The sequence below is a fragment of the Mytilus edulis genome, chromosome 10 (genome assembly GCF_963676685.1).
Source record: "Mytilus edulis chromosome 10, xbMytEdul2.2, whole genome shotgun sequence".
Classification (NCBI taxonomy): Eukaryota; Metazoa; Mollusca; class Bivalvia; order Mytilida; family Mytilidae; genus Mytilus; species Mytilus edulis.
In genome coordinates, this window is record NC_092353.1 from 82116263 (window position 1) to 82188351 (window position 72089).

Genomic DNA, 72089 nt, shown 5'->3' on the forward strand with positions numbered 1-72089 from the left:
TAATTATGTAATAAGGACTCCAAATCATTAAATTGACAGGAGTTGGATATAACCAAAATTAAACACCAACATTATCTAAACCTTAACTATGCACCTCCTCATCTCTTAATCTTTACAATAAGAATTTTGTTTTTTACTTTTTATATTGGTTCCGATTAGAAAATAAATAGATTTCAATTAGTTAAGAAGATTTCGAATGAAAACTTGCCTTCTCGCAATTATCAGAGAAATACTTCTTGATAAATGTTCGAAGAAACAGAAACCACTCACTTGTATGTCAATAAGTAAACTAAAAAAAATACTAACTCCGAGGAAAATTCAAAAACGGAAGGTCCCTAATCAAATGGCAAAATGAAAGGCTAAAACACATCAAACGAATGGACAACAATTGTCATATTCCTGACTTTGTACAGGCATTTTCTAATGTAGAAAATGGTCGATTAAACATTGCTTTCAAGCTAGCTTAACTTCTCACTTGTATGAAAAAAGAGGGACGAAAGATACAAAGGGACAGTCAAACTCATAAATCTAAAACAAACTGACAACGCCATGGCTAAAAATGAAAAAGACAAACAGAAAAACAATAGTACACACGACACAACATAGAAAACTAAAGAATAAACAACACGAACACCACCAAAAACTAGGGGTGATCTCAGGTGCTCCGGAAGGGTAAGCAGATCCTGCTCCACATGTGGCACCCGTCGTATTGCTTATGTGATTACAAATCCGGTAAATAGTCTAATTCGGTAGGTCATATTCATGAAAGGGAAGGGGATTGTAGTTACGACGTAAGGAACATATCCGATATCATTTGTGAAACGGTTATTCCATAACGGTCAACCAACTCGTGATGGCGTCCGTAAAATTTACGAAGGGATGATTTCAACTTCACTATTTGGAACTCTTGGTTTAATAGCTTCCTTGTGAGCAGCAAACCTCTATCAAGAAAATCATGATAGGAAATGCAAGCACGGGAATATCGTATAAATCGGGAGATATATACCCCGTATGCAGGTGCTGCTGGAATGTTGCTACTTAGAAATGGAAAGTTCACAATTGGAAAGCTGAAATCATCTCTTTTGTCGTAAAGTTTTGTTTTCAACCGACCCTCATTGTCAATTTCTAGATGTAAGTCAAGATATGAAGCCGTATGAATCTGTAGTATCCTTTATCTCTAGTTCGATTGGATAGATGCGTTCCACATAGTCACCAAATTTTGAATTGTTTAGTGAAAGAACATCATCTATATAGCGGAAAGTAGAGTTAAAGGATATTGCTAACTTCTTATCTTTCTTCCTAAGAAGTTCCTGCATGAAGTCAGCCTCATAATAATAAAGAAACAAGTCGGCGAGTAGGGGGGCACAGTTTGTTCCCATTGGAATGCCGACAGTCTGTTGAAAAACACGTCCTCCGAACGTAACAAATATGTTGTCAATCAAGAAATCAAGCATCTTGATAATATCAGTTTCAGAGAATTTTTTGTTTGAATCAGAGTGATTCTTTACAAAGTAGGATTTATCCCTCCCTAAGACAAGATACTTGTATCTACGTTGGCCATTCTTTTTTATGAAGCAAAGTAATACCAACTCTTTCAATTTGTCTTTTAGTTTGGAATGTGGAATACTTGTGTACAGAGTAGAAAAGTCAAATGTTTTAATACTGTTACAAGATGAAAGAGAGTTAGATTTTATGTACTCTAAAAGATCTTTTGAATTTTTAAGTATCCACATCTGATTCACGCAACCTCTAGAATAGGCAGTTTCACAATAACTTTGAAGCCCGTCTTTGATTGCTGATAAAATAGATGTATGACTATCGCATAAAAATCTATTATATATTGATAAAAAGGGATATAGACAAAGCCTATTGGCAAAATTAAAGGACATGAATACAGAAATTATCATAGAACAATAACACAATGACGGGATGTATAAGTACAGAGCCACATCTAAGTAACAAGGAAACACAAATGGCATATATACAAAGCATATTGACAAAGTTCAAGGACACGAATACACAAACTATCATTGAACAATAACATAATGACGGGATGTATCAATACAGAGCCACGTCAAAAACAGACTAAACAGTAAAAGTGATGTTTCAAAGACAAATGAGGGAATAATAATATAACACGTGATTTAGACGATAAACAATGTCAGTACCAAGAATCTATTCTTTAAAACCATCGTGTATAATTTGTGAAGTTCATACAGAATGTTTTTCAACAAGCTCGTGTTGCCTTTCTATGAACTTTTTTAGAAAAAGGACGAGACGTTCATTGATATACCCCTAGTTCATCAACTTTCTGCTCTGACACTGGTGACATTTTACAAAGTCTGAGTAGTTGCTGCATGCACTTGAATACCGAATTCGTTGGGAAATGTATATCCGATATGCACGTGAAGTTGGTATATTGCTACAAAGATGGGGGATATTGATAATTTCAAAATTTAAATCGTTTCATCTGTCATAGATTCTGGCACTGAAATGACCGTGTATGTCATATTCGAGGTATACGTCTAAAATTGAGGCGGAAGAAGCCGTGTCTGTTGTGTCTTTAATTTCTAGTTCGGGGGATATATTAATGGAACCCAATCAGAAAAACTAGGATTGTTAATGGAAAGAACATCATCAATATATCTGAAAATGAAAGTAAATGAGGTACTTTTTTGATTTTCCTGTTTTTGACAAGTGTCTTAAGGAACTCCGATTCATATGAAAATAAAGAGAGGTCGACAAGGAGAGGCACACATTTTGTTCCCATAGGAATGCCGACAACTTGTTGAAAAATTCTACCTCCAAATTCAACAATTATGTTGTCAATTAGAAACTCCAGCATACGGATCACTTGTTCCTCTGTGTAGCATAATTTACCTTTATGTTCACTATTTAAGATATACGCCGTTTTGGGATACCAAAATATGTTATACTTGGGTTTTTTTTCTTATGTTAATAAGTTAATTATTGTATCTGTTATATCCTAACATTCATCTCAACTTAACTGATATTAACAGACAATTGGATTTAAATTAGCGTTTTCAGGTTTATCGTAGGTTTATTTTACAGCAGTTAATACGAGAGACTTTCGTATTGTTACAGTCACAATGAATTCAAATTAAAAAAAATCGCACCTGCTCTTTCTTAAAAAGATTTTGACAGTATCTTAATATTTCATGCATTAAATATCAAGAAAGAAATTTGGAAAGGGTATAAAAAAATGCAAATTTTACACTGTATATAGTTATAGGACGATAACTGTGTCCTTGTACCATTTGTCAATATTGATGTAATTTCAACCCGCTTCCAGTTGCCTACTATTTTCAACGTTTGATTAATATGAAAAATGTACTGCATATATATATATATATATTAATTTAGAAAATGTTATATGAGAGTGAGAATTAAATATCCACACAGATGTTCATTTTGATAAGGTTGGACGGTTCTTACAAAACTGATTAAAAAATCAAATATGCCGTCAGGTGTTGCTGATTTTCTGTCCCATTAAATCATTATCTCCTTTTATTTATTATTGCAAATAAAATTAGTTTTGCCAACTCGTCCGCCTTTTTCACCAAATGTTCCCTTCCGAATTAGACTCGTAGCATGGTGTGTACTTACATGAGTAACACGACGGATGCCTTATGAAGAGGAGGGTCTGAAGTCAACATGTTATTTTCCTTTACTTTTTTTCATTTTTTTTGGAGGGGGGATAAAGGGTCGGGTGTCGGCGGGGTTGTTCGTGTTGCTCAGTCTTTAATTTTGTATGTTGTTGTTTGTTGATGGGTCTATTGTAAATTTGATGTTGAGCAATGCAGAGGTTGTCTTTTAGCTTAAAATGACAAGATTGTAACCCTAAGAAGAGATAGAAAAATTATGTTCAAATTGAGACCAATATAAAAAGAAGATGATGACAAGGAGACAACTATCCACTAGAAACAGAATAACATAGGTTAGCATCGTTAAGTCAGCATATGACCCTTAACAATGACCAAAACTGACATCGAGTAGCAAGACATAAAAGGCCATCAAATGAAAATGTGCAATAGTTGGTAAACAAAAACAGTAATGCAAAATACCATCACTGCATTAATGATTTACTTGGGTTCATTTGAAAAAAAAAAAATCTTAACGGAATTGAAAAAAATTGACCGATTGTCTTTGCCAATATCCTTTTTGACATGCTTTTTTTTGCATTCAAACTAGCCTAAATATATTACCATTTTAGTTTGACATGATTAAATATGGGTATCCCTCCTTGTTGTCAGAAGATCCCACATAAAGTCTACCAACCCAAGTTTCGCGATAGCTGTTGTGAAATATGGCCAATAAGATAATTATTTAAGTTCATATATGCATAAGTACTATTTATTGTATCATAAACTTCTGTGAGTATGTATGCAATGTATTAACAATTTTGAAGCTTCTCTACATCTGTACAGTTGACTTATATTTTTACTTCAAACTGTTTGTATTTCTGAATAAGGAAAATAATAGGAGAAATAAATTTCCAAAAATTTTATTTTTCAGGAGCCTTAGCTTCAATCAAATTTCCACATTGGATAACAATCTATTCTGGCGATTAACGAGACTTGAACACTTGTAAGTAAACAGATATATAATATATATAAAATTTGTCGCCATATGTTGTTGGTTTGCTGTTTTAGTATATCACAAATATCTTTTTAAACATTTGTTCGGGTAAAATAAGATTTTTTTTATTGAAATTTGTAACAGCATTTGTTTTCTTCTTTTGAAACAATTTCACAGCAATACTATAAGATTTTTACATTCGGTATTTCCTTAATGGTTAACCATTTTTAAGATATCAGACAAGATTGTAAACTGGAATCAGGAGGACTAATTTGTCAAATTGATAACTAGTCATACTTAAATACAAATGTAGACATTACCTACGATTTAGGAATTTACAATTTTGATAAGGACTAAATATTTTACTTTAGGCTTTCTTGATTTTTTCATTTTTTTGGGGTTATGAACTTGTTTCGATGATAATATATGTATAAACTAACATTGATATACTAGTATAAAAATCAATCATATTTTAAAACTTTGTAGATTGATACTGTAGAATAAATAGGGCAAATCATTTTATACCAAAACTACTTCCCGAAAATGTAGGTCTGAAACTGGTATCTATCTAACTACGGTATAGCAACAATTTGAATACTAAGACTATAGCTTTTGTATTCAAATTCATCCTTAGAAAAAAATTGTAATTTCATATTTTGAGGTTTTAGAGCCGAGGTTAAAGTTTAAATATCCATTTGATTTCGTCATTCAACAGGTTAAAGCTATATCATAGCTACAAGTAGTTATTTTAATTAAAATATATATTAGTATACAGTGGATTCATTTATATTCGTGGGTATCAATTTTCGTGGTTTGAGAAAAACTAGCATTTTCGTGAATATTTGATTAGGTTGTTTCCCAAAAGTCTGCATTTAATCATACAGCAAATTTGCAATTCGTTGAACATTTAAATTAGTGGTTCCTTGTACCCATGAAATCAACGAAAATGTGTATCCAACGAATAATAATGAATCCCCAGTATATGCAATATATTACCTTGTTTACAGTCAGCATGATCAATCTAAACAGCTTGAATCCACCAAAGACAATAACTTCTTAAATTATCGGAAGGTATCTCAATTGTCCTTCAGAAACTAAATATAACAACTTGACACATATTGGTTTTACGGTACATGAGAAATAGCATCGATATTATTTAAAGTGTCATTGTTCGATCTATCACAGACCATATTATCAATATCAAACTTGATTTGGATTCCGTCTATGGAAACACTGTATTACATTTGGAGGAAAAACAGTGGTTCATATGCTTATGGAAGGATTACTAGTGCCTATCGCCCGTAATTTGGTTCGACAGCCCAGTTTAATGGCCTAAGCTGGCTTTGCCGAAACGGTTTTTCAGTTTTCGTTTTGTCAATGGACTTCAACTTCTGTATTTAGTTTGCATTCACAAGTATACATTTCTTTTTTTAATCTTCTATGCATCTGAACTCATTGAAATGTATTACATTTAATTCATTTTTTTTAAAAGGTCGGAACATCTAGAAGTAAATAGGTACGATTAAGATAAAATTTGTGAATATTGATTGACGCAGACTATTATAATTGTATTAAAAGTGTATTATTGTAAAGTTTTTGCCAATCGAAAATTAACCGCGGCCTGTGCATCTAAAGAATCATTCAACAAATATAACTAATGCAGCGCAATAGGTAGCTCACCAATAAAATAAAGGAACATTTGTCTTAGATGATTAAATTCCTTTGAAAGACGTTAAACGCAAGACGTAAGAAACAAAATTTTAATGGTTACATTTATACCAAAAACTTATATGTTTGAGTTTTTATGAGTTCATCCGATTAAAAGCACATAGAAATATTTGTCTTTCTCCATATTGTCCATTCCTGACCTGGACCAGTTACAAAAAGTACATTTTTGTCTGCAGTAGTCACAACAAAATGGAAATTAGACTTACATTTAAAAAAAAAAGAAGGTGTCATTGTCCTTAACAATTGTTTATAATTAGAGATAAGATCGACATATTCAACTGACATTTTCGTAAAATGTATTAAATCTATTTAATCAAATCACTCTTTACAGGAAAGAAAAACTTTTCCGGCAAAAAAGAAAAACTGTGAAGATTCATTCGATAATAATACAATCCGTTCAGGACACTTTTATTTAAATTGCAGATGAATATATTGTAATAACTTTTGTAGTGCTGATGGGCAACTATCCATAGATTGACGTCTTTATTAACACGAGCATCCACTACTAAAGTCAAAAAGTCTGAAAAGATCAGTTTTTGTCTTGATGTGCATGAACTTTTACTCGACATTCTCCAAAAGTATGACTTGTGTCTTAATTTTTCTTGACAAATTCTCATTTATATCAAATTTGTATGAAATTTACTTGACACATTCTTGACATTCTGAATATGGTCTTAAAATTTCTTGACAAATTCTTGACATTTAAGTACTGTCTTGAAATTTCTCGACATATTCTCGACATTCTTATTTTTTCTCAGTATGACTTGACATATTCTGAACATTTTGAATTGTGTCTTAAATTTACTTGACAGTTCTGAGTTTTACAATCATGACCAATATTCATGATATATTTCCCTTTACATAATATACTGTTGTTTTACGTTACACTACTTACAAAAAATATGAAAGTTAGGAATGTAAAATAATTGAAAATTTGGGTATCTAAATATTTTTACAAATGCAAATATGGCTAGGAAATCTAATGTACAAAATAATTTAAATGTGAGTGTGTTGATATAAAACAATTGAAATGTGGGTTTTTAAATAATTTCAAATTTTGAATCCTAAATCTTATTAATTAAATAATTCAAACCAATCATACTGTATACATGTTTCATTCTACATTCATAATATTAAATGTTAATATGGTAAATAATTATTGTACAAAAATGTAGTTTATATAAATGACAAATTATGATGATATACAAAGCATTCATTTAACAGAAGACAAATTTGTGTAATGTCATCTGTTAGAATATATATTAAGTATTACACATGGACAGGATGTTCCCATAAAATTAAGGTATTCCACACCCAAAATACACGCAACTGTCAAATAGAAATTACTGATTTACCTGTAAGCAGCCATACAACTTATCAGTTGAACATTCCAAGGATTAAAAGAAAATTAGTATCTACTCCAGGAATAAAATAAAAAAACACCTATTTCTAATGGGATCTTACGGAATGGATTTCAAACAGACATGCACAATATAGATCTAAACATTTTTTTTCTTTTCAGAAAGGAGATATCACAATTTTTTTTATATAATTCAACACTCAAATTTGAATAAAAAATGTTTTTGGGTTGTTCTAAAAAATGGATAAGGTTTTTGAATCAAGATGAGAACAAATTCTTTGACGTACACGAAAGCCACCCCCTTTCTTTTTTAGCCACTCTAACCCAAAAGATGAATCGTGGGGTCCAAAAGGGACACATGGTCACATGTTAAAACTGCCTTCAAGACACCTATTTTAGTAAAGCAAATTTGACTAGCAGTTTTGCGAGTGGCGAAAAATCTAAATGTTGTTTGTCAGTTACTTCGACTTATATTAAAAGTGAAAACAATTAATTAAATGTTTAATAAAAATCAATCAAAGTTAAACTACATGGGGGATTATTCAGGGTATTCCAACTTTGGAGCACAAAAAAGGTATCTTACTACACCAAATTTATCCTTGATTCTTCAAAGTGTAGTTTAGCCATAATAAAAAGGAGTATAAAACAGCAATAGAATGTCATAAACAATGCAGAATAAGTCTGTACATATTTCAGGCGAAATTTATACTATTGAGATAGTGTCAAGACATTTTTAAGACTGTCAAGAATGTGTCGAGACATATTCAGACATTATCTAGAACGTCAAGAATAAGTCAAGACAGATCGAGACAAATTTAAGATAGTCAAGAATTGGTCGAGACTAATCCAGACTCTTATCAGATGAAACAGGAAGTGTCGAGAAATTTTAAGACAATGTTCATACTGTCAAGACACTCGTCAAGAAAAATCAAGAAGCTTATTAGACAAATTAATACTATGTCAAGAATTTTTAAAAATTATTCCAACAAATTAAGTATGTCGAGTAAAAATTCATGCAAATTCTGACAAAAACTGGTCTTTTCAGACTTTTTGACTTTTGTAGTGATCTAATTATTGAACAGTTTGCTTTTTATTTCTCAATGAAGTGGTTATGCTCTCGGTTGCTTTTCAACCAATATTTCCTTCCAATACCTATTGGTTTAAAGATGATTCTACATAATTATTATTCATTATGTCACCCGATCGACAATGTCGTGTGACATATTGCTCTTCCTCTGTTTCTTTGTTATTATTATTATTCTTCCAATTATTTTGTCCGCCAATTTTTTTGGAGATCTTAATGATAGTTCACTATAATGAGGAACACAAAATTTCGGGTTGCAAAAGGTCTTAAGACCATAAAAATGGCTGCCGTTACCATGGAAACGGAACAATTGTGAATAATTCATGTTTTTGTTTTTGGTGAATAATTTGGAGATGCTTAAACTCAGAATCATTATGTTTTTAAAATACAATGAAGGTGTCAGCCATATACTGGTTTTGGATGATTTTGGCAATAATTGGAACTACTATGTTGCCATGGAAACTACATAAAAAACTTAAAAATATGAAAATGCTCAAATTTTTGTGAAAATTTAGCATAACGATGAGCAACTTTGGTAGATGTAGAATTTTGCGTTGGGATTTCCAAAATGTCTGCCGTTTCCATGGAAACAATACAAAAAGGTCAAAATGCTCCAAAAAATTCCGGGTTTGGTGAATTACATTGGTATGCTTGAACTTAAAATCATCAAATTTTTATGCAATATAGTTGTCCACTATATAAAGCTTCTGAACGATTTTGACAATCATTGGAACTACTATGTTACCATGGATACAGGAGCAAAAATTTCAGACTTCTTCAAAATTGATAAAATTTGATATGATTGTTTACTGTCAAGTCTGCATATGACTTTTGTAGTTGGAATTTCCAAAATGGCCACGGTTGCCATGGAAACTGCAAAAGAGTCAAAAATTCTATAAATTGTTTTGACTTAATGAAATTTGATATTATTGGTAACTGACAAGTAAAGATCAGACAATTTTCTTTAAATTTTTAAAATGGCTGCCGTTGCCATGGAAACGGTATAAATGTGAAATACTTTGAAATGCTCTGAATATACTAAAAATTTACAAAAAGATGAATAGCCATGCATATTTGTGCATTTACTGCTAAACAAGTTTGAAAAGGCTGCCGCTTAGTGGCAATAGGGAGAAGGGTGACATTCGCTATTGCTTGCAATGGCAATTCTAGTTGTTATTGATATTCAATTATACGATGATTTTTTTTCCAAAATGGTTACCAGAATTTTTCTATTTGGGAATGCTGGTCACGTTTTTCATTGCAAACTGGGAACTCAGTAAAAATTTCAATTGATCTTCTAAAATATCATTTATTCCAGTATATCTACACTTTTGATGTATTATGTACTGTCATCTTTTATATACTTTCTCTAGAATATGAGATATGCTGACTTTTTGATAAATCGGAATTTTATTTTTAAGGATAAAAACAGAAATAAATCGCTTTTGGTTCCAATTAGAACTTTATAGAAACACATTTCAAGGAGTTCAGATACATATAAGGTTTAGCACGAAATATGAGCTTTTTGTAATACGCTGACACATTAATTTTGATAAACGATCTACAAGATACGCGTCATAATACAATACGTATCAACATGTATCGTTATATTAAACAGAATATAATTCTGATGGTGTGTGAATGTCATTACAAAACTAAGCTTACAATGCTCCTTACAACAAAATTATAATATTAAGATGTACCTGTGTACGTTAATTTTTTTAACGACATGTTATCCAAGGCTAGATATGTCTTTTTGACACTGTTGCTACATCCTTTGTTATTAATTTTGTATTTATATTGTGTCATAGATCGTCCAGTATATGTTTAGTTGTTTTTGTTTATATGTTTATTTGATCGAGTCAAGCCCTTTCAACATTGATATTTCATAGTGTGTCTTTTTATGTTGTAATGTTATACTACTATTGCTGGTTAAGGGAAGTTTGGCGCCTGTTAAATGTTTAAACTCGATGCATTTGAATAAACATATCCTAAGTCAGGAGACTGTTGTTCAGTAGTTGTCGTTTGTTGATGGGATTTATAAGTTTTTCACGTCTTTTTGGGGCCTTTTATAGCTTGCTGTTTGGTGTGAGCCAAGGCTCCGTGTTGAAGGCAGTATTTTGACCTAGAATTGTTTAATTTTTATACACTGTAACTTGGATGGAGAGTTGTCTCATTGGCACTTATAACACATGTTCTTCTTTATTTATATTTATAATTATTCAATTGTTGGTTATAGCCAGTAAAATACTTTGCCAAGTTGACATTAGTTACTAATGAATGGGAAGGGGACATTTATGTTTAAATCAATATTACCTCGAAAAGTTATCTTTCGTAAAAACACACAAATGATCCGATATCAACGTAGCTGACGTTACATGTATGAAATATTGTCACTAGATAATTGTATTTTTGTATTCAAATTCGGCATTCATTATGTAGTTAATTTAGTAGATGACTTAACCAAAAATTAGTCTGATAATGTTAAAATTAAAAAGTTTGATTACTTAAGGTAGTTCGGGGGTTTAAATTTTCGTGCCGTCTGCGCATAAAGTTGCGCAATGATATCGTAAATCATGTACATTGTCGTAATTTTCCATAACAATAAAATATGATTATTTAAATAATCTTTTTTATTTAAATACATTGAGAAAGAGTTGAATAACTTTTAAATGCCATTTTAAAACTTAATACAGTTTATTGTTACTATTGTCATTGTCGAAATAGTACTTCCGTTCTAAAAATAAATATGGAGCATGTTTTGACGTAGGAGAAGAATGAAGAGAGAATAACTCACATTAATCGAACACGTGAACTGCTTTTCATGAATACTGTAATGCAGATCGAAATTATAGATAACGATCTTCAGTTTGGTAGCTTATGAAGCAGTTTCACCTTTGTCTTACACTAGAAAAGGTCCGACAAACATGCGAAAGATGGATGTAAACAAATCATGAAACGGGGGGAAATTTAAACTGAAAAGTAAGTACTAATGAATTGAATATACATGCTCAAAGAGCGATTCACGACCACTGAAAAATAATAAGCGTAAAATTAGCGGAAATAATTTCAAAACAATATCCGTGTCGAACAACAAAACAATGACACCCCCCCCCTTTTCAAGCTGAAAATAAATTATAAATGTAAGTTAACCATAGGCATAGCTCATGGTACTTCTATCATGTAATAGATTTGAAAGTTTGTGGACCTGAGAAATTCATGTATGTCATCTGGTTCAGACCATTTGCGTTTCTGGGAGAAAAGGTCATGATTAATGAAAGTAGGCGGTTTATATAATTACATTTATATGCAAACATAATTTTCTTGTTGTAAACGTGGATTATTCGAACGCGAATGCAGTTGATTTTGGCCGGATTCCAGTTGTTACATTTTTGGTTAAGCATGCACACTTAAAATTTAGAACATATCCCATCTATATAAAAAAGATGTGGTATGATTGCCAATGAGACAACTTTAATGTATCCACAAGTGACCAAAATGACACAGACATTAACAGCTATAGGTCACCGTACGGCCTTCAACATTGAGCAAAGCCCATACCGCATAGTCAGCAATAAAAAGCCCCGATATGACAATGTAAAAACAATTCAAACAAGAAAACAAGAAAACTAACGGCCTTATCTGTATAAAAAAATGAACGAAAAACAAATACGTAACACATAAACAAATGACAACCACTGAATTACTGGCTCCTGACGGGGGGCAGGCACATACATAAATAATGTGGCGGGGTTAAACATGTTAGCGGGATCTAAACTGTATAATTTTTTTTTTTAAAATGAATCATTTTACAAAACTACCTTTCCTACCAATGGTCTGGATGGAGGGTCCTTCATTTCATTCTTATCTAATTCTTTATACCATTTATCTCTATTTATTTTTTTGTTTTTTCCATTTTTCTGTAATTTAACACCTGTTTTTTCTTCATTGTTACATGTACATGATGTATGTATATTTTCTTTATTTACAAATGTATTGTGAACATTACATGCATTATTCTCTATTCTTTAAACTTTTCCTGACCCTCCTATAATATATTTGATCCTACAGAACCTTCATGAGAAAAAAACAAAACTTTTACAGCGGTATGCTACTGTTGCCTTTATTTAATATACAACATGTATCAACACATATCGATATATTGCGATACCATTACTGATAGTAATCAAGTTGGCAAATTATTGTAAAATTGAAATTGAATTGTTCAAATATTGCTCTTAAACGGTACCCAATTAGGGATAGGTGTCCTCAGATACTCATGAATGAGGAAGAAACAAACATTTTTAGACCGATATTCTTTGACAAAAACCACTGATTTAAAAAAGCCATTGTCCAAAATAAAATATATGCTTTATGGATTTGATGAAGTTACAACGGTAAAATTAGTTAACTAAATTGAAAAATGTCATTTTTAACCAGCATCCTTTGCAAACTTGTGTCTGCTTACATGTATCTCTATCTAATTTAACGGCATCACATATACATGATGAATTGAGAATATTAATCTATGCCGATAGAAGTTCCCTAATCAATGTATTGACCGAGCTGTAGCAAACATATTGTAACTAAGAAAATAAATTTTTGTATTCATATTAAACATTGATAAAGTGATACAGTTGTATGAGAACGAAATAGATTTAAATAGGTGTAAGAACAGACCTTAAAGATTCTTTGAACATTAGTATATTTAGTCATACATGTATATTTATTAGTTTATGTTTTATCTGTCATTATGCATCCAACATATTGCCCAGTTTTAGATATTGAGCTACTCCAGCTATTAAAATTTCTTAATATATGCAAATTAAAATGGACGTTTGACAGCTGTTTCAAACATATCAATAATTTTTTCATCAGAAACAAATAGCAACCAGGTGTTTCTGGATTGCAGTCTCATATTATCAATCTTTTCCTAAAATGCATATTTTCCTATACTACTACATTTTTTGACAGGTAATATTTACATTCTTTTTTTTCCTTTTGTGAGGATTTTTTCCATTTTCCAAATAAATGTTTGAAGTTGTTTTTAATTTCTTAACTTTTTTTTTAAGTGTACCATTTTTGATGAAATAAATATTCTTGAAACAAAATTGCCTTCCTTTGTTGCTGATTCGCTTTTGCAATGATTTAAATTATATTTTTGAAGCAAAAAAAATGCAATTTCCTTCCAAAAATATATTAATTTGTGTCCATTTTATTTGATATAACATGTAAATGTACAATTTTAACGAAATAACAATAAGGACCTTTATATATTTGTTATTGGAGTGCTGATATAACTGAAGGCGATATTTATGGTCAGTATGTGTTTAAGACAAGCTAGTTTACATATGCAGGGTTACCGAAATGTATTCAAAATTGAGACCAAAGCTTACCAAAGAGGAATAGCGTTTTTGATCTGATGATATAAATTTGTGCAATTGTCTCAAATTAAAATGAAGACATAGGAAGCTAGCGCTAATTTATAGTCGGTTATAGTTCTATGTTGAAAAATGTTCTGAACTATACAAGTTTATTTTTTATTCGTTACTGTTTCTAAGAAATAATCAATAAGAAAATTCAGAATTATGTTATTTAATTGATAAGACAGTTTAAGGTCAGCTGAATTATGACTTTCTTGTAAATTGACATATCGCAGGGTAATGAACTAGATTATACGTGAATTTTTAAACATATACGAACACATCGATATATTACGATAAAGTTCTGATTGTGATCAAGTTCTGAAGTTGATATAAAACTAATATACAAATTGTTCATTAAATCCTGCAAAACGATCCCATTTGGTAATGTTGTGGTTACTTACTGCAGAATAACTAAGGCAGAAAATTATCAGAACAATATAACAATCACAAAATTCTTAGAGAAAAACAATAAAATGGAAATCATTATGCAAAATAAAGTATAAGCGTAAATGAATTTATAATGTTTCTGAAGACAATTTAGGAAACTAAACTTAAAGTTTTTAGCCAGCATTATAAACAGGCTGCTGTTTGCATGTACAATGTTAGCCATAGATGAATAATATCTCTTATTATATTATAAAAATCTGTCAGTAAATATGTACTAATCAACCAGTTTTCAAACAGATATGGAACACTTCCGTTGGCACATTATTGAAAACATCAACCTGTTTGCATTGATGAATATGCCAATGCAATATGCATACATACGTATACATATATGATTATAAATTACAACAGTCCCCATATATTACCGGTTTCCTGTTGCATAATATTCTTCTCTACATTAATACATTTCATTTGTTTTCAAAGGTAAATAGGTGTTTGTGAAAACAATATTTATAGTTCGTGTTTTATCATTGTTTGCAATAACTAAATTGATGTGCTATAACGTTTAAAATAGACCAATAGGAATTCCAATGGAGACTAACTGTGCACCACTTATTGCGGACCTGTATTTGTATTGTTATGTGTTACAATTTATGATTAAATCAGCAAAGACCTATCGAAACAACATTTGATACAATAATTTAACAATACTTTTAGATATTTGGATGATATATTGGCTCTCAATAATGACGACTTCAGTATGTATACTAAATAAAAATTTATCCTGTTGAACTTACAGTGACTTGACTGTTAGTGTTGCTATCCACCAATTGCAATTCATTCAAAATTTTGACCAAATTGCAATTTGTTTTATTAAACCAAATTGTTCAACTGGTCAGAAATTTGAACCAACTGCTGTAGAAAACCACAGTCAAGTCGTGAAAGTGCAAGGTGATAAAATAAAACATACTTACAATCCTATAAGACTTTAACTCCACTTTATTGATGGTATTACTTAATCAGTCTATCAATCTGTATAGTTACATTATAGCCATTACCATACTAAAGGTGAACTGTTTTATATTTATTTGCTATAAAAATGTCCAAACTAAGCTTTTATATAGTTTTTCTTTCGAAAAGTATTCTATATTCATAAGAATCACACATTATGTGAATAAAAACATTTCATATTCAGTAAAATATTTGTGAAATTGCAATATGTTTGTAGGAAGGGGAGATAATCTTTTTTGGTTTCAAAAAATCTTTATTCAAAAGAATAGTATTTTAGGTTTTATCTCCCCAAGGTAACTTATCAATAGCATATTGTTATTTCACACGTATTTTACTGAATATATGATTTATTATTTTAAATGATATATGATTCTTATAAATATAAAATCCTTTTCGAAAGAAAAACTATATAAAAGCTTAGTTTGGACATTTTTATAGCAATTCAAAATAAAACAGTTCACCTTTAGTATGGTAATGGCTATAATATAACTATACAGATTGATAGACAAATTTAGTAATAACATCATTTAAGTGGAGTACAAGTCTTATAGGATTGTAAGTATATTTTATTTCATCACCTTGCACTTTCACATTTTGACTGAACAATTTGTTCAATATTCTGACCAGTTGAACAATTTGATTTTATAAAACAAATTGCAATTTGGTCAAAATTTTGAATGAGTTGCAATTGGTGGATAGCAACACTAACAGTCAAATCACTGTAATTTAAATAAAGCTAATACTAACAATGACCACTGCCCTTTCCTCGATCTTGATATCTATATCATTAACGGGAAGCTTAATACAAAACAAAATTATGATAAAAGAGATGATTTTTCATTTCCTATCGTTAATTATCAATTTTCAGATGGTGACGTTCCCTTGTCACCATCTTATGGTGTTTATATATCTCAACGAGTACGATTCGCTCGTGTATGTAACAACGTATTAGATTTTAGGGAAAGAAATTTATGTTTTACTGAAAAATTATTACAACAGGGTTTTCGATATCACAAACTAGTCATACACTTACTAAATTTTATCACCGGTAAAAGGGAATAATTCGTAAATATAACTCAACATGCAAACATCTTATACGTTCAGGTATTTCACATCCAATCTTGTGGTAATATTCTTTACACAGCACAAAAATGTCAGTATTCACCTTAAAAGCTAACAAAACCTTTAAACAGACTTATAAAGAAGGGATATAGTTACGATACTGTTGTCAGGTCATTAAAGATTGCAAATTTTGGCTTTAATATTGATTCACTTATAGGGTCTTTGCATCGGAATTAAACGCATTTATTCTAAAACCAGTTGTTAGCGTGACACGGGTTATGTTCTTCTCATATATTGCATGATGGTATAATAATAAACCCCTAACAGGAGGGATTGTGCCTGATATTCATATTATGAAGACATAATCTTTCAATCAGTTTAGGTCTGGAGCTGGCATGTCAGTAACTGCTAATAGTCTGTTGTTATTTATGTATTATTGTCATTTTGTTTCTTTTCGTTTGTTTCATATTCTGACATCGGACTCGGACTTCTCTTAAACTGAGTTTTACTGTGCGTATTAGTGCGTTTGTTTTTTCTACATTGGCTAGAGGTATAGAGGGAGGGTTGAGATCTCAAAAACATGTTTAACCCAGCGGCAATTTTGCACCTGTCCCAAATCAGGAGCTTCTGGCTTTTGTTAGTCTTGTATGATTTTTAATTTTAGTTTCTTGTGTATAATTCGGAGTTTAGTATGACGTCCATTATCACTGAACTAGTATACATATTTGTTTAGGGGCCAGCTAAAGGACGCCTCCGGGTGCGGGAATTTCTCGCTACATTGAAGACCCATTGGTGGCCTTCGGCTGTTGTCTGCTCTATGGTTGGGTTGTTGTCGCTTTGATACATTCCCCATTTCCTTTCTCAATTTTGTCAGTTTTATAAAATTGACCATGAAGAGGTTATCCTTCATCTTTCAAAACATTGTACTTTACTATAAGTTTTGTATTCAATTTTGACATTTGGTTATGTTGTAAAACTCTCCGAAGAACAGATTTTTTTCAGATTTGATAGCAGACCTTGACCATGCTATTTTTTAGAATATATTATTTAAGTCCGACAGGAATATTGCTACAATGTATGTATTGTATTATAGACATCTCTCAGTATCAGTAGTACGATATTACAACCAGTTTGCAAACAGATATACTACTCTTCCATTGGTTTTCTTTCCTAAAGGTCAATATGTTTGTATTGATGAATATGACTAAGTTTATGCAGAAATCCGTTTAAAAAATGTTATTTGCCGGTACCATGAAAATAATCGAATGCCATCACTTGTAAATCTCTTTCAAGGTTTGATAGCTCCTATCAAATTACAAATAATTTGTAATTGTCCTTTTCAGATTTATAAATGTCTGTCAACTGAATTTGTATTGCATTAATATGTACTATTTTCAAGAATTCAATGATAGGGAAATTAAGTAAATGATATTTGTTAGATAAGATGGCTCAACTTGAAATGAAATGTTCTCAGTGATGATGTTACCCTGTATCTGCTAAAGACAAGATATTTCACTGATTAAGATATGAAAACAATCGAATCACAACACTAGAAGTCAATCTCTTTCGAGGTTTGACGGCTCTCACAACATTATAAGAAACTTGATTCTGAAAAAAATGCCTTTCTAAGTTGCTGATTTCCTCCTTCAATGATTACATTTATTTGTACAACAATAAAATTACAAAACAGTTCTTTCGAGATTTGACGGATACATGATTCTGCAAAAACAAATATCCTTGATGTGTTGCTAGTTTGCTTTCGCAATGATTTATTATTTCGTCTTAAAAACTCTTTGAGATTTTCCTAATTATATTTATAAATGTACGCCATTTTAATCTGGCATTACATGTAAAGGTACAATTTTCCAGAAATCGAAAACAAGAACGTTTAGATCGACGTTTGTCATGTATGAGCTTTTGATTGTGCCGTTTGATAAGGGACTTTCCGTGTAGAATTTCCCTAGGAGTTTGATATTTTTGTTATTTTACTATTTATATTTATGTTAATAAATTGATTAGACTGCTCAATGTCATCTAAATTCGGACTTCCGTGTATTTTGCGCTATCTTAAGGTAATCAACTGGATCTCATGATTTAGACATGTATCAACTCCTATTCATATATTACGATTTAATTCTGCTTGTGGTACCTGCACAGCAATTGAATTACAACGCTGGTCATACATATATTTAAAGGTTTGACGGCTCTCACAAAACTATAGGTAACTTGATTCATTTTTTTAAAAAAGTAAAACAAGTTTTTTTTAAAGCAATATTTATAGTTAGCGTTTTTATTATTTGTTTGCAATTTTCTTAAAGGTGGTTAAATATCGATTTAATTTATTTACTATAGCGTTTAAAATATACCAGGTTCAATTGCAAGAAATAAGAAAAGGTCATTTAAATTGAGGTAGTTGAATCGATAAGAGAGCTTAAGGTCATATTATTATTATCGACGAGGTTACCCTGCATCTTTTAGAAAATACATACTATTGTATTGTGTGTTCAAATTCGTTATTTGGTTCATCAGTAAAAATGTCTTGAGACCAGATTTTTTAGATGTTATAGCAGACCTAGAACATACTATGTTTAACATTAATCATTAAAGTCAGACGTAAGTCATGCTATTTATTGTAGTAAAAACATCTGTCAGTATGTATGCAATATGTTACCAAGTTTTCAAACAGATATATTACACTTCCAGAGTAAATATGTTTTCGTTGATAAATATGAGATAATTTATACAGAAATACGTTCCAAAAATATTATTTTGCAGTTACCTGCATAACAATCGAGTTACAACACTGGACATAAATCATAAAACATGTATTTTGCTCGATCAAAAAACTGTAATTGAGAAGAGATGACATAATTGTTTATTGAAATTGAAGGCAATTCTTGCAAAAAGCAGTCAGCATAATCAATCTGGTGCTATAAATAAGTACATCTTTGATTAGAAATTCACATTATCGGAACAGTAAAATCTTTGCAATTTGGACTACTCAAATTTGACTTTCTTGTTTTTTGTCCCAAAACTAACTAATTGTTTAAGGCCGTACGGTTGCGTCTAAAGGCATGAGTAGTATACCGTCTTTCGAAATTCATAAATCGATTGAGGAAAAAACAAATCCGGGTTACTCACTAAAACTGAGGAAGACATCAAGTGTAAGAGGAGAACAACGACACAACAGAAACACAACAGTAAAATGCAACACACAAAGAAACGAACTATATATATAAATAAGGCAACAGTAGGATACCGCTGTTCAAAACTCATAAATCTACGGACAAAAAACAAAATCGGGGTAACAAACTAAAACTGAGGGAAACGCATTAAGTATAAGAGGAGAACAACGACACAACATTAAAATGTAACACACACAGCAACGGACTAAGCATCAGACAAATCCGATGAGAATAACCAATGTAACATCAAAACCAAATACATGAATTTGGGATAGTAAAGTACCGTGATACGTCTTATAGTAATGTGAACTCACACTCAAATATAGGAGACAACAAACGACACAACGGAAACACAACGTAAAAATGTTACACACACAGAAACGAACTATGATATAACAATGGCCATTTTCCTGACTTGGTACAGGACATTTTTACAAAAAATTTCCAAACACGGCAGAAACACCGGGCCTAACATTCATGATCATGGGTGAGCTCGGATGGGCTATTTAAATACATATTTCTACATCATTTGATATAGGCGAGTTGTATCATTGGCAAGCATACCACGTCTTCGTTTTTTTGTTTATCTAAAAAAAGGGGTCGATTAAATTAATGCAATTGCACTTATCAGACAACTTTAGCTAATCTTAATATTGTCAATCGGGTAGATGCCCTGTATCTGTATCATTTGTTATGAAACAAAAGTTAAATGAAACAGAATGACAATTTTTTATTATAATCTAGACCAACTCTTTCTAAAAAGGAGTGCATTAATGTACGTTTTTTTGATTGAGTTAAGCCTGCCAATTGATATTTTAACGTGTGTTTTTCTATGTTGTGATGTTTTGCTATCGTTTCAGAAAAAGGGAAAAGTGTTGGGTCCATTAAAACGTTTTATCTCGCTGCAAATGTTTGCACCTGTCCTAGGTCAGAAATCTGATGTATAGTAATGGTCGTTTGTTCATGTAATTTATACGTGTTTCTCGTTTCTCGTTCGTTTTTTTTTATTTTATATAGATGAGACCGTTGGTTTTCCCGTTTGAATGGTTAATAGTAATTTGGGGGCCTATTATAGCTTGTTTTTCGGTGTGAGCCAAGGCTCCATGTTGAAGGCCGTACGTTGACCTGTAATGGTTTTATTTTTTTTAATTGCTATTTGGATGGAGAGTTGTCTCATTGTCACTCATACCACATCTTCCTATATCTATGCACGTATAAATCCGGATATCAACGTCTACGATTAGTAATTCAATTTTTCAGACTAGCACAAATGCTGTACTTTGTTTTCAATTGACTGTTTTATCTTTTGCCCAAACACTAGAATAGAAATTGTATGAAGAAATTTAATGTCTAAAATTATTTCTAGTTGTCCTTTTGTATGGTTATTAACAATAGATATGCAAATGTTTTACAGGAGTGAATAATTTTGTTTTAATTTGAGTTGGTACCATTTGTAGGAAATAAATAATAAGAACATGTAGTTTATTGATTTGATAATATAACTTAGGTGATATGAATTTGATCGATGTAGAGATTCTCTCATTTTTTATAAGACAAAATAGTTAACTGGAGCAAGATGACAAACATGTCCTGATAAAATTGAGACTTATTAAAAGATTGGAACTTTAAGATCACCATACGGCCTTCAAAAATGAGCAAAAACCATATCACATAACAAACTATGAAAGGCTCCGACATGACAAACGTAAAACAATTCAAACAAGAGAACTAAGGCCTAAATGATTAAAACAGAAAACGAAAAACAATTATGATATATGTATATAGCAATACATGACAACTTTTGAATAATGTGCTAACATTGAACTAAAAGGATTAAATTCTTGTCTAAGTCGTTAACATCCTTAAGGTAGACACGGTTGATATGATAGAAAATGACGGTAAACAAACCTTCACTTAATAATACAAAATATAATAAATCAAGTCGGTTCATAAGAACACAGATACATTCTTCCTTCTCCATTTTGTTCAATACAAAACCCGGAATAGATGTACTTTTTCTTTTTTACACCAGACATTTGAACTGAAGTCATGAAATTACCCTTGACTATGTAATCTAAAGTGTTAAGTGAAGTAGGATCAACTTATGAGTCGTTGTGCTTACAGCGTGAATTAATTAAACAAAAAACTCGAATTAATAGTGTAAATTAGTTTAACCGAATGTAAACGTACTCAAAATAAACATAAATAAAAAATGAACCTTATCGGTATAGATAAATAAGTTAATTTGCAAAATACACCTATATGTATCAGGCAAACACACAAAATATAACACTTATTAACACAGTAGTCAATAATTACAAGTATAAGTATAAAAAATACAAACATACATATGACTGTGTAACGTTCGCCTTTGTTCTCATTTTTGCAAGTATAAAGATTGTTTTACTAGGTCACCAACTGCTGTCAAAAATCGGACTCAGGATTTGAAATCTATTTTAGTTTAAAAAAACGTTGAGAATTTGTCTGAGCAGGTTTTATATTATCATTTTTTTAAACGACAGATCTCTCAAAGTTGAATTTGCTATTTAGAAAAAAATGGTACTCATGATCAAGATTATTATAAAGTATACATAACTTTTAGTATCTAGGTATATTTCTATATCTTTTTGTTTTAATTCTAGTCTAATGTCATTCAACTGAAATTTAGAGATTAACTGACTGGTTTTAAAGGGGGCTCTTTAGTAATCATCTAGTTTAATCTTATATTTTATTGGGGTATTATGAAACAATTTTGAACTGTCAGTAATAAAAGAAAGTTTATTGAAGACCTGATTTGTGTAAACTACATGTATTATCTGTTTAAACTTCATCTTTATGGAATATTCAACTTTGGTTAATCATAAAATTCATAATCTGCAGCATCTTATCCTGATTGTTGTTATATATATAATTTAAAGTAAAAACTAAAGCAACTATGAGTTGTGTCATTATTCAAATTCATAGACTTCTTGTACTATTGGGTTAATATCATAGGTATGAAATCTCCAGAAATATAAAAAGCAATAATTGTTGATATGTGTTCTATATTAACCCTATGTCTTATCGATAATACTAAAATCTGACAAACTGAAAGAAAGACATAATTCAGAAGGTTTTCAGTTGTCTGATCACTTCAATAACATAAATAGAAATCCTTATTTCCTCATTTCTTAGAAATGAAGTCAGTGGGGAGACCAGGGGTACGGGGGACAACCCTGACAAATGTATTGGAAGTCATTAGAACATTTTTACCTAGCAATTATTGAAACGGTGATGAAACTTGTATGTTGTATAGAATTTGTTTTGAGAATGATGCAGGACGATCTAAGAAAATTGGACAAGTTAGACTACACCAAGAGTGCTAATTAATTAATGCGTTGTTTTTACAAGATTCAAAAATCAAAAGCTAAAAAGAGAGAACATTAACTTTCATACATGAAATACAATTTAAACAAAACTATTTATTGAGGAGTTTTAAATTATAAAAAAACTAGCCTGGAATTTTTGAGAAAAATTGAATTGGAAAAGAGGATTGCATAATGAAGTTATAATTTTTAGTGATTAGCTAAAGGTTGATAGGCTGATAGTACTTAAATGTGATCATTAAATTAGCTTAACATAAGTTTTGCAAATTGTGAAAAAAATAGTGCGGTAATCTATTACTTCATGTAGTTTAATAAAATGTCCTCGCGATATGAAATTAGGGTCTGATTATCATGCTCACAAGATCCGAATTCAAATAAAAAAACATTTATATCGACGTAGTTGTTGTAAGCATGTTCGCAAAGATACTTAAGATTGTATTCATAGTCATCAAAAATAACAGAATGTAGAAATAGCCAACCGTGAACATGTAGTTTTTTACATTAACGTTTGGTTTTCTTTTTTTTTTAAATCAACGTGTTTGCATTGATGACATTATAAATTTTATACAGAACTACGTTAAAAAATCTATTCAGGAAAACAATAAAAAAAAACACAAAAGAAAATCTTTCAATGTTTCACGGTTCCATAATTCTGTAAAACGAATTTTGCCTTATGTGTATCTAGTTTGCTGTCGTCTTGATTTAGTTTTTGTTCTACTGAACCAATTTTCTCACTAAGAATTATGAATTTGGGTAAAATTATTGTGGTATTTCTTGTAAAGTGTACCATTTTCAAGATTTAAAAAATCAAGACTTTTTGCTTTATCTTATAGATTTGTTAAATAACTACAGATAAAATAAATTTTGTCGATGTTGAGGGTATTCTCTATCGGTTTAGGGTAATTAGGATGAGATTTTCAAGTATAGCAGATAAACATAATTCTTTAAAAAAATGTAGACCAAACCACGTGTTAGAGGAATACCATTATTGATCTGAGGCGACACATTGGCACATTTCTTTATTTCTATAGCAGTAAAGGTTTGACGGCTCTAACTACATTGTTAAAAACTTGTTTCTTCAAAATGATAATTTTCTTCCTCTGTTGCTGGTTTTCCGTATTGATTTTCCTCTAAGTGCAGTATTTTTGTGATTTTACTTTTTGCTTTTGCAATTATCTAATTTTTCTTTTTTTAAAACTGTTGCAATTTCCTTCAAAACAACTATTTATTTGTGTCAATTTCACTTGGTATTTTTCTTCTTCTATTACAAGTAAAGTTTATAAATGTCAAAAAATGTCAAATAAAAACCTTTACATTTTTGTTATTGGGGTGCTGACATATTTATAGTCAGTGTTTTGTTGTAACTATAATCCATTCCCCTTTTACCGAATAAGATTTGTAACCGGATTTGTACTAACATGAGCAACTACACGTACGTGCCACATGTGGAGCAAGATCTGCGTCCATTTTCATAGCAGCTACGATTACCCCAAGTCTTTATGGGTTCGTGTTGTTCCGTCTTTCGTTTTCTATGTTGAATTTGAAATACTGTTGTTTGTCTGTCGTTTTTTTCCTTTTTTTTTGCCATGGCGTTGTCGGTTTATTTTAGACCTATGAGTTTGGATTTCTTTTCGGTATCTTTTGCCTCTCTTAAGTCAAAAATGAGTTAATAATGTGCATAATTACAAACAGTTATCAGATTTATTACACTTCCATTGATCTTCGGTTTTCAATGTGAATATATCTGTACTGATGAATATGACAGCTTTTATTCAGAAATTCGTTTCAAAAATGTTATTTTGCCGGCACCTGGACCCTAACCCTAACCCTAACTCTAACTTCACTAAAAGTAAAATTCTTCCATAATTTGACAGCTCTGTCAATATAACAAAAACATTAATCTGAAAACAATTGTTGCCTTTCCTGTGTTGCTAGTTTGCTCTTGCATTGATTAAATATGTCTTTTTTTAAATAAAGTCATATATCGATTTTCCAATTGTCCTATCAAGATTTATAAATGTCTGTCAATTGAATTTTGTATAATTAATATCAATATTTTCAAGAAATCCATGATAAGGATTTTGAATTCATAAAATACCTAAACATTATATGAAATGTTCTCAGTGGTGATGTTATCTGTTTGGGACAAAATATTTTACTGAAGAAGATATGAAAACATCCAAATCGAGATTTGACGGTTACATCATTCTGCCAAAATAAGTTTCCTTCGTGTGTTGCTGGTTTCCTTTTGCAATGGTTTAAAATTGAAAATAAAACGTTTATAGATCGACGTTTGATAAAAAGTAAAATCGCAAAAATACTGAACTCCGAGGTATGTTTGAGCATTTGATTTTTCCGTTTGATAAGGGACTTTCCGTTTTGAATTGTCCTGGGAATGCGGTATGTTTGTTATTTTATTATGTGTCTGCTTATGAATTGATAAGGCTGCTTAATGTCATCTTAATTCGGACTTCTTGTATGTTGTCCAATCTTATGGTGATCAACTGGATTTCATATTATAAAACATATATTAACTAATATTCATATATTACGAACAATTCTGCTGATGGTACCTGCACATCAATCGAATTCTGGACATCAGTCTCTTTAAAGAACATGCTGCTTTAACATCAATCATTTAAGTGATTCATGCTATTCATTGTATTAAAACATTTATCAGTATGTATGCAATAATTACCCAGTTTTTAAACAGACGTATTACACTTCCATTGGTCTTCTTTTTCCAAGAAAAATATGTTTCCATTGATGAATATGACAGAATTCATGCAGAAATCCTTTTCAATAATATTATTTTGCATGTCCCTGCAAAACAATCGAACTACAGCAGTAGCTTTCATAACATTGTTAGTACCCTTATTCCGCAAAACATAATTTGCCTTCGTGTGTTGCTGGTTTGCCTTCGAAATGATCTAAATCATCTTTTAAAACTTGAAAACATGTTTTTGAATTTCCTTCAAAGGTTTACAAATTGGTGAGGATAATTTTCGTATAGCATCTGAAGTGTACAAATTTTAAGAAATAAAAGATAAGGACGTTGAGATTGATGATATTGAATTTGCAAGACAGTTTAAGATGATATATAATATAGTGATATTGCCCTGTATCTTTTTGGAACAAAAAAAAAATGATTGAAAAGAGATACCAGAGTTTGTATTGATAGTGAGAGCAAACCTTGGACAAAAGTGAAAGCATTATCAATCTGATGCTATAAATTGGAACATCTTTGATTAGAAGTTTACATTACTGGAACAATAAAATCTTCGCACTTTGGACTACTCAATTTAACTTTCTTGCTTTTGTCCCAAAACTAACTCATTGTTGAAGGCCGTACGGTTGCCTATAATTAATTATATCCATTTCATATGAACTTTTACGAATAGTTGTCTCATTACCAATCCTACCATATCTTCTAATGTTTATAACATTATATGACTTTATCATTTGCTAAAGCCATCTGACTTTCTTTTAATATGTCATGTTTAGGGTGATTAACAAGATACAATTTAAGATAGAATAAGTAAAAGGATATATCGCTATAGCACGATAAAATTCTTATTCTGACAGATCGCAACAGTTATAATTGTTCCATTGTTGCTGCTTTGCTATTGCATTATATAACCCTCTCCTTCTATTTTTTCAAGTAAATGTTTTTGGTAAAACCTTTAAGTCAGTTTTCTTTCAATTTGAGAAATTTTTCCATAGACGATTAAATATCGTTTGAAAATTATTTTGCATAACTTCTTAAGTGTACCATTGCATGATATCATGCTTTTCTCTGAATGTTAATGACGTCTTTACGTATATCCATTGGATGGTGGATGTGTACTTACTGATTTTGTAGTGGTAGATACATGATTTGTTATTGGTTGTTATTGGCTTTGAACTACATGCAGCCATAAGTACCTGCCAGGTACCCTCGTATCTGTAAAGTGCGTTATTTGTTATATTTTTATGTGTGCTTTGTATTGATCATATTACTAAACTGGTTGTTACAATGTATAGTTTGCTTTTAAAATGTTCTGCTACACCGCTTTGGAACAAGCAAACATGTTTTAAAATGTTTAAACACTCCATATTCTGTTCGTGTCTGTCTCAAGTCAGGAGCATGTAATTCAGTGGGTTTTTTTAGTTGCTGTTTATCATAGAATCATATTCAAAACAGTATAGCTGTGGCCATTGATTGACAACCTTAAATTATCCCATTGACTGGGGAAGATTATTTGAACGTTCGCTGTAACAACCGCTGCTCACTATGTACTTGTTAAAGGCACTTAAACTGTGGGGTCACAAAAGGTTCTCAACACCTAAATAAAGAAATTAGAAAAACTAATCAGGAATAACACGATGTTTTGATTTATATCAATATTATAAATCAAAACATAAAGTTATTCCTGATTAATTTTTCGAACTATTTTAATATTAAAGGCGTTAAGAACCTTTGGTGACCCCACAGTTTAAATTCTATAATAAGTAAGTAGTGAGCAGTTGTCGTTACAGACACACGTTCACCTAATCTGCCCCAGTCAATGGGATAATTTAAGGTTGTCAATCAATGGCCACAGCTACACTGTTTTGAATATGATTCTATCTGTTTTTCTTTTATTTTTTTGTACACAAATCAGGTTGCTAGTATCCTTGTTTGAATTGTTTTACATTCGTCATTTTGTGGCTTCTTATAACTTACTATGCGGTATGGTTTTTGCTTATAGTTGAAGACTTTATTGTGACCAATAGTTATTAACTTCTACATCATTCGATTTCTGGTGGCGTTGACTTATTGGCAATCATACCCCGTCTTCTTGTGTTAATTATTTTAAAAAGGAGGTCGTTTAAACTGGTGCATATGCAGAGATCAGATACTAAAACTCATCTAAATGTTGTCAATGGAGAGGTTGCCCTATATCATTTTATAACACAATGGTTAACTGAGCCAGGGATGACAAACTATTTTTAATAATTCAGACCAAACCTTTCTAAAGAGGAGTGCCCTTATCAATCCGGTGATAAACGTCTAAGATTAGTACTTCTCTTTTTCAGAACAACATAAACATTGTTTACTTTGCTACGTTTTACAATTGACTGTTTTATATTTTGCCAAAAAACTAGAAAAGAAATTGTATGAAGCTACTTAACGTCTAAAGGTACTTTTTGTTTGTCCTTGTGTAGGGTTATTTACAAGATATAAATAAACGTTTTAGAGAAGTGTATAAATTTCGTTTTAATTTGAGTTTGTATCATTTGTAAGAAGTCAATAGTAAGAACATTTAGATGTATGTAATTGATTTGGTAATATTACTTAGGTGAAGAATTTGGTCGATGGAGAGATTTCCTGATTTCTTTTTATGACAAAACCGTTAACTGCAGCAAAGATGACGAGAATATCCTGATAAAGTTGAAACTAGTAAGCTATAAAACACCCCGACATGAGGAATGTAAAACATTTGAAATGAGAAACAACGGCCTGAATTAAGTTAAAAAAAACCCACAGTAAACAAAAAACAAGTATAATATGAATAAAGCAACAAACGACAACCTTTGAATAATGTGCTAACATTCGACTGAAGGATTAAATTCCTGTCTAAGTCGTTAACACCCTAAAGGTAAATAGGATAATAATAATAATAATAATAATAATAATAATAATAATAATAATAATAATAATAATAATAATAATAATTAAAAACCAATTGTTCAGAGAACCATTGATGGTCTTTTTATTTGGTCGGGTTGTTGTCTCTTTTCATTCTCAATTTTAATTTCCACCAGTTAAGACTTTTTTTTATATAAAAATATTAAAATTTGGTTTTAAATGTCAATTTTAGCGCCAAATGACAGCTTATTGAACGCTAATTCAAAAAATATATGGTTTCTATAAAAAAAAAATATATAGAAAAGGGAGATAATATTTTACTTCCGGTTTAAAAAAGTTTACTTCCGGTCTTGTTTGATAGTTTACTTGATTCCAAAAATATATGGTTCTATATACTTTTACATTGATTTAGTACAAAAAATAGCTACTTCCGGTTTACAAAAGGTCACTTCTGGTTGTGTTTTTTTAAGGCAATATATGGGGCACTTATTTTAAGGAATTAGGGTCCAATGTTATCAGTTCCCGATGATTTATTTACATCAAGTTTGGTTAACTCATCAAATAGCTCATTTATCTTTATTGGTGGTAAGGTAAATTTCTGATGTTTTTCTTGTTTTAATTGATTTTCAGTGAATGTGCTAAGATTATTGAAATCCGCCTTGTCAACAGATGTAATGTCTCTTTGCTCACTTATGTTTTCGGCACAAAGAAGTAAAAAAGTTGTTAAATTTATTTTTTTATTATTTTTCGTTGTATTGTTATCATTTGTGGCTAACTCATGTGGGGATTTTTTTACCTTCGGGTTCAGACTATGAAGGCATTTCAATAAAGATTTTGAGTCATTAGAGTCTTGTACCATGTTTTTATAATATTTTTTTTATATTTCTCTATTCTTTGTTTAGTTTTATTTCTCAAAAATATATATTCACTCCACAATCCAAGTGCATTATATTTATCCCTCATGTTCCTAGCATACATAATTTCACTATTATACCAATCATGTTGCCTATCCGTTTTAACTCTCTTTTCAACAACAGGAGCATGATTATCTAAAACTTTAAAATAATTGGAGACAGACAGAAGGATTGTCTTCAAATTCAATTTTATAAAAATGTGTACTTTATAGGTCTAATAGAAATTCATTTTGGTCATTTTTTTTTCTAAACTCCTTTATGTGATTGTACTGTGTATATTCTTTTTGTCTTTATTAACTTCTTTCCTTGTCAAACAAATAGGAAAATAGTCACTAATTGCATATTTACAGACATGTGATTCATGTACCTTATCTAGATCAATCGATGTACTAGAATCCTTTGTGACCCTTGTAGCATCTACAATCAATTGTTGAATATTGAATGATTCCTAAACACTCAGCCATTTTTAGGAGGTTTGCTTGGTGCTATAAAAATAATATTAAAATCACCCAATAATATTATATCTAAATTAATGGTCACTGCCATTCCTATTTTTTTTTTCAAAATCACCAATCCAGTCTATTGTTGACTTTGGAGGTCTGTACACAAAACATAGCAAAACAATATTTTTTTCATAATCTGGTTTTACTTCAAACCTCATTGTTTTAATACCTCCTATTTCAATATTGATTTGTCTTGAACATTTTTTTTCTTCCTTTCAGATAAGTAACCAGTTATTTGTAATTCATTATCTGTAGTGTTTTTAGTTAAAAATATTTCACACATTCCCACTACATCAAGTGGGTTATTTGTCAGCATAAGTGTGTGTTTGATTTCATGATATTTACTTTCGATCCTATTAACATAATGAGAACGAATCATAATACCTTTAGATTTACTAAAACCATATGTATTTAAATATTATCACCAAAATCTATTTGCTTCCTTGTCAATGCATGGTTTTCTAAATTGATTAGATAATAAATAGAAATAGATATTGCTAAAGTAAATACATAGATACAAGATAATTTCACATCAATTAGAAAATTGGCCTCAGGGAGTTGATACAATAAATCACATGATATAATAACATTATAATCATTATCAACATAACACAGTTTGTATCAAGCTGTTTATCAAGTAATGTATCCTTTCCACATGTTGGAGATAAAGTGTCAACATTATTTGAATTAATTTATGCATCATTAATACTATTAAGTTTTACAATAGAGACTTTCTTAGTTGTGTTAAATGCATAATTACCATTCTCCTTTTCTTTAATGATAACATAATTAACACTCCCCTTTTTTGTTTCGTTTAGACATTCCATACTCTTGTGAAATAGAAAACGTGGACTTACATATACAAGATAATAAATTGCATTCAGAGCATAATGTTGAAAGTGCGTTAAATCTTTTTAAATCAGTGGTTAAATTGGTATTCTCTTCTTTGCCATTTTTTCATGCTGTACAAAATTTTAGTTTGTGCCCATACATATTACCTTTATGATATTTGATTTTCTTTCCAAATCAACACGAGGATGTTTTATGGTTAAGTTTCCCACAGTTAGCGCAGACATCAGAATGATAATTTAGTATTCTAACTATTTATTTATTGTTTTAATGTATCTGGATGTTCCTCTGGAGTTAAAATGAATGCCATCATGAGTAAAGAAACCTTTATTATGGCTGAAGCTGTTATATGCATCTGATACTGTCGTATAAAAACCAATCCAAAATGTTGACACGGTTTTTCTAGGACTACGTTTGCCCTGTACACATTTACATCATTTCTTGAGGGGGGGAGGGTCCTGAGACTATGATGTTACAATCATTATTGCTACATGAATGAGCTGCCCAGATCAGACTTGCATAGTCCTGTTCTGATTTTTTTGGGGATTTTCAAGCACTTATATCATTTCCACCAACTTGAAGAATGACATTCTTATATTATTACCTTGTAAACATCAAAGGAATGCTGATCCAATTCCATCATCAGGTGGAGTCCTCCTTCCTTGGCTGTTTCGGTGATATTCCACAACAACCTCCAGAGGTGCGCCGGCTCAGGTAATCAATCTGAACCTGGAACTGGATGGCCTACACGGCTCCGATGTCTCAGCTGATGTCATTGCGGTTCTTCTGTAACTGAATGCTGTTCTGTATATCTATATCTGTCCATTTTCTACACAATAACTGTTCATTGTTCTATCACTTTGCACTTTTCCACACTTCGTCTCTTTTCCTCCAAATCCACTGTGATGCCACTTCTGCTTCTCTATACACTTCTGTAATCAGTTTCTTCCTCTCTGCTCCTACCACTCCCAGGGTCCTAAGTGCCCGCCACATTGACTGTCCTGCAAAGCCCCTGCATCCGACTTCTATTGCCATACACCACGTCCTCCATCCCCGCTGTTTGCAATCCTCTACTAGCTGCTGGTATTTTGCCATCTTTCTTTCATAAGCTTCCTCTATTATGTCTTCCCATGGGACTGTTAGTTCCAGCAATACCGCCTGTCTAGTTCCCTGTGACCAAATGACTATATCTGGTCTTAGCGATGTTTGATGGGCTTGGTAAAACATCATACACTGATCTTAGGAGAAAACGCAATCTGTATCCCTCCATACTCCAAATCTCGCTCCAGGTCAAAGTCCTGCATCCAGCTCCTTGCCAATTCAATCAACTACCCTGCGGTTTCATTCCTACTGCCTTAACATTCCTACTCTTTTCTTCCATCTGTCGTATTTCCTGTTGCACTAGTTCCCCCGTTCCTTCTCATTTGCTGTATCCCACCTTGGTTTTGTTGCCATACCAAATCCCTGTCTACCAACTGCTGTTACACCAACGATGACACTGTGCTTTAGTCTGGTCTCAGCTTCCTTAACTGCTTCCTCTGCTTTCCATTTTCTTCCTGTCCTGATCTTTACTTTGGTTCCTCTCACTTTAGCATCTTTGCTGTCTCTCAACGTCATAACCTGTTTTGTCTTTGTAACTTTATACTCTTCTGTCAATGCCTTCATTGGTAATTGTAGCGTTGTTCCTGTGTTGTACTATCCAATGCTGCTGAAACTTCTTGGCTCACCCAACCATCTTCTTAGGCATGCACTGATCTTTCTCTCTAAGGCCTCCACTTTGGACAATGGGAACTCGTAAACTAGTAATGGCCACAGTATTCTTGGTAAGACCCCATGTTGATATATCCAAGCCTTATATCTTCCTGGGAGCCCACTTTTGTCTATCTTCGTCAGCCATTCTACCAATTGCACTTGAACTTCACCCATGTTTACCATATCTGCTAGTGTTGCATCATTCTTTTTACCTAGGCATTTCACTGGTTTCTCTCCAACTGTTTTTATCTTTTCACCTGCTAACTCAAATGGCTCATCTTGCACTTTGTCTTTCCTCACTATCAAACTTCTAGATTTACTTGGTTTGAACTTCATTCTGGCCCACTTAATTATCCTTTCCAATTCTTCTAAAGTCCATCTTCCCTCTATGACTGTTTTTGCTGTCACTGTCATATCATCCATAAAAGCTCTTACTGGTGGTTGCCTGACCCCTGATGACAATAATGGTCCTCTACTTGGTTTTTCTACTGATTTTACAATTAAGTTCATTGCTGCTGCAAACAGGACTACTGATACTGTACACCCCGTTAGTATTCCAACTTCAAGTCTCTGCCAAGCTGTGGTGAAGTCTCAAGCTGTGAACCTCATTTCAATCTTCTCAAAATACTCTCGCAGCATAGTTCTTATAGTTGGTGGAACATGATACCTCTCCAATGTCAGGTCTACTAGTTTGTGAGGTATGGACCCATAAGCATTAGCCAGATCTAGCCAAAACACTGCTAAGTCACTTTTCTTCTCCTTTGCTTCTCTTAAAATCTGTGTAATAACGCTGGTATGTTCGATGCAACCAGATACTTCAGGCATACCTCCTTTCTGGACTCCGAAGTCTATATATTCGTTGCCAAGCAGGTACCTTGTCGTTCTCCTTGCTAAAACTGCCAGGACAATCTTCCCCTCAATGTTCAATAGGGAGATGGTTCTAAACTGTTCAACTTTCCTGGAGTTCTCTTCTTTTGGTATAAAACATCCTTCTGCTTTGTACCATGACTCTGTCATCTTTCTCATTCTCCAAATTACTTTTAATAGCTTCCACAACCTTCTGATCAGTCTGGGACAGTTCTTATATACCCTATATGAAATGCCATTTGGTCCTGGAGCTGACCCTGCTCTTGCCTTTCTCACTACGTCCTGCACTTCTTGGAACTTCAGGCCTGACTCATCAAACTGTTCTTTTGGCTCCTCTGGTGTTAACAATTTCTCACATTCTTCCAGGTCTTCTCCTCGTCTCTCATCACTGTGGGTCTTACTGAGATGTTCTTCCACTTCTTCCCTCGAGTTTTCCAGTTTACCAGATCCTCTCACTCCAAATAATCGCTTCATATACTGAAATGGGTTTGCTGTAAATGTTGCTCTCTCCTTTGCCTTTTTCTTTCTATCTCTTCTATGAGTTTCTGCTCTTGTAAGTGTCTTAAGTTTCTCCCTAGTTTCCTTTCTTAACTGCTGTAATGGTAACCTTTCATTATTGGCGACTTTGTACCTCTTCTTTAACCTTCTCAAGTCTCCTCTCAATTCCTTGATCTTCTTCTGTCTCCGGTTACTATGGCCTTGTTTTGTTGGTTGTTTCCCTTGTGGTACCACTCCAAATCTGTCCTTTCCTACGCTGTAAATAATGGACGTCATTGCTGTTATCTTTCTGTCTACACTGCCTGCTAATGTTGCCTCTAAGATGTTTTCCAAATCTTCGTCAAGAGCTTTCCAAGCTGCTTTGTCTGCATTCGTTGGCCATTTGATCTTCTCTTTGCGTGGCTCATTCTCTTTTCTACGGGTTGTTGGTTCTATCCTGTCTTCTCTACGGACTGTTGTTTCTATCCCGTCTTCTCTGTGGACTGTTGGTTCTATCCTCTCTATCTCTTCTGCCTCGTCAAGTTGTTCTACCTCTGTAGGCTGTTCCTCGTACTCATCCTCACCCTGGGTCACAGGGAGGCTACCATCCCTGTGGTTTGCTTCCTGGATGGTCTCCTCCTCCGTCTGACCAGATCTCTCTGTGCGTTGATTGCCAGAATGGGGTTGCACACATTTCATTCTGCTTTGATGGATCTTCAAACCTCTAGAATTCTTACAGACTTTACCACAAAAACATTTACATCCGTTGTTCTGGTTCGTTGTCCTTGTCGGTTCCATAGTCGTTTCCTGATCCTGTCCTATGGGCTGTTCATCCTCCCTCGCTCTCGCACAGCCCCGAGGGTGTCTTAGTATGTATCGTTCCATAGCGTGTAAAATGGGTTCCCCTTCACAGGAGATGCACTCTGACTTGCCAAGCCTAGTGTCCCGGTTACCAGTCTCTCCTGGCTGCCTCCTGTCTCTCCAGGTTGCCACTGTTCTCTTCACAGTCGTCAACCAGACTTTCCTGGTGGTCACTGGGTTTCCAGAAGTTAATTACCTTGTAAACATGAAAGGAATGCTGATCCAATTCCATCATCAGGTGGAGTCCTCCTTCCTTGGTTGTTTCGGCGCTATTCCACAACAACCTCCAGAGGTGCGCCGGCTCAGGTGATCAATCTAAACCTGGAACTGGATGGCCTACACGGCTCAGCTGATGTCATTGCTGTTCTTCTGTAACTGAATGCTGTTCTGTATATCTATATCTGTCCATTATCTACACAATAACTGTTCATTGTTCTATCACTTTGCACTTTTCCACACTTCGTCTCTTTTCCTCCAAATCCACTGTGATGCCACTTCTGCTTCTCTACACACTTCTGTAATCAGTTTCTTCCTCTCTGCTCCTAATTTCACTAGCGATCCTATCAATGTTGGAAACTCTGAATGTTCTTATATCTGTCTTAGATAGGCCAATAGTTAAAATTTCTTTTAGAATGGATGAACCGATAAGCAAGTTTTTATCACTGCATTAGGTTGTTCAAAATTTCGGGTTTTGGTAGATTTTAGGTGTTGAATTTGGTTTTTAGGCTGGGGTTTATTTTTGGTGGTAGTTTGGCATGGTTCCTTATGAAATTTCAATTTTGAGAGCTAATGAGCTGGAATTGGTGCTGTTTGTTTTGACGCATCACATGTGTTGACAAATTTGGATGTTTGACACTCAATAGATATAGCTAAACTTTCAGTTTGTATGGACACATCATTGCATTTGTTCACCAATTTCGATTCAAGATCATCAATAATCTTAATTAAGTCCTCCCTACTTTTCCCATCGTATTTGAAATTATCATTTGATTTGGAAAGTTCAGTTATAGAGTCTAATGAGAGTTCAAGGTTCTGAGCTTGATCGTTATTCTCTTCGGACATTTGTGAGTTTTCTTGGGAAAATTCAATGGAACTATTGAAAATTTCTTCTATAAATACAACTGGTGTGGATGAAGTGATTTCTTTTTCAAGGGATTCACAGGTTGCCACACAGTTGTCAATCCAAGTATAAACATTACGACCTTGAACAATAATTAATTGATGAACCAGTAATTACTTATAATGTCACTGTTACTGATTTACTGACAGTTTTGTATATATTTCCATACTGAAAATGACTACTTATAAAGTTAAGATCATTATCCAAGATTTTCTGTACATCTTGTTACATATGTTGTGCGACATGAATAGTTGCACTATGCTTCTTTTGAGTTATTTGTAAAAATCTGGCATTTTTTCAGCTGATAAATACAGTAAAACAATATAAAGGGCAAACAGAAAAACCGCAACTCCATTTACCAACATGAAACAGTGTTGAGTTTGCAGTATAATCATGTTGGTCGTCACCATCGATTAAACAGGATGGCATCCTATGATTTCATAAAAACAGCTGCTTATTATATTTTGAGTTTGCTTACCGCTATTGTGACCTTTGTTTTTAAATATATAAGAATTGTCAAGTTGCCGGAAATATGTCCGTTAAATTTATAACATAGACAGGGCGATGTGAAGCATGTATGATTACCAATGACACATTATCTATAATTAACAATTAAAGATAAAAAGAAAGACTTCCGTACTATTATCATAATTTAAAAAAACTCATTGCAAGCTTTAAAAAGCCCAATACAGCAACATGTTAAACATTGAAATATTGACAACAAACGACAGCCGTTGGGGAAACTTGACTAAGTTTAACACTTGTGTCTCATTCATTTGTTTTTTTGAACAATACAACATATTTTAATTAAACAACGACAACCACAAGATTACAACTGTATAGCTTTGAACGATAAATACATGTAGTGGTGGGATTTAAAATTTTGTTAGAGTTCAATTTTCTACTCACCGTGGCCAGTTAAGTTTTTATAACAACATTACAATGATCACACACTGTACATATGTTTTGAAAGGGATTACCTATACTCATTCTTGGGGTTATGTACCTGTAGTTAATAAAACTATGTTCAGAACAACGAAAAACATTATACTTTTTCCGCGAAACTTTCGTATATTTTGTCTTTTAGGATAATTAAAAAAAATAAAAAAAGTGTAAAAAAAAGAGTTTAATCACTGTTTCAATTACTGCTAGGTTAAAATGCGTAAAAAACTACCAATAAATTTGTCTAGTTTGCAGACTTTACTCAATTTTAACAAATCTGTTGTTTAAAAAAAAATGATAATATAAAATCTGCTAATACAAATTCTCAACCACTTTTCAGGCTAAAAACAATTTCAAATCCTCAATCTGAACCTTTGACAACAGCTGGTGACTTTATAAAGCAATCTTCATGCTTCCAAAAATGAGATAAAAGTCTATCGAACGTTACACTATTATTATTATCAACTCTATATTTGATTTTTTTTTTTGTATGCTTATATACTATTGTGTAAATACGTGCTTTATTTTGTATTTTTGCTTGACTTATATTGGTGTAATTTTCAAATAATCTTATTTATGCATACCGATACAATTACAATTCTGATCGAGTTAAACAGACATTATAAAACTGAAATAATATTGTTTTCATTCAAGCTCTAAAATAGTATCCACATTTGCAGAAGTTGTCGTTAATTACTGAATGAGAGAAATGAACTAATTTTAAACAATAATTACTTCATGTAGTTAAATCAAATGTCTGCATGATATAAGATTAGGGTTTCACTATCGTGTTCATAAGATCCGAATTAAAATACAAAAAAAAAATATATCGACGTAGCTATTGTTAGCTTGTACACAAACAAATTTGTGGTTGTATGCATAGTAATCATTGATAATGCAACAAAAATAACAGAATTTTGAAATAGCTGATAATTACTTCATGAAGTTTAATCAAATATCCGTGCGATAAAAAAATAAGGGTTTCTTTGTCGTGTTAAGAAGATCTTAATTAAAATTTACCAATGCTCATATTGAAGCAGCTGTTTTTAGCATGTTTACAAAGAAATTTTAAGCATTGGTAATGCAGGAAAACTCTTTGAATGCCAGAATTTTGAAACTTTTATAGCAGACCTTAAACATATATTTTTTTTATATATAAACCATTGTTTTTTTATTTTTTTTAAGTCAATATGTTTGCAATTATATAATGTATGCGTAAATGTTATTTTTGAAGGTACCTGTACAACAATCAAATTACAAAAGAAACGGTTCTAAATTTCTCTAAGTCTGTTCTAAAATATGTTCATTGAGATATATATGTTTTGTGTATTCAAATTAATCATTGTATAAGAACAACCTTTCTTTTTATAGAATTTAGACTAAACATTGAAGATGTGTTCGTCTCATGATATTAATGTTAGTCATAGATGAATACAATATATGTTTTGATATTATAAACATTTATTCGTATGTATGTACTGATCAATCAGTATTCAAACTGATATGCTTCACTTCCGTTTGTCCATTATTGACAACATTAACCTGGTTGCATTGATGAATATGCCAATTGTAATGCAGAAATATGTTATATTATGTTGTATGGACCTTCAGACCTACCAAGTCCCCATATGTTCCGGGTTTACTGTTTCATATCCCTGTCTCATTTTATTCATCTTTCTAAAAAAAGATGGTTGTTGTGGGAGCAATGCTTAAAGTCATTGTTTTCTCATAATTGTTTGCAATTTTCGCAAAGAATTTCAAATATAGTTTAAATTGATGAGCTATAACGTTTATAGAAGACCAGTTTTCTGATATTGTCAATGAATAGGTAACCTTGAATATTTCAGAAAATGCACAAGATTGTGCTTTACTTAGTGTTGTTCTAATCAAAATCTATAACATATGGTTATGCAGCAAAACTGTCTAAAGACCAGATGTTTTAGATTGTATACCACAGCTGGTGCATTCGATATTAATACAGATAATTTGATACGGACGCCATCACGAGTTTGTTGACCGATATGCCATATTTGTCTTACAGATGACAACGAATGTGTTTCAATTGTCGTAACTTCAATCCTGTCCCCTTTCCACCGAATGTGACCACCGATTTAGACATATCACTGTTTGCACTAACATTAGCAACACGAAGGATGTGCCACATGTGAATCAGGATCTGCTTACTCTTCCATTGCACATGAGATCACCACCAGTTTTTGGTGTAGTTCGTGTTGTTCAGTCTTTAGTTTTCAATGTTGTGTTTATGTACTGTTGTTTGTCTGTAAGTCAATTCTTTTTTCTGCCATGGCGTTGTTAGTTTATTTTAGACTTATGAGTTTAAATGTACCTTCGGTATCTTTCGCCTCTCTTCAGTCAAACATGAATCATGCTATTTACTGAATTATACACAACTGTCAGTATGTGTGCATTATTACAATCAGTTATCAAACAGATATATTACACTTCCATTGGTCTTCCTAAGTAAATATTTTGCATTGATGAATATGACATATTTTTTCAGATATTCGTTTCAAAATTGTTTTTTGCCGGTACCTGGACTACAATCGAATTAAATCACTAAAAGTAAATCTCTGCCGTAGTTTAGCAGCTCTGACAACATAACAAATAATTTGTTCTAAAAGAAAATAGTTTCCTTTCCTGTGTTGATAGTTTGCTCTCACATCGATTAAGTATACCTTTTCGAATACATTTTCCAATTGTCCTATCCAGATTTATAAATGTCTGTTAATTGCTTTTTGTATAACATTAATATATGTTATATTCTAGAAATCTATGACAAGGACGTTATGCTTATGAAATTGAATTAATAAGATAACTTAATATGGTATGCAATGTTCTCAATGGTGATGCTATCCTGTATCTGCTCAGAACTAGATACTAGAACTAGACCTGTTGGTGACCCTCTGCTGTTGTTTTTTATTTGGTCGGGTTTTTGTCTCTTTGACACATTCCCCATTTCCATTCTCAATTTTACTTCACTGGAAAAGATATGAAAATAATCGAATCACATCACTAGTAGTAAATCTCTTTCGAGGTTTGACGGCATTATAAGTGACTTGATTCTGAAAAACAATATTGTCTTCCTGTGTTGCTTGTTTGCTCTCGCAAGGATTACATTCATTTCTTCAACAAAGTACATGATTCTGTAGAAATAAGTGTCCTTGATGTGTTGCTGGTTTGCTTTCGTAATGATTTAGTTTTTCTTCTTAAAACCATTTTGAAATTTTCCAACTTAGATTTATAAATGTGTGTCAATTTATTTTGGTATTACATGTAAAATGTACAATTTTCTAGATATCAAATATAAGGACGTTTATATCGACGTTTAATGTGTTTGCACTTTTGATTTTGCCGTTTGATAAGGGATTTTCCGTTTTGAATTTTCCTTAAGTTCAGATTTTTTTTTGTTATTTTACTATTTATATTGAGGTCAATGAATTGAGAAGACTCGTCTGAATTCGGCCACACTTGTATTTTGCCCTATTTTAAGGTAATCAAGTGGATTTAATTTTATAAAACATGTATAAACTAATATGTATTCAATAAAATTCTGCTTGTGGTATCTACATAATAATCGAATTACAACGCTGGACATAGATCTCTTTAAAGGTTTGACGGCTCTTACAAAACTGTAAGTAACTTATTTCCACTAAACATAATTTGCATTCGTAAGTTGCTGGTTTGCTCTTGCAATGATTTAATAAATCGTTTTGAAAACATTTTATTTGCAAAATGTAATGAATCATAACAATTGATTATTTTGTAAGTACCTAGAGACCAATCAATTTAGAATGGTCCCCATGTGCTGATGGTTTACAGTCGTATTGTATCATCCTTATCCTTTTTTTTCTCATTTTTTTTCAAAGTAAAATAATTTTTGTGTCAGCAATATTTATAGCCAACGTTTTTATCATTTGTTTGCAGTTTCCCTGAAGATGTTTGAATATCGTTTATGATTTATTTGCTATAACGTTTAAAATATACCAGTTTCAAGAAATGAAAAGATCATTTACATTGATGTAATTGAATAGATAAGATAGCTTAAGTTCATATAACTATGGTCAACGAAGAGGTTACTCTGCATCATGCAGTACATGCACAATATTGTATTTTCACATTGTTTGTGTATTTAAACTCGTCATTTTGGTAAGGAGTAAAGCTGCCAAAAGACATAATTTTTGTCTGTACAAACATCTGTCAGTATGTATGCAATATTTTATCAAGTGTTTAAACAGATGTATTACACTTCCATTGCTATTCTTTTTCCTAGGTAAATATGTTTACATTTATGAATATGACAGAATTTATGCTGAAATTCGTTTCAAAAATATTATTTTGCAGGTACCTCCAAAACAACAGAATAACATCGCTGGACATCAATCTCTTTCAAAATTTGACAGCTCTGACAGAACTGTAAGTAACCTGATTCCAAAAAGTATAATTTGACAGCTCTGACAACACTGTAATTAACCTGATTCCACAAAGTATAATTTGACAGCTCTGACAACACTGTAAGTAACCTGATTCCGCAAAATATAATTTGACAGCTCTGACAACACTGTAAGTAACCTGATGTCACAAAGTATAATTTCATGTTTTCCTAGTTTGCTTTTGGTAAAATCTAATTCATCTTTTTGAAAACATTTAAAAATTTTCTACAAATGTTTTCAAATTGGTGACAATGAATTTGGTATTGCATCTAAGGCGTACCATTTTCAAGAAATAAAAGATAAGGAAGTTGAGATTAAATATCTTGAATTAATAAGATAGCTTAAGATGATATGAAACGTTCTAAATGGTGACATTACCTTGTATCATTTTAGAATAAAACGTTTAATTTAGAAGAGATGACAGAATTTTTATTGATATTGAGAGTAAACCTTGCACAAAAGTGATAGCATTAGCAATCCTGTGCTATAAATAAGTACATCTTTGATCATAAATCAACATTATCGGAACTGTTAAATATTTTCACTCTGGACTACATTAAATAGACTTTCTTGTTTTTTGTCCCAAAATTAACTTATTGTTGAATGCCGTATGGTTGTCTATAATTGATGTTAATGAATTGAGAAGACTGCTTAAGGTCGTCTGAATTCGGCCACTCTTGTGTTTTGCCATATTTAAAGGTAATCAAGTGTATTTAACTTTATAAAACATGTATAAACTAATATGTAAACAATAAAATTCTGTTTGTGGTAACTCCTTAATAATCGAATTACAACGCTGGACATAGACCTCTTTAAAGGTTTGACGGCTCTTACAAAACTGTAAGTAACTTATTTCCACTAAACACAATTTGCATTCGTTAGTTGCTGGTTTGCTCTTGCAATGATTTAATGAATCGTTTTGAAAACATTTTATTTGCAAACTGTATTGAATCATAACGATTTATTATTTTGTAAGTACCTTTAGACCATTCAATTTACAATGGTCCCTATATGTTGCTGGTTTACAGTCTTATTATATCATCCCTATCCTTTTTTTTTTTCATTTTTTTTCAAAGTAAAATAAGTTTTTGTGTCAGCAATATTTATAGCCAGCGTTTTTATCATTTGTTTGCAGTTTCCCTGAAGATGTTTAAATATCGTTTATAATTAATTTGCTATAACGTTTAAAATATACCAGTTTCAAGAAATGAAAAGATCTTTTACATTGATGTAATTGAATATATAAGATAGCTTTACTATGGCCAACGAAGAGGTTACCCTGCATCATGCAGTACATGCACAATATTGTATTTTCACATTGTTTGTGTATTTAAATTCGTCATTTTGGTAAGGAGTAAAGCTGCCAAAAGACATAATTTTTGTCTGTACAAACATCTGTCAGTATGTATGCAATATTTTATCAAGTGTTTAAACAGATGTATTACACTTCCATTGCTATTCTTTTTCCTAGGTAAATATGTTTACATTTATGAATATGACAGAATTTATGCTGAAATTCGTTTCAAAAATATTATTTTGCAGGTACCTCCAAAACAACAGAATAACATCGCTGGACATCAATCTTTTTAAGGATTTGACAGCTCTGACAAGACTGTAAGTAACCTAATGCCCTAAAGTATAATTTGACAGCTCTGACAACACTGTAAGTAACCTGATTCCACAAAGTATAATTTGACAGCTCTGACAACACTGTAAATAACCTGATTCCGCAAAATATAATTTGACAGCTCTGACAACACTGTAAGTAACCTGATGTCACAAAGTATAATTTCATGTTTTCCTAGTTTGCTTTTGGTAAAATCTAATTCATCTTTTTGAAAACATTTAAAAATTTTCTACAAATGTTTTCAAATTGGTGACAATGAATTTGGTATTGCATCTAAGGCGTACCATTTTCAAGAAATAAAAGATAAGGAAGTTGAGATTAAATATCTTGAATTAATAAGATAGCTTAAGATGATATGAAACGTTCTAAATGGTGACATTACCTTGTATCATTTTAGAATAAGACGTTTAATTTAGAAGAGATGACAGAATTTTTATTGATATTGAGAGTAAACCTTGCACAAAAGTGATAGCATTAGCAATCCTGTGCTATAAATAAGTACATCTTTGATCATAAATCAACATTATCGGAACTGTTAAATATTTTCACTCTGGACTACATTAAATAGACTTTCTTGTTTTTTGTCCCAAAATTAACTTATTGTTGAATGCCGTATGGTTGTCTATAATTGCTTACATCCACTTCATTTGAACTTTGGTGGATAGTTATTTCATTTGCAATGATACCAAAACTCCTTATTTTTAAAACCTGAACTTTATATTACCCTATCATTTGATAAAGCAATCGGAAACCTGACTTTCAATTATTATGTCCTATGTTATGGTCATTAACAAGATATAATTTGATATATAATATTTAAAAGGAAATATCTCTACATTACGATACTATTCTGATTTTGATAGAACGCAACATTATACCTGTTCCGTTGTAGCTCTAATATGGTACACAATGGTAATAACCAGTGTTTAAACAGATATACTGCACTTCCGTTGAACCATTATTGTCAAGTTTTTTTGTTTTTTGTTGTTGTTTTTTTTACATTGAGGATTATGATACATGCAATGCAGAAATACGTTATGTTATTTTGTAGGTACCTACAGGACAATCAAATAAAAAATCCCAATATGTTGCTGCTTTTCTATTGCATCGCATGCACCTCTCCTTTAATTTAATTTTTTATAAGTAAAATAAAGTTTCTGTAAATAATATATATAGTTACCATGTAATCATTTTGAAAACTCTCTGCAATTTCCGCAAAGCTGATCAAATATCATTTATGATTATTTTGCACGACTTTCAAAGTACCATTGCACAATGCCATTGTTTGCCTTGAGTGTTAAAGACGTCTTTACATATATCCATTGGATGGTGGAAGTGTACTGATTGGTGTTTTAGTGTTAGATTCATGATTTATTATTTAATGAACTGATTTTGCTGTTGTAATGGTTTCCTCCCCCAGCTTACTCGCAATCAAACACGTCTAAAAGTTCAACACTCCTTATTCACAGGTCACGATCAGGAGCCTGTAATTCAGTTGCTGTCGTTATTTGTTTTTTATTATATATTTTTTTTTGTTATTGTTTTGTACACCAATCGGGTCGTTAGATTTTCCGTTTGCATTGTTTTACGTTCATTATTTCGGGCCTTTACTAGATTACTACGGGTAAGGTTTTCGGTCATTGTTGAAGACTGCATGGTGGTCAATACCAATTAACTTCTATATTGTTTTACCTCTATTGGAAAGTTGTTTCCTTGGCAATCATACAACGTTGTTTTTTTTTTTTTGTTATTTGAAAAAAAAATGTGTCGTTTAAATTAATACACTGTTCTTTTATTCGTGGTTATCAATTTTCGTGGTTTGAGCAAAAGTTACATTTTTGTGGGTTCTTAAAATCGTTGATTTTAGTTTTGTGACAAAAATAAATGAGTGACGTACTTGAAGATTCCAGAAACGCATATTCGTGATATTAATCATATGTTGATTAATGATGATTTGTGAGACAATGTAAAAAAAGGTGTTTATTTTTACTCACTTGTTCGTCTTTAATTACCTACAAAATTCATTATGTTTTTGATAAATATTTGCTTTTTGAAATAAGCTAGTTCAAATTATCTCGATTGAAGGAAAATGCATTTTAGTTGTTGCAAACGTGTAATAAGAAGTTAATGACACTAATATATGAAATCGAGATCGAATGATCAACAGATTAACGGTCACCAAAGGTTTCAATTGGGTTCTAAACATGTCACTTAACGAAAACGGTTATATATATGAAATGCTACAGATGTAATTTGAATTGTAGAATTAATTATTCTAAATTTTAATATGACGTGCTTCTTTCGCTATGTAATCAACATCGTGATAAAATTTTCGATATATCTATACTAAGCGCAGACTCAGAGATATACATAATAATGGATGTTACAATATACCTCACACGTAAATCCACATGTATCGGAACCTATTTGCAAATACACTCATCGTAGAAACCAGGACTAAATTTTGTATATACGCCAGATGCGCGTTTCGTCTACAAAAGACTCCTCATTGACGCTCGAATCCAAAAAAGTAAAAAAGGCCAAATAAAGTACAAAGTTGAAGAGCATTGAGGACCACAATTCCTACAAGTTTTGCCAAATACAGCTAAGGTAATCTATACTGAGGTAGAAAAGCCTTAGTATTTCAAAAATTCCATATTTTGTAAACAGTTAATTTATAAATATAATCATATCAATGACACTTCATGTCAGCACAAAAGTGCTGACTACTGGGCTGATGATACCCTCAGGGAAATAAATCTCCACCAGCAGTGGCATCGACCCAGTGGTTGTAAATAAACTCATCATAGATACCAGGACTAATTTTTGTATATACGCCGGACGCGCGTTTCGTCTACAAAAGACTCATCAGTGACGCTCGAATCCAAAAAAGTTAAAAAGGCCAAATAAAGTACGAAGTTGACGATATGCCGATTTTATTGTTTTAAGATTGCCATTAAAAAACAATTCTTATTCGGATGCATGACAAAAAAGAATGTATGCACAAGACCTCGGAGAAATCTACAAAATCAAAATAAAATAAAATTCCGCCGCAGGCTATTAATGCTTTTGGCGCGTTTAAGTCATTTCAAAACATGACGTCATACAAATGAAAACGTTAAAACTGAAGGTTTTTCAGTAATGCGAACCATCGAAATTCGTAAAATATTATATTAAAATGAATTTTTGAGGTAGGTCTTGTTTTATTTTCTATTCTATTGCATTATTCGCATATTTACTAATTTTAGCAAGTCAACATGGTGGCTCCTTAGTAACGAAATGTAAACTTTGGTTTTGACGATAGCTTACGAGAAAAACATGTAAAAAAAAATTGAAAATATTGGGTTTGAGAATTAAACGAATTTAATCACATTTTGTGTAGCGGTAATTCACGAAACGATTCTTGCAAGCTATTGATTTATTACAATGGTTAAGCTTTATCAAACAGGGAGTAAAAAAAAGAACAGCCCCACACACCGGATACCCACCCTCGCTTCAGTTTTTTAATGACCGCATTTGTCCTATTAGAATCGAAATAATTCATAGAAGCCATAGATTTGTAGTAAATTTACACATAAACTGGGCCGTGATATTCGTTAATTTTATCCCTCGCTAACGCTCTGGATAAAATTCGAATATCACGGCCCAGGCCATGTGCAAATTTTCAACGAATCTATGGCTTCCATGAATTATTTCTTAAATGAAAAAGCAAGCCCAAAATGAAATCATTTAATTTTTTTTCGTATGAAAATTATGAGAAAAAAAAATGAACACTTCATTATCGCATATCATCACTGGAAATCTGACTCATCGATCAAACTTATTTCTCGTAATAATTAAAAGGTTAAAAGTCGTACATTTTTTATTTTTATCTGATTAAAAGCGTAAAATCCAGTCTATTATTGTACAAGAGAAATGTCTATTTATTTCATAGCGTGTTGTTATATATGACAGTTTCCATGTAGTCAAAACTACAAGGGGATCTTTACATGTCTAGAATTGGACACCAGTTGTTATATTTCCTTTGACACTTACATTCGTGGAAACAGCTATCCATAAAAACTTCAAAAATTGGTACCCTACGAGAAAAGTGTTTTCACAGTAATTGAAAAGGTCAGATAACTTGAGCTCATCTAAATGTTGACCTGTATCATTTTATGTTACAAGAGTTACCTGTACCAAGGATGACAAACTTTTTATTATTATTGAGACAAAACCTTCCTAAAGAAGAGTAACCTTGTCAATTCGTTGATAAAGGTGTCAGACCACCAATTCAAAATCCCTTTCTATTCAATCAAATTTGGCAATTGTCACAGCCTCCTTAAAAATGTACTGTAAGTTTAACTTAATAGAAACCAGGTATGTCCTGAATTGTACATGTATCACCTTTCTACATGCCAGTGTTCAACCCATGTTTAAAGTCGTATAAGATATAACTGCCTTACGGAAGACAAGTAGTACAAAAAATGACCCCTGGTTTTCTGGAAATCTTAAATTAGTATACAAGGAGCGCATTAACCCTCAATTTTTAGTGCAAACTCATAGACAAGTAAATTTTGGCTCAAAATGATCTAAATATATTTCACTTTCACCAAAAGTGTCATTTTTGCAAATTTGTTGGTTAGTTTAAGTAAACAATGACATACATGTAAAAAGCACTATTTTGTGTCAGAGTAGGGTTACTTTTATTACATGCGTTCTAAATTGGAATGACTGAATTGTTGGTCGTACACCTAAACGTCTCCGATTAGTAATTTGTTACATTTTTCATTTGACTGTTTTGTAATTTGCCCGAAAACTTTTTTGTTCTTGTGTAGGGTTATTAACAATATATATGCACAAGATTTAAATAAGTGTATAAATTTCGTTTTAATTTGAGTTGGTAAGATTTCTGAGAAGAACTTATAATGTATGGAATTGATATGATAGTAAATTAAGTGATATGAATTTTGTCAATGGAGATATTTCGTCATTTCTTTTTATGACAAGAAGTTAACAGAAGCAAAGATGACAAGAATATGCTGATAAAATTGAATTAAACTTAAAAGTTGGAACTTTTAGATCATCATACGGAGTTCAACAATGAGCAAAATGCACAATATGCTATAAAAGACCCCGACATGACGAATGTAAAACAATTCAATTGAATTATGTAAACATTAAATGAAAAACAATTATGATATTTAGAAATAAATGACAATCTTGAATTATGTGCTAACATTCGACTAAAAGGATTAAATTCCAGCGTCGGTCGTTAACACCATATAGATAGATAGGAAAAATACAATAAACGAACCTATTTTGTTTAGGTCTTAAAAACATACATGGTGTGTGATGTTATTGATACACACAAATATTGATAATGCCTAAACTAAGGATTTTCTTATTCCAGGCATAGATTTCCTTAGCCGTATTTGGCACAACTTTTTGGAATTTTGGATCCTCAATGCTCTTCAAGTTTGTAATTGTTTGGCTTTATAAATATTTTGATATCAGCGTCACTGATGAGTTTTATGTAGACGAAACGCGCGTCTGGCGTACTAAATTATAATCCTGGTACCTTTGATAACTATTTACACCACTGGGTCGATGCCACTGCTGGTGGACGTTTCGTCCCCGAGGGTATCACCAGCCCAGTAGTCAACACTTCGGTGTTGACATGAATATCAATAATGTGGTCATTTTTTTTTTATAAATTTCCTGTTAACACAAGTTTAAATTTTTCGAAAAACTAAGGATTTTCTTATTCCAGGCATAGATTTCCTTAGCCGCATTTGGCACAACTTTTTGGAATTTTGGATCCTCAATGCTCTTCAAGTTTGTAATTGTTTGGCTTTATAAATATTTTGATATGAGCGTCACTGATGAGTCTTATGTAGACGAAACGCCCGTCTGGCGTACTAAATTATAATCCTGGTACCTTTGATAACTATTATGTACAAAAAATGAACGAAAAACAAATATGTAACACATAAACAAACGACAACCACTGAATAACAGGCTCCTGATTTGGGACAGGCACATACATACAGAATGTTGCGGTGTTAAACATAGGTAACCTTTTAGAATAAGTTTATTTAAAGTCCTAAAGGCACAGATACATTCTTTCTTGTCCATTTTTTCCGATGAAATCCCCGGACCAGTTTAATGTTTGTTTGTTGTTAGTTTTTTTGTGTTTTTTGTGTTTTTTGTTTGTTTAACCAAATGATTTAACTGTAGTCTAAAACAAACCTTAGCAATGTAAATTGTAATAAAATATGAATTCTATTGTGACGTGCTTCTTTCGCTTTGTAAACAACACCGCGATAGAATTCTCGATATATCTATACTTAGCGCAGACTCAGAGATATACATAATAATGGATGTTACAATATACCTCCCACGTAAAGCCACTTGTATGGGAACCTATTTGCAAACGCTATGTCGATTTTACTGTTTTGAAAATTGCAATTGAAAAATAACTACCGAGCTTTTATTCTTATTCGGATGCATGTCTAAAAGACAAAAGATAATTAAATATCGCCTTAAATTATTTTCGCATAACGTGTAAAGTGTACATTGCATAATGTTGCGGTTTTCTCTTACTGTTAATGACGTATTTACGTATATCATTGGATGGTGGATGTGTACTGACTGTTTTTTTTTTAGTGTTAGAAACATGATGTTTTATTAGTTGTTATTGGCCTTTAACTAGTATTCAGTGATTGCAAGGTACACTCATATCAGTACGGTGTGTCTTTTGTATTTATTAGGTCTTTCCACTTTTCTGTGGAAAGACCTATTGGTTTTCTTCTTCTGATTATTATTTTTTTTCTTCTTCCGCCACTTTTTTTCTGACGTTGCTTTTTCGTTTCGCAAGATGTCGCTAAGATTTTTTGCATATGATATCGAACAGTTATTGCGACTTTGAAACTGACCTGTTTAACCGAATAATAGTTATCTCCCCAAACACTATTTTCTTGTGTACGCATCTCCTTCGCAACCGTAAAAGATTATGACAAATTTATGTCACCAATTTGTTCGATATATCCTCAGGATCTTTAGAATAATTTTGACCGAGGCGGTCCGGAAACTCCATATGAGAGTTATTTCCCCCTCTGTATTTTAAATAAGTAAAATGTAATTGTAATTGGTAAACCATAAGTGATAGAGGGTCTTTTAATTTGAGGTCCTTGGTCCAAAAAAAAAAGAGTCAAGGTCAAAGGTCAAGTTCATTTCTAAATTTGGATCTTGGCTTATTTTCACCTCTTTTCAAACGCGACATAAGATATTGACAACATATTTTTACTTAACTGTTAGTTGCGATATGTCGTAACACATACATATTGGTTTATAGGGTACGCTTACATCAAATTAGAGTTTTCTCCCCTCTTTTATTTAAAAATATGCATATGGTGATATAACTCATAAGCCAAATATAATTAAGACCTAGGGCCTTTGATTTGAGGTCCTTGGTTGGCATGGTTGGTGACCTTGAAATTGAACTCAAGGTCATGGGTTGAATTGACGTTCTAGATTTTGACCTTCGCTTTTACCTGATATACATGATAAAGCCATGGGACTTTTTGCACTAGGTTTCAAGCCATTTAACCTTGGAAAAGCCAACCAGAAGAGTCCTTGTGTAGGTAGCTTTTTTTGTACTTTATTAATAAAAAAGTTTATAGAATCAAATATTTTTGGTATCAGTGTTAATTAAGCGTTTGAATAATACTGGAAGTAACATTTTATAAACCGGAAGTAACAAATTATCTCCCTTATTTAAAAAATATTGTATAGAAACCATATTTTGGGAATCAGCTTACAATAAGCTATCATTTGACGCTGGAAATGACATTTTAAACCAACTTTTACTATTTTCATATTAAAATACATGTTTTTTTGTGGAAAGACCGTCAATTGTTCTCTGAACAATTGGTTTTTAAATTGTTATACTTTTGTGTGTGCTTTGTGTCGATCACATGTGTTAAGCGTTTATAAACTGGTTGTTATAGTTTTCTCTTATAATGTTCTGCAACACCAGTTTTGGCGCAAGCAAACGTGTTTTTATATGTTTAACCCCTCTATATTCTGTTTGTGTCCCAAGCCAGGAGCCTGTAATTTAGTGGTTGTCGGTTGTTGTTGTATATCATATATGTTTTTTCGCTTAATGTTTTGAACACAAATCAAGTCGCTAGTTCATACGTATAAATTGTTACATTTTTCATTTCGGGGCTATTTGTAACTTACATTGAGGTATCTTTTTTGCTCATTGATGAAGGCGCTATGATAACATATAGTTATCAACTTTACCTCAGTTGGTCTCTGGTAGAAAAATGTCGCATTGGTAATCATATCCTATCTTTGTTATTTTTGTGATTTTCCTTAAATAAAAAGGGTTGTTTAAATGAATGTTATTGAAAAGATCAGATAACGTAAGTTCATCTAAATGGTGTCAATGGAGAGGTTGCCCTGTATAGTTTCATGATACAACAATTAACAGAACTAGGGATTACTTTTTATCCTATTCCAGACCAAACCTTTCTAAAAAGGAGTGTACTTATAAATCCAGTGATAAATGTCTAGACTTCGTAATTCACCTTTTCAGAATAACATAAGTGTTGTACTGTTTTATATTTTGCCCAAACAATAGAACAGAAATTGTATAAAGCTACTTAATGTCTAATGCAACTTCTATTTTGTCATTGTGTAGGGTTATTATTAATATGTATGCAATAGTTTTAAGAGAAGTGTATAAATTTCGATTCGATTTGAGTTGGTACCAATTGTAAGAAGTAAATAGAAAGAAGATTTAGATGTATATGATTGATTTGATGATATAATCAAGGAGATATGAATGTGGTCGATGGAGAGATTTCCTCATTTTTTTAGGACAAGATAGTTAATAAGAGATGACAAGAATATCCTGATAAAATTGAAAATAATCTAAAAGTTGAAACTTTAAGATCAGCATACGGCCTTCAACAATACGCAAAACCCATACCGCATAATAAGCTATAGAAGACCCCTACATGACAAATGTAAAATAATTCAAACGAAAAAACTTTGGCCTGATTTATGTAAAAAAAAAACTAGTAAACAAAAATCAATTACTATATATGTATATAGCATTAAATGACAACCTTTGAGTTTTGTGCTAACATTCTACTATAAGGATTAAATTCCTGTGTAGGTCTTTAACACCCTATAGGAAGATAGGATAGAAAATGACAGAAAACGAACCTATATTATTCGGGTCTTGAATAAATACATGGTGTGGTCCTTCACTTAGTCATACAAACAAGGATAAGTCATGTCAGTCTTAATGGCACAGATACACCTATGAAAAAACAGGACCAGTTTATAGTTTTTTTTTTAACCAAATGTATTCACTGTAGTCACGAAAAAAACATTAACAATGTAAAATATTATAATTTTACGTGAAATACGAGGAAATATGCGTCGTTATGAAAATATGCTCAACTAACAAGAGTAAATCAATTGATCGAATGAAATCAAACTCGAAAAAAAACTTTCTTAATACATTGGATTGCTTTACGCGAAAAAAAAAAACAATCCCGTCCGGTTAATTGATAAGCCGTTATATATGCTTCATTAAAGGTTGCACTTTGTAAACACAGCTGTTTCACCAACCACGCCTCTTTTTGGGGAATATATACTATCGTATATTCCTAGATATTTTGTTTTGTTTACGTACTGGTTCTCAGATATGATCTCTATGTTTCATCTCATAAAGACATAACTTGGGAATATTACCAGTATAAAAACACATGGTAGCGGCGAAAATTCTGAGGAAGACCTACAGTCTCAAAGTTTGGAGATGTTAAAAATATGCCGGACAGACCTATGTTTAGGCCTTTGAAAGAATAGTAGTGCATATTAACTTTCCATACTAGCATATATTTTTTTACGAAACTTCATAGTAAAAGTGGCACAGTTTAGCCGCAAAGGGAGTTCCTATGGGCAATTACATTGTCTATATTTTCAGGAGTACAACCTAAAAATGAATAAATGTCAACAACCTTATGGCTGTTGTTGTGCAAACGATTGACAAAATGACGTAATTCCTTACCTTTCACATTATATAAATGACTGAACAATTCAACTTTTTTATTTGAATGTGTGCAAGTGACCTCGTTAATCAACAATTAATACATTTCAGAACATAATGAATTTTAGTATCATTCTCAACATCATACATTTACATTTTGTTATTAGATTTTCATGAATAGTGATTTTAAAGTGTTGTGTATATCAATTTAATTGCTCTTTTACGAATAATAACTTCCAAAATATTTACGTACACATTTCTGATTTGCGCTATAATACACAGTTTTTGTCATTGCAAGAAGGGGACACACGTTGTGTTGCCCTTCGAAAAATGTATTCATTTCAATATATTCAAAATGCATATAGTTCTGTACTTGTTTCTATGTATTCTCTTCATTCATCAGACATACTTTTTTTATAATTTGAGACTTTCAGATAATTTAGTTAATCGGGATAGAGTTTTTACTGTTTTTCAATAATATTTTAATATTGCATGTACAACAGAAAGACGAAACTATTTCCAAATATGTTTGTATAAATTATGAGTATACTGTCAGCAAATAGGTTTATGATTAAAATTTCAGTATCAAGTAAATTTTAACTTTAAAACAACAAAGATAGGGAGATGTGATGTATGATTACAATGACAAAACTATCTATAGTCTAACAGCGAAAGATAGATAAATACAGACAACAGCACGACTTTCAACAATTTAAAAAAAACCTGAACCATATTCATGATTTTGTAAGCTTTAAAAAGTACAAAACAGCAAATTGTTAAAATTGAAAAAAATGGAAAACCAACGACCGGCTTAGTACTTTAATCATGAATTGAATTTAAATATTCAAAAATTAAATATGACAGACAGGAACAAACGACTCACGTTGGACAAATGTGACTTAGTTGAACACCTTTCATGTGTTTTTTTGTTTCAACTGACTAACGACAACTACTTTATTTCAAGTATATATCATTGAATAATACATGTATACAGTGGCAGAATTTAACATCTAGTCAGAGTTATATTCTCTACTAATTGAACAATTGTGTAACAACATAACATAAGCACATCATTTAAAAACTAACTCATCAGATTGACACGGCGCAAAAATACCGAGTTCTCGCAGTTACCAACAGCTTATTCAAAAACCATTACAATTAATTACAATTTAACACATCAGAATAGATTAAACACAAGGACCAATCAAAATCAAAAGGACAAACTACACAAAATACCGATATAACAGTCCATCAATAATTGAAACCGACATTGTTTTATTCTGTTGATTTAGTATAACAGGAACTAAGTTTTGTTTTTGCTTCATATAGATTCAAGTTACATTACATTTTTATTGTTGGTATCAACAGGTACTTACACAATAATCCACTGGACTGCTCAAAATGTGAACTAAAAAAGTTAAAGGAATTTCTGCGAAATTTGGATGCGTTCACTGCTTCGTGTGACGACAACAAACCGCTCATTGATCATAACTTCACCAACTGCAAAGGTAGTATATCTAATACAGCTTATATATGAAATAAAAACAAAGAAAAAATGTCACTATATAATGAAAACAAAGATATGCAGCATGCAGCTATGTTTGTCAAACAAATAAATATGGAAACCCTGAAAGGCCCCACGTGAAGCCGCTTCAGCAAATGAAAAGTCCTTATATCCACACAGGTAAATTCTCTTTATTTCACAGTTTTCTGCTCTACAAAAAATACACATGGTTAACCTCAGTAAATTACAAAAATAGCATCATGTCCAATTTTATTGCATACAGATTTTTTTCTATCTATAGTTGAGTTCCTCACTTAAGTGCATTCTTGATATTGACCCATTTGTACGCATTCTGGGAGATCTTTGAATATACCAAGTCTTATACGTGTATTTGTATCGCTCTTACATCATTTAGACTGTTCTATTTATTTTGTATTGCACTTCTGATTAAAACTTTATAGTAGACTTAAATGAGGGTTTTTTTTTTCTCTTTAAAAAAAAAATTGTGTTTATTAACGATAACAACAGAACATAGAAAAGAAACCTCAACTGTTTCCCAGCAGCAAACAAGCCTTATTATAACTAGTACAGGTAAGACTAAATTTCTCTTTGATAATGAGTTTAAACCTTTTTTTTATTTTTAGCATGTTTAGGATTGAAAATAAAAACTAACCATACGAAATATACTACCATTAAGCGTCAATTAACAGAAATGCTCAGTTCAGTGTTGTTGTTTTGAACACCATTGTAATATTCCTAAGTTAGGATTCGCACATTCAGACAACACTGAAACCTGTGTTGAATTTGACAGGTTAATATAGTTTGCTCCAGAAATGAGTTTTTCTGTTCTAAGCTGTTTTACTTTGCAAAAAGAGAGCTCAAACTAACAAACATATGTTAAATACAGTAACCTGTACTTTGAGACCTTTATCTGTTTTTGCGATTTGTCTACTTTTCTCCTCACTTATGTATTCGAAAATACGTCTTCAATTAGTTGTTTTATACTAAAATTTGATTTTATCTCTCTATGAATTTATTTATATTCCTAAGTAAATGTATCTCTAATTTTCTGTACCAAATTCTGGTAAACTTCTTTTTAAATATAAATTAGCTTGCCGTATCACAATTTTACCATTTTATTCTCTATCATCTTTTGCACCAATATCAATCATGTCAGGAGAAGCATTACCCATTCAATCATTGAAACATGATTTAGTACTGGTATAGTTTTAAAACACTTTGATTTCTAGTGAAAATAATTGTCGACAATTGCATTACTTCTTACTTTGCTGCTGTCTGTTTGTTGAATAGTCAATATATACAGACTAATTCTGGATAAAAAAAACTTAATATGTTATTGTGCTTATTGAAACAACTGGGGGAAAAAAGTTCACTGTTGACTAATTATTAAATGACTGGTTTAAACACATAATTCTCGGTTATAATTTAGAAATCAAGTTGTCAGCTCGGGGGAAGATATAAAGTAACCATAATTAGTATATATGTCTTTTTAAACAGTAACTTTAAATCAGTAATCCGATTTAATTTTACGATTTAGTTCATTATTTTATTTTTGATCAAATATTGCGTAGACCAACATCTGAACGTGCAACCTCCATCGTGCAAGGCTTTACTTTAAATGAAATGCCAACTCAAAAATTGTGAAATGCAAATCAACGTGAATGTAATTAATGTATACCTGATGGTACGAGTAACAGGCTTAATCATTTCATATTGAAACACTCAACATTATTTTCTGAGACACCAAGAAAAAGTGAAAGTATCATCGGTTTCAGACATTTAAGAATAAAGAAGTTTTTTTCCAATCTGAAGTTATTACAAGCGCCATAGTAGATACGGTGTTTTGGATTATTAAAAGTCAAACTTCGCCAGGAATCCTCACATACAAGCCTTATAAGGTCAAAGGACAAACTTCAATTCATCGTATTATAAAAACGTACATTTACAGGGTACTATAGATAAAGTTAGCCGGTTAATCGGTCGAACGATTATCCGAGTAACCGGTTAGTCAAAACACTACAAATCATATATCTTGTAAAGTACAGTATATTTTGAAACATTTATTAGATATTTAATGTTGTTTGAAATTAACAAGATATGTTATATAATTCATGAGACTGTTATGCGACTGTCATACAAGTGAGAGGTTAGGCTAGCTATAAAACCAGGTTGAATCCACCATTTTCCACAAAAAAAGGAAAAAACTGTACCAAGTCAGTAATATGACAGTTGTTTTCAATTTGGTTAATGTGTTTGAGCTGCTGATTATGCCATTTGATATAGGCCATTCCGTTTTGAATTCTCCTTGAAGTTCGTTTTTTTTTGTTATTTTACTTTTTATGAACGTTCGACAACTAATACATGTAACAATGAAAATGTATCTAAACTTTATTGACTGTGCATTTGTGCGCATATTGTTAGATTTTTGAATAAACTGAGTCTTATTAAAGTATTTGTCTCGTTCTAACATCATATATGGACTGTTCGCTTTATTTGTAAATTGCACTTCTGATTAAAATGCATTCATTGAATCAATTACGAAATTTCGTTGTAGACTTAAATGCTTTTTTTTCTTTTTTTAAACATTTCGCTAATCAGAGTTAACAACAGAACATAGAGAAGAAACTTCAACTGTTTCCCAGAAGCAAACAACACTTATAATCACTATTGCAGGTACTACCAAATTTCTTTTTGATAATGAGATTAACATTGCATGTTTAGTCTTGTATTATTTTAATTTTAGTTTCTTGTGTACAATTTTGAGTTTAGTATGGCGTTCATTATCACTGTACTAGTATATATTTGTTAGCTGAAGGACGCCTCCGGGGACGGGAATTTCTCGCTACATTGATGGCCTGTTGGTGACCTTCTGCTGTTGTTTATTCTATGGTCGGGTTGTTGTCTCTTTGACACATTCCCCATTTCCATACTCAATTTTATAAAAATTAAAAATTACCAATACGCAATATACTAACATTAAAAGTCAATTAACATAAATGTCCATATTTATTGATTTTATTTTAGGGGCAACATAGTACAGTGTTCTTGCTTTGAACAACATTGTAATATTCCTTTCTTAGGATACGCACATTCATACAACACTAATACCTGTGTTGAATTTTGAAAATATCTTTCTCCGGATATGAATTAGCCTGTTATTAGTTGATATACTTTACAAAACGAGAGATCAAACTAACAAACATATGTTTTTAAAGGATTTCTAAATTCTGGTAAACTTGTTTTTAATATAAATTAGCTTGTCGTATCACAATTTTATATTTCTATTCTCTACCATCTATTGTCACCAATAACAATCATGTAAAGAGAAGCATTACTCATTCAATCATTGAAACATGATTTAGTACTGGTATAGCTAATACTTTGATTTCTAGTGAAAATAATTGTCGACAATTGCATTACTTCTTACTTTGCTGATGACTGTTTGTTGAATAGTTATTTTCTCCGAAAGACATGTCCTTCCTCGTTTTATTGAATGATTGATTGATTCTTGCCTGTTTATATAATTTTGTTTCACATTTTTGTTGTCAGAATCAGAAACAACAGAATCATTTCAATCTTCTGCTGGAACAGATACTCCAGCAAGTACATCAGAAAGTACTTCAGGTAAGATCAGATCTCGTTTTATTTACGAAAGAGAAAATTAAATGTTCATTAAAAAATGAAACACATAATAAAAAATACTTAAACTTAACGTTTATAAAAAATATATTCAATATATACACACTAATTTGGGAGAAAAAAACAACATATGCAATTATGCTTATTGGATATGCATTTGAAAGTTATCAACTATAAATCAGGGATTATATTTAGATTTGGGATGCAAATTTGTCAATTATCAATTCTAGTGATTGTTTGGTCTTTAAATTCAAAATGTTACTCGAGAGCGTAGACTGCCAGAATAGATTCATCATTTTACCTTTATATTGATTGAATCGACTAACAATTTAGAACAAATTCAACATTTGAACTGTAATTCTTTCCCATTTTGAGGAACGCTTACAGTAATGCCAGGCAATTGAATGGTAAGAACATAGACTTGCTGGACTATATTCATATACATATTCATCAGATTACCCATCAATGTTTGCAATAGTTAATAATACGCATACTGACATTTCTAAGTAAAATGTTTGATTGGATCCGGAACATGAACCTTCAAGGAATGATTTAAGACCGTTGACAACGCTAATTTTAATTCGAACGTAGCTAACTAAACTATTGATTTTAATCAGATTGTATAGCATCATATTATTGTTACTGTTTTGCAGGTATCATAAATACTGAAGTAATCATTTATTTATCGTGTGGAGTTGGTTTTCTTCTTCTTCTTAGCTTTAGTATGGCTTGCTTTTACGTAGGCAAAAAATATCAAAATAACCAAAATCTAGGAATTAATCAAATTGTCGATACAAATAACCGCGGAATTGAGCTAGACAGTGACGCTCAAAGAAGCCCCACTGTTTCAACAGGAAGGGAAAGTGGTTACGGATATGCTGAAATAGACGAACTTGAGTTGTCTGAATTCATTTTGACACCACCTGAACAACTACATGTAGAACAAGACGACACCTCAAGTGATTCGTATGATCGAATCAGTCCCCCAAGCAATGACTACTTAAACCCATATCAATCATTGTTGCCTTCCTTGCAGCAGTCGGGAAACGACCATAATAATTCTGATGAATATAGCCATCCTGATGAAGAAAACAGCGCGTACACCAATCTTTACCAACCCATACGATTCAATCGATTGGACGAGTTCAGACAATATGCTAGTTGTTCAAGTGTACACTATTTCGAAGTCCTGGACGATCCCATTGGAAACACAAATGATGTAAATATGCAGGAAGACAGCAAACGGCGTAGGAAAACTTGGTAGAAAACACATTACAAAAGACAGCTCGACAACTGTTAAATATATGCATTTATAAATATTGAATTTGAATAATTCTATTTAGTATTTTTCTTCTTTCTGTATTGTAAATTGTAAATATAGATATTCAATGTATGTGTGTGAAAAGTTTTAAGTTTAAAAGTAGAAACAGCTGTCAGTGAAAGTCTTATTGTAAATAGCCATATATTTTCCCAACAGCTTAGAATAAAATAGGTTTTTGATGTACTTTTTCATTGTTGTGAAATCATAAGACAAACATTACAAAAGTCATATTGTGTTGATAAATATACTTATTTTTGTCCATCTGATGAGTTAAGCCTTATTTAACTGATTTGTATAGTTCATTCTTATGTTGTACTGTTATATCACTGTCCCAGGTTAAGCGGAGGTTTGGGATCCAGCTAACATGTTTAACCCCGCCACATTATGTATGTTTGTGCCTGTCCTAAGTCAGGACCCTGAAATTCAGTGGTTGTCGTTTGTTTATGTGTTACATGTTTGTTTTTCGTTCATGTTTTGTACAATAATAAAGCCGTTAGTTTTCTCTTATGAATTGTTTTACATTGTAATTTGGGGCCTTTTATAACTGACTATGCGGTGTGGGGTTTGTTCATTGTTGAAGGCAGTACGGTGAATTATAGTTGTTAATTTATGTGTCATTTTGGTCTCTTGTGGAGAGTTGTCTCATTGGCAATCATGCAACATCTTCTATTTTTATCTTAAGCCCTTATATTTCGCATGTTTCCCTTAATCTGAAGATAGCAGCGGAGCAATAAAAAGCCAATTCGCTTAATGACACATATCACGTGTGCAATATCATGACCAGTATTTGTATCAACTTAAAATGTCAACGCAATTTTTCAATACTCTTTGTTGTTCATAACTCATGATATATTTACTGTTATTAGTTTTTTTATTGGTCTTAAAAATACACGTTGTGAGTGTTACTGTTGGGTGTCTGCATACAAGTATAGTGCTTACATGTAAATATGTTTCTGTTAATTTTTAATTTGGTACATTGTATTCTAACACCATTTCTAGATGATGTGTTCAATATATATGTAAATAAAAAAGCAAATGTAGTCCATTTTCTTTTTAAAGTAGTAGTATATGTCTACTTTGTACATTATTTGTGCTATTTATAATGATAATGTTTATATATAACTTTTAATTATTAATAAATATTACTACTTGATATTGTATTTACGAATGCTGCACTCTTACGACTGTTCTTTCATAATGGGTTCATGCTGTCTGTGTAGGATGAAAACATTTACTTTAAATGTACTACACATACTGTTTACGAACCAAAATGTTTAAGTGATGTTACATTCAAAGCAATATTTTTTTTTCCATGGGAATAACAAGTTATGCCCCATTCATTCCATGAGACCACTGACCCCATGATACTCAGTTGCAGTAAAACGAGTCGTCAGAAACCATGCTCTTTCACTTTCGATTAATTCGAAACTAAAAGCTAAACAAAACATGGTCAAAGTTCCGTTATCTTTTTCATTGTTAAGTAAAGTAATGCACACATACGTTGCGATTAATTGGTGTATTGGGATATTGAAACAAGTTATTGTAGTCTTTGCACAAAGTTTAACATTGTTCTAACATTAAGGGGCTTTATAAACAACTATTATAGTTAAATAAGGTATCTGAAGTTGAAAAAAAAAGTGTCGTCGGATAGAGATTTGAGAACTTTTGAAATATGAGCTCATTCTCAATCTTTATTTGAAAATGACTGTGTTCAAAATGAATTCGAACGTCATTCACCTGTTTTTATATATCGATAATGTATTGTAGTTTTTATACAAGTGAGAGGCTTCGCTAGCTATAAAACGAGGTTTTATCCACCATTTTCTACACAAGGAAATGCTAGTACCAAGTCAGAAACATGACAGTTGTTTTTCATTTGTTTGATGTGTTTGAGATTTTGATTCTGCTATTTGAAAGGAAACTTTCGTTTTAATTTTTTTTTTTTTTTTTTTTTTTACTTTGTATAAGCTCAGATGTTGTAAATAGTAAGTTTGTAACAATATATGTATGAAAATCAGAGGCAAAAAATACCAAGGGAATCTAAAAGGGCAATACGTCAACAAAAAGCTGACCACGGTATGGCAATAAACAAAACAAAAAACGACAAAAAAATGCATCATACAATAGCTAAGTACTAAAAAACATAAACAAGATGAACCCCACCATGAACCGGGAGGGGGAAATTCATTTGCACCGGAAGGGAAAGAAACCCCTACGGAAATTCAGGATACATTTTACTGCTTGATCTTCATCTGTAGCCCCAAAAGTCAATAATTCGTTACAATGACCTACTCCTTATATAATAATTATGAACGCAATCTGTTGAATCAGAATCAGAAGGAAGTTTGATATATTGTTTGTAGTTGCTCAGAAAATGTACTTACCTATGAATGAAATGTTTTAAGGGTGTCAATCATTAATGCCTTTTTTGACACACTATCAGTATCAACCCTCATAGATAATTTCTAGATTATAGAAGTTAGGCATAAGCTGTATAGTACATATAATAATGTAATTAGGTGATTCAAAACTTCCTGGAATCGATGCCATAAACATATTCAACAAAGTGTAAATTGTTCATTGGAAATCACACTATATAGCGAACCTCCAAGTCAACAGTTTACTATGGTTTCCATATATTAGTGTTGCATTTGCAAATTAAACAGACAACTATCCATCGTTGAACACAACTACACAACGGACAATGGTGTTAACAACTAAAGGTAAGTCTAGAAAAATGGGTAACATCAACACCATCATCGACAGGATAAAATACAAGAAAACCTGATTGATCCACTCAATTACAGGCAATTAAAGGATGTCTGAGTATAGTATTATCCAGGATATTGTTCAACATTTGCTAAATCAAATATGAATTACGTTGAAAGCATGTGTTTTAATTTCTGTTTTCAATATATGAAATTCAAGTTATCGTTTAAAGGGGCACTAGCTGTCAAATTCATGTTCACCGATTTGAATCAAATTCTCATATTAGATTAATACCAATGTAAAACATTTGTCCAAATTATAAAAAAGTCTAAAATAAACAATTTACAAGGCATGGGCTCGATAATATGTAGCTTTGTTTCTTGTGTATTTTAGTCTAAACGTCATTCAATTAACTATCGAGATGACCCGAAAACAACCGACGGTCACATAACACGATATAAACATTAACATAGATATGAATAGATATATAAACCTCGTGGAAATTGATTTGTCTATGTCTGTTTGATTTCAGTTTTAAGGTTAAAAACAAAAGTTAATTTTCGTCTTTACCTGTATAAGAATGATGTTTTGTGGATCAAATCAGCCATTTAAATGAGTTCACTGTGTTTCACTTTCAATGTTGACATTTTTTTTCTTTTTATAGCCTAACACGTATTAATCATGCATAATCCATATCTAGCTAAGGGGTAAAATTGAAGTTCACATGAATACGGATTCAATGAGGTCGAATTAATAACTTGCAAGTGACTAATTCATCATCGATGTTTCTTAGCTTATTTTGATAAAATTGAACCATACTTTGCGAATAGCGAATTATCATTTCACTATTTCATTTTCATTAATGATTGAACAAAATAAAATCATTACTTAAGTTTTTATGTATCTCGTAGCTAGTGCCCCTATAAATACAGTAATTGAAAAATTTATTAAATATATAAATACATAGCTGAAGCTGTCTTAACTGTTATAGGGATATGTCAGACAATGTTTATATATAAATAATCAGATTAAAAGTGTAATAACTAAATTCACTTTTAGAGCTTCCGATAACCTAGGAAAAAAGACTTAAAAGGCTAATTTAAATAGACATTTTATCTATTCAGCATTCTTTGTAATTTATATAATTTTTATCAAGTATAAGTAGCTTATCCTATCATGATTTATAACAGTGTAAGTGAGCTAGATTTTCGTTGTACTAGTATTCCATATTGAAATCAAAACAATTACTAAGTAAAATTGTTTATGTTTTACATGAATGTATGTAGATCTTTTATTTAATTTTGTATAACAAAATATATCATTATTTATATGAAATAATGCTTCAGTAGAGTAGGAAAATGCATCTTATTTTTCCGTATTTATTAGCAAACATATTGGAGTTAAATACTTGGATAATACAGTGGCTATATATTTCCCCATGGATTGTCATTATACGCGACTTTACCTGACATTGAACAATCTGTTATATCAATAACTATGTGGTTAAGTATCATCATTGATATGTTGGTACATTCTATCTTCAGGTAAAAACGATATCTATAGATAAATTGTTTAAGCTATAAGTATTATTGATAATTTTTAAGGAAACTATAGTATATAGTTAAAATAAGAAATTAATTAAGAAACTTAATAAAAATTAAGAAAATAAATACAATGAATTAAATAAATCCTTAAAAAATTTAAAAACAATTCTAAAAATTCTAAGTTAATAACTGAATATATATTTGATAGCTATATAAATAGATATTTCAAATGTTTTACTTTTTGTTTAATTCGGCTTTCTCCTATATTGTTTTATTAGTTATTTTCGATAATTTCTACTAAATTAATTCACATTCTTTGGACCTCGAGAATATGCTCAGAGAAAGATTATTCAAACAGGTATTCGGAAAGACAACAGAAAAATAAACTTTCGTTTTGCCATTTAACAAATATACCTACCCTTATCTAAGTTTTCAACTATATTTGGCTATTGTTTTTTAATACATGCCGCAATTAAACATAAAGATTTTGCCTATGTCATGTAAATCCGTAATAATGCTTGTGACATAAATTAAGTGTTATCAGTTATTAATTAGAGTGTACTCAAATGTATCAAAATTTCAATGAAGTACTTAAATTTGATAAAGCTTATGTTAAGTGCTAAGACTTTGAATTCTTCTGGAAATTATTTTGTTAACTTACTGTTAAAGCAAATTATTAAAGAACACTACATTTCATGTATCCTGTAATTATGATTTATATGATATAAAAAAATATAAAAGTAGTACATGTAGTATACTGTTAAAATATGAATGCATATACAAAAAAAATAGATTTACCATGTAACAACTTATTAATAATGTTAACGGTTGCACTCGAATTGGATGAATTCATTTTAGGAAAGAATAAATTTCCGAAATTAATTATTTACATGCAAAAAAAGAAACAACAGCAGATATTCAAATATACACAGATATTTCAAACTTTTCCTGACAGCTTTGCAATAGTAACTAAGTGTTTAAGTATTATTATTGAAATGTTGATAGGTGATCTATAAGCAATGATAGTTTACTGATTTGACGTAATGACTGTTTAAGGATATGAATTAGGAACGGAGACAATTAAAGGCTGAATCCTAATATGGTCAAGAAGTCAGTACACTTTTATTGTTTTATGTCATGTGACAACATTTCAATAATAATAGTAGTCGTTATACTTTAAATAATAATTCATCATGTTTTATCATTTTCCTTTTAAAAAAAATATTCTTAAAACGGCTTTTATCGGTTCACCTTAGAAAGGGTCTTGGACATCGGCGGATTTTAATTGTTACGTTTAAAATGTGATTTTAAAAATCATGCAGTTGAACGATTGCAGCAGGTTTTATAATATAATATCAACATTAAGAAATGAATACCAGAGACTATGCAGATTTATCAAATGATAAGTACAAGATCAATAATATTGACACAAAAGTTTTGGTAAAATATGAAGTTTATGTTGGTGACTGCCTCGTCGAAGTGTATACATTTATTACAAAGTGGTAGGCGTGACCTGATTCTGGGACTGAACATCACATACACATAATACAAATATACAATACACGTAATATAGATTACAGGATAGAAATGTTGTGTACGACAGACTCGCCTGTCGTCTACAAAAGACTTATTAGTAATGCTCAAATGCTGGAAAATAATGTTTGAGGTTCAAGTCAACGCATGTTTATTGCTCAAATAAAACGATTGATTACAAGTAACAACAATTTACATTGATATTGTGTTTGAAATAATATAGTTCATTTTAAAAGAAAAAAGGAAGATGCATAGAATAAGAAATGGCTAAACACTAGAAGACTACATCTAAGAAATTTATTTTAGTTATTACAAAATAAAATGCATTGCATAAAACTCCATTATTGACAACGATGTGTGAATAATACGTAAAAGTGTTTTAAATAGGGTACAGCAGTCAACATTGTATTTAAAAACAAAAACATCAAAAAAGAAAAATATTTCAAATTTGATTACACCATGACCTTTTTTTACTGGGATTGGATTCAGGAAGTGTGCCCGTCATTACACAATTGTTTGTAATAATACATTTATGGATAAACGTTTTGATCACTGAAATAACTTAAATTGATTAATTAATCAAAACTAAAAAAGAAAGGAAGAAAGAAAGGATAAACAAATTAAATTGTACATTATTTAGAATATATTCTACTACTTGATTGAACTGTCAGAAACTGTTCAACTGATACATGTTTGCTATTTCGTATCATACATTTGTAAAAATTATCATTTAAAAAAAATATAAAACATTTTAAGAATAATTTAATATTTTGTCTGGAGAAACTGGGAACAGTATATCTAGTCAATATATATATTCCTGATGAAAAGTGCTTGCCAAAATGGCCACTATGCTCAAACAAACAGGACAGGAGACAAATATCTAGCTTTCTAAAGTTCTAAAAACGTTTATTGCATATTTATAAAAGTATTATTTAAAAGTCATGCATAGGATATATTTATTTATGTTCAACTACACGAAATGGTATACATATAAATAGTCAATGATGTACGAAATGGTCAAGGTACGAAATAACCAGGGTACGAAATGGTTTTTGCCAGGGTACGAAATGGGGGTACGAAATGATTAGGGTACGAAATAACCATAATTCATATCATTTGAGTGTTTCCAGTACTTGAGAAGTTATAATTATTACAGAAAAGTTGAAATCGATTTGGTCTTTTTTTTATTCATATATGTATAGATTTACAAGTAAAATAACAGTTCTAAAATTTCAACGGTTGTTTACGAATAGAAATATTCTATTTAAATAAAACACGTATGCCAACAAAATATACAGGCAAATTACCTCACCATGTAAAAGAAAAATATCTTCAAATAAATCAGATTGTACCTATACATTTTATATACTACAATCTTCTATGATAATACTATGATTGTTGGGTCTGTTTTGTTTTGGAAATAATGCCTCGTGCAATCTACATGAAACAACGATACCCGTGCATATTTTGTTTGCCATAATATGAAACAATTACATAAAATAGACTCATTGCTTAAAAGATAAATACATAAATACACAAAAAAAAAATGTTTTATAAACTTAACCAATGCATATGTGTTCTCTGTATTTAAAAGTACATATACATCCTTCGGTTTTATGTTTTTGTTTTTGATATCAGCGTTTCTTATGAAAGCCAATCTAGAAGTGCTTCTGACGCATCAACAATAAAGGGATAAATTATTTTTCTATTCATTTGATGTGTTTGAGCTTTGATTTTGCCATTTGAGATGGGGCTTTCTGTTTTTAATTTTCCTTGGAGTTCGGTAATTTTGTATTATACATTTTGGGTAAATTTACCGTATAGTATGTCTCAAGTTTATCAGACTTTTTTTTTAATTTGATAAAACGCGATTTTAAAATATGTTCTATTTCTAACTTACGATAATGTATTTTGTTATGTTTGTTTGCAATCTACATTTTATTAAATTTCATCTAACCCCGTCTTTAATGAGATTTACTTTTATGTTATACACATCAATATGTGTAGTTTAAAGCAAATTTATTTGAAGTAATACTCAATTTTATATTAAACCGGTTTTTAACGTTTGAACAAAACCTTTATTGAGAAAGCACGATAGTTTCATCGCAAGTTAAAAAACAAATATAGCATTAATTGTGTTCTCCAGATATTAGGTTCATTTATATCAATTATACAATTGTGATTAGTTTGATCTGAGACTATTGTGTAATAGTAATCTCAGGTTTGGTATATCGGTTAATGAAGCATTTATCAAAGATAACGATGTTATGGTCTTAATTCAAGAAAAAGATACTTATTTCTACACCCTTTTCCATCCTAATACACAAATTCTAATACCTTCCAACTCCTACTTTCCTCGTTGATAATCTAACACAATCAAAGGTTATCAAGAACATATACAATATGCACTATTATACTATTAAACTGTTCAATCAGGTATTTATCATTCGTACATTCGTGTGTATTTCTTTGATAGAGGTTATGCTAAGTAGCTACACTTTGAGTGCTTCCGATAACTGAGTAGATATAATACTGTTAAGGCAAATTATGTCCGAAATCTGCATATTAGTTTACATCTAATTATCATTCATCTAAAAATTAGAATTAAAAAAAATGAACTAAAGTTACAAGTAATATATTTATTGAATATGAATATATACTAGTATAAACAAATCCTTTAGATAAATTATCAAACTATTATTTACTGTAAAATAAACGTTTGAATGCGAATTCGTATAATGAATGAAATTAGGAAACAATACATTTGCAAAAAAAATTAAGTATAGGCAAATGAAAAAATATTATATTAGAAATCTGCATATTAGTTTGCATCATTTATCTAATAGTAAAAATTAAAAATCTGAACGAAAGTTACAAGTAATATATTCATTGAATATGAATGTATATAAACAAATACTTATCAGACTATTATTTACTATAAAATTAACGTTTTCAATAGGCAAATGAGGAAAAGCAACATATATTCAAAAATACAGTCTTTGCTATCATTTTTTGTTATAAAACCTAAGGTTATGTAGATCATTCTTTGCGTTTTGTGACGAATCCTTGTATCGTTAATATGTCAAGTTAGTCCTCCTCTAATTTTTATCTATCATGTGTCAATCTTTCAATAATAATATGAATCTTTATTCTCTGATCTGAAACAATTTGATACCCAGATTTTTATAAATATTCTTCAAAATGGCTTTTAAGGTTCACCCTAGAAAAGTATCTGACTTTGACGGATATAAATTGCTACATTTAAACTGTGATACAGACAATCATAAAATTCATGCAGATGGGTGAACGAGTGGGGCAGATTACATAATAAAATATCAAAAATAAGAAATGAATGTAAGAAACTATAAACATTTATCAATTAACAATAGCAGGACCATAATTTTTTGTGCAATTTTTGTAGGATAAATATTGGATTTGTGTCGGTGACTACCTCGCTGAAGTGTGTACATTTCAATATGAATTTTGAAGTGGTAGGCGTGGCCTAACTCTATTTACGATAAGTGACTTTGTATCACATAGAAATATAAAATAAACTTATCATAAATACTAGGATGAAAATATGTTTTCGCCAGAAGCGTATTTGGTCCATGAAATTAGAACAGTCTGTGATAGCTGGATTTTCTTGTAAGTCATATGATAAATACAAAGTATTAATTTGAAGGTCATATTTTTTTTTATTAATAGTTCTGCTATTAATCTATATTTTAAATCATTGTAAGCCGAAAATATTGTATATGTATGTTATAAAGCTTTAACAGAGAAAGGAGATGCTTCTAAGATTTCCACAATTAATAACAAAGAGTACAAGTTCTATGTTTTCTTGAAAAACTTAGACGAGATAAATATTTAAAATTATATTACACAGTCATCGTTATATTTTCATTGGGATTGAATCTTTATACCAGTTTACCAGGCTTCATATAATATTTTGTATTATGAAATTAAAGTATGATAAGTAGATACACTTTAAAAGCTTCCGGTACTTGCGTATCAATCAGACTTTTAAAGGCAAATCATTATAAAAAAACTGCGGTACAGTTTACCTCTATATCCATTAATCTTTATCTGTAATGCTTATTATTGTTGTCATTTATTCAGAAATTAAAGGCACTTACACGTTGTATATCCATCAAATGTGCATATAAAGACATGTTCTTGATTTACTAGGAAACTTCGAGTTACTATAATATCAACGTATGTCACAAATTGGATCAGGATAGAGTACATTTGCAAACACAAATATAAGTGTAGATAAAGTTCATTAACAGCAAACAAGTTCTATAAAAAGACAGAAATACACCAGACTTCACCTGATATCGTTAAATCACAAGTATAAATACGTATGTCTTTTGTTTAATGATGGACATGTTTGAACATGCTATATACTAGTTATAAATATATCCATAAATATTTTCGCTTTAAATGATGTGGATCATTTTGAAAGAATATAGATATATATTATCATTGGCTATTATTCAGACATTTTATATATATAAAACAAGAAATAAATAAACAAAAATACTGAGTAAACCAAATAAGGTAATTCAGATAAATGTATAATGTTCAGAAAAGAAAGAAAGAAAACAAATAATTACAATGAACTACATAATTAGATAGAACTATCCAAGACGGTTGTAAATATAGAACCCTTTCGACTAGCTCTAAGGAAGAACTATCAGGATTCGTTCAAGAGAAGAGCTATCAAGATAAGTTCTCGAGGGTAGACATATTACAATCGGATCTAGTATAAAAACAGTAGTCAACAGTTATGCAAATTTTAACTTGACAACTAAAGAAACAAAATCAAAGTTAGAAACAAAAAAAACCGATAGAATTGCAGAAGCTTCAGAATAAACTAGATTGGTGCGTCGAAATGGTAAGCATGTCTATCCCTGCTACGAATGCACCATCTGTATAAGATTTTAACAGTTTGTTCAGACTTCATGTAGAGCAGTAATACTATCGTGATTTTGGACATTGGCGGTTATCTGCATTTTTCCAGTTAATCATTTTTTGAATACAAAGCACCAATTAATACATGGCAGTTATCAAGCAGTCCGTTTCTATGTATGTTGGCGTTTGTTTTTGATGCAGTTCATTGTTTCTGTTGTTCTGTTGTTTTCCTTTTATAGTTAATGTGTTCCCTTCAGTTTTAGTTTGTAACCCGAATTGGTTTTCGCTTAATCGATATTCTGTTTGATATAATATTGATACATTTAAAAGAAAATAGATATGTATAGAATAGACAAAAAAAGAATAAAAACACAGTAATTAAGATCACTGAAATAACTTAAATTAAGAAATTAACTCAAATTAAAAAAGAAATGGAAGAAAGAAATTAAAAACAAATTAAAAAGTACATTACTTAAAATATATTATATTACGTTATGGAACTGTCAAAAATTGTTCAAGTGATTTATCAGGAAATACTGATATAGAACAACTTCCACCTCTTCAAGTATTATAAGTAAATACATTCTGAGTACTTCTAGCACTTGAGTAGTAATACAACGTTCAAAGACAAATTAGTATCGATTTATGCTTATCTTCGATTTATCTTATTGTTTTCATTAAAACACCGAATCACATTTACCAGCAGTATACCCATCTAATGTGAATGTATATAAGGACATGTTTTAGACATGCGTGAACTCTACTAGTTACTTTAACACCAACGTGTGTTTAGGAGTTGTAATATTTCAATGAATGAAAGAAAACACACACAAAACAAATATATTGGCAAATAAAGTTAAAGCAAATATGCAGCGAACTACCAAAGATAAAATCACTTCATAACATGTTCTTTACCAATACCTTTGTGTTTTAGTATGAACATGGAAACGGTGGAATATCATGAATATGCTAAAAAGTAAAATTAAAAAAAAATACCGAACTACAAGGAAAACTGAAATCGGAAAGTCCCTTATCAAATGGTAAAATCAAAAGCTCAGACATATAAAACGAATGGATAACAATTGTCATATTCCGAACTGGGTACAGGCATTTTCTTAAGCAGAAAATTGGGGATTAAACCTGGTTTTATAGCTTGTTAAATCTCTCAATTGTATGACAGTCGTATACAAAATTTTAATTATATTGACAACACCGTGTGAACAAAACAAACAGACATAATAGTTAAATTATAGTTAAATAGGGTTCATAAACACAGGTAACATAGATATTCATGAATATTTTATGTGAAAAAATTTGAATGAATTTAAAACAAATTAGATAATAGAGAGAATAAGTAATACATGAAAATAATAAACAAATGTAATCAAATAAATGAAAAGAAGTTAAAAGATATATCTGAGAAAGAAAGAATGAATGAAAAAAAATAATACTTTAATGTACATGTATTAGAAAACTAAATACAAATTAAAAACCAATTGTTCAGAGAACAATTGAAAGTCTTTCCACACCAAAGAAATTTTCATAAGAAGATAGTTTTTCATACTGATGTGATAAATGATGGTTTGATTATCTTTTTGAGTGATATAAGGGAGATAATATGCTACTTCCGGTAAAATGAATGTCACATCCGGTCTCATATGATAGCTTCTTTCAC

General features: G+C 31.3%; 3 protein-coding genes across 3 annotated transcripts; 1 reads left to right on the forward strand and 2 right to left on the reverse strand.

The window, feature by feature from the left end:
* Nucleotides 1-31939: 31939 nt before the first annotated feature.
* Nucleotides 31940-32311, reverse strand: LOC139493043 (uncharacterized). Its single transcript, XM_071281184.1, has one exon. The coding sequence runs from the start codon at nt 32309-32311 to the stop codon at nt 31940-31942; it is 372 nt and encodes a 123-aa protein (XP_071137285.1).
* A 468-nt stretch (nt 32312-32779) lies between these two features.
* LOC139493044 (uncharacterized) lies at nt 32780-33346 on the reverse strand. The gene has a single exon (XM_071281185.1). The coding sequence runs from the start codon at nt 33344-33346 to the stop codon at nt 32780-32782; it is 567 nt and encodes a 188-aa protein (XP_071137286.1).
* Nucleotides 33347-57356: 24010 nt separating this feature from the next.
* On the forward strand, nt 57357-60580 carry LOC139492026 (uncharacterized). The gene is made up of 3 exons (XM_071280078.1): nt 57357-57427; nt 58304-58378; nt 59047-60580. The coding sequence occupies exon 3, from the start codon at nt 59118-59120 to the stop codon at nt 59655-59657; it is 540 nt and encodes a 179-aa protein (XP_071136179.1). The 5' UTR covers nt 57357-57427; nt 58304-58378; nt 59047-59117; the 3' UTR covers nt 59658-60580.
* The last annotated feature ends 11509 nt before the right edge of the window (nt 60581-72089 follow it).

What these genes read in the sequence shown, in the direction of transcription:
- LOC139493043 (XM_071281184.1), bottom strand. Translation starts at nt 32,311, where the DNA reads ATGTTTTACCAAGCCCATCAAACATCGCTAAGACCAGATATAGTCATT.
- LOC139493044 (XM_071281185.1), bottom strand. Translation starts at nt 33,346, where the DNA reads ATGAACTTAATTGTAAAATCAGTAGAAAAACCAAGTAGAGGACCATTA.
- LOC139492026 (XM_071280078.1), top strand. Translation starts at nt 59,118, where the DNA reads ATGGCTTGCTTTTACGTAGGCAAAAAATATCAAAATAACCAAAATCTA.